A 60,948-nucleotide genomic window follows, 5' to 3' on the forward strand; every position below is an offset into this window, starting at 1 on the left:
AATAAAATTTTAGTCTTATACCTGTGATTTTTTTAGAGGCTATATCATAGATTTCATGAATCAAGGATTTTACAAAATATTATTACTACTTGGCATTTATTAACTTTGCTTCCTGAACAAAATTTCAGTTTGGTTGGCATAATCTTACATTTGTCTCTATCTTACTGTTTATGTGAATGCTTTAGTAGTCTATCATTGATTAACTAATTTTTGATGTCTTTCTGAAGGCACTTTCTAAAATAATGACAAAGTTTCATTGAATACTTTTAATATTTCCATGTTTTTAATTTAAAAATTAAGCTATGAACGGCATACATATTTGCTACCCATAAGCATGAATTCCTCAATAGCAGTAATGAATATATTTATATGAATATCTCAGTTGTCTTTTAATTAATAAGCTTGGAAATTTCTGAACAGAAACCAATAAAAGTAAATTTAAACTTTATCTTTTTATTACTTTATTGTTTTGAGGAAGTTGTCTTAATCATATGCTTATTTACCATGCTTTGTGAAAATTGGTTATTAACTAACAGTCTAAACCAGAAGTGAGAAAAAATTGGCTCCCAATTAAGAATTAAAAATTTAGGTGCACACTTAATGTTGCTGTGTGCATTCTTACACATTAGAAATAGTGCTCATGTCTAAAGCTCATTAAAATTTCATGTTGAAATCCTACCAGCAACTTTTATTTCCTATGAATGCTTTTATTTATTTATCAAATAATCCAATTGTCCTTCAGAGCATCTTAAAGTCCCGAGTCTCCAAACCACTCTGGGGGATGTGCTTTTCCAATGCATTCCTTCACATTATTTTGTCATTTTGCCACAAGACTTTTGCCTTTGTGTCTCCTTGTAGGGTTGGGAAGATGAAATACTTGTAGTGATTAGCAGATTAGCACTGTGGCAACACCTCTGTTGTTTTAATTTAAAATTGCATTAATTAATTAATTAATTAATTAGTTGCTTTGGAGATCAGAGGAGAAATTGCAGAAGCTGGCTCTTAGGAGAGAGCCATGTGGATCTCAGGGACTGAAGTCAGGCTGTGGGGTTTGGTGGTGTAAAGCCATCCCGCTTTCTAAATAACCGAGATCTGCAAGTCCATAAAGTCCTTCCTCTTTATGTAAATTTTCTCTGTGTGAAGCTAGGTGCTGGTCAGGCAGCAGAGGGAAGGACATGATGACAGCTGGTTCCATCCTGGACAGGACTGGCTCTGATTCTGCTTCTTCCACAGCATGGCAGCATGGATCCTGTCAAGCTCTTGATGCTGGAAGGGGTTTGACTGCTTCTGTTTTCCTCAAAATGAAGACTTATTCAAGGATGTGTGCCAGATGGCCTTAGAAAGGGAACAATGGGGGGGGGGGCGTCTCTGAAGGGGAGTAATGGAGGACCAGAGTCAATTTGGAGAAAGGGATGGAAGAATTGAGGCAGCTACCCTAGTGTTCTGAGTCCCAGATTTCCAGGACATTGTGAGGTCTTGTCTCATGCCTCAGTTTGAGCTTTCTGAGCCAGTCAGCATCCTTATGATTAAAACGCTCTCTGTTGTAGCTTATTCAAGATGGATACCTACTGTGTAACCTGGTACCAATCTCATTTTTGAAACTCACAGAATAATGAATTCAGGATCTTCTTGAGGACAGTATCTAATGTCTCATGTCTGAAGAAAGACTTGGGATCCTACTGAGCTCTCATTAGCTCCTTTCCTTTAACTTAAGAACACTGGGGAAATAGTATTGACTCCAGTAAATCTGTTAAAGGCTTTCTCTTCCACGAATAGTCAAAGGTTTCCACTTGACCCATTTGTCTTCTATGTGGCCTTTTCCTCAGCCACATAACCTGTTTGCCACATTTTTGATGAGTATAGTTAAAAGAAAAGTAACTAGTCATAAAGAGTATGTTCTAAGCTTACTTGGAAGGCAGTAGGTTTTATAACATAAGGTCATGTGTCTATTACAGTCATAAATCAAGAGGAACAGTGTTTCACACTGTGGCTCAGCTGTGTAGAAACTCGAAATTGTTCTTAAATTTATTCATTTTATTTGATGTGTACAAGGGTTTCTTCACTTGTATGTATGAATTTGCATCCTATGCATCATTTCTGGTGCCTATGGAGGTCAGAAAAAGACACCCTAGGTCTTATGGAATCAAAGTTACAGATCTTTGTGAGCCATCATGTGGCTGCTGGGAACCAAACTGCAGGAACAGCAACTGCCCCTTAGGGCAAGTCCTGGGATTGGCTGTAGTGGAAAGTGCATTAGATCAGACATTGTAGTTGCAGTAGGCATGAGATCTATCCAGGCAGCCAGCTTTGCTCATGAAGTTGCATGCCTCAGACCTGTGTGTCACATATGATATTGACACAAATAAAAGAAAAATTTGATTTGTTTTTGCTCTCTCTGTCATAAAAAACACGGGAGAGGAAACAGAGTTATTGGCATAAGAACAATTTATTGCTGCTGAGTCTTTAAGAATCAAGCATTAGAAAATGTGATTTCTGATTTTTGTTTTGGCAAATACTCAGTTTTGTTATTGGTCTTGCCATCAGAACAGGTAGACTATCAGGGACGTGGAAACTGATCCTTAGTTTGAGAGGAGTGATTGGCTGGATACTTTGTTAGGATTAATGCTGGGGTGATGGCACGGTTCCCTGATATGTTATTCACTGACTGACCTTTTCGGTGTCTTCCAGACTGCATGCCAACATCCTTCAAGTAGATAATTTGTTCTCCCTTCAAACTGTCTCTATAAAACTCTCCTGGTAAAACTTCAAGTAGCTAGAGCTACAGTGTCACTGTCTGGCTCCAGACTTACCTTCAGGGTTAGTGAAATGGGAAGACACTTAGTTCTTTTGCACATGGCTTTGAATAAACTAAGCTACTTACCTTCTCCTTCTTCTCACACTTGCTAGCTGTTCCCAGGAAGGATTATATTATAGCTATGTATATATGTGTATACATGTGTATGTGCATGGATGTGTGCATGCATGGATGTGTGCATGGGTGTGTGCGTGGATGCCTGTGCATGGTTGCATATGTGTGTGTATGTGTGTATGTGTGTGTGTGCGTACTCACCTGCATCTTCCTCAGGGCCTCTTATTGGCTGTCCACTGAGGCCCCAGAATCTGCCTGTCTCTGCACCCTAGTACTGGAATTACAGCTTTGTACCACAATCCCAATTTTTACATGTGACCCAAACCCAGTCCTCCTGTTTGTATGGCAAGCACTTTCCCCACCTTCCCCCCTCCCACCTCCCCACCCAAGCAATATAGGAAGACAGTATTTTCCCCAGTTGTTTCTACTAATATGACTTATTTTTCTCAGAGTGTATCATATCTGTTAGTATTTACAAAGGATGTTAAGATGTAGAGGAGTTTAAATTCAGAACACGGCTGCTCTGGCAAGAGATCACATCCAGGTCTGTGTGATCTGGTTGGTATACAGACACACCTTTAATCTCTGGAGACGGAGGCAAGTGGTTCTCTGAATTCAAGGCCAGCTTGGTATAAAGCAAGTTTCAGGTAAAGAAAAGCTTAGGTCCAGGCATGGTGGTATAGGCCTTTAATCCCAGCAGTCAGGAGGCAGAGCCTTGTACATCTCCGAGTTCTAGTCAGTTCTGTTCAGACAATTTGGTTGAGTCAGTGGGTTGAAAGGCAGTGCCTTTGAGTTGAATTCATGGCAATTCAGTCCCTGGAATTCAGAGGAAGCTTTACCAGAAGAGTTTTATAGAGACATTCTGAAGAGAGAACAAGGTAGACACAGGAAAAGACAGAATGATCCAGAGAATGAGAAGGAACCAGATTAGAACAGATTGCTAGAGTAAGTTTGAGTCAAGCAAAGCAATTCAGTCAGAAGCAGAGAGAAACCAGTTTGCATCAGTCAGCTTGGAGAGGAGTTTAAGCCAGAACAGCTGAGTTCAATCAGTCAGAGTTTTCAGAAAGAACTGGAAAGGGTGAGCTTATTCAGTAGTGAGTCTCAGAGGCTGAAAACACTGTAGGCCTAGATTAGATTGTTTGTAGGCTAGAAGCTTCTAGGACTAGGCCTAGGTTAGCAGAAGGAGGCAGTAAGCCTCAGAGATGACAATCATTTCAGGTGAATAAAAGATACTTGTACTTTAAGATGCCTTTTATTTCCAAGCCTTTAAAACTATTAATTTAGTCATATAACTTCCTTAGTCTATTGTTATATATCTTATCAAAGTTATAATTTTTAGATTCTTATATATAAAATATTTATGTATGAAGGCAAACTTAGTAAAATAAATTCAAATGATTGCAAAATCTGTGAAACAGATCTTGAAGTAAAACATTGGGATTTTTGGCATTTCTCAGCTGCTGCATCTTATGGGAAGCTCTTCCAGATAACTCAGAGCTAAAGTGCTGGTGCAGATTGATGATGGCATCTCTGCGCGCCAGCCCTTCCCCACCAGCCTGCTCTATGGGGTGCGACTTTGTGTCTCTCCTTTGATCATCTCAATGGTCCTAGTTTGTTGCTATCAGCCACAAGCAGTGGCACAATGGCTTAACATACGAAAGATGCAGAATTTAAAAACACAGACACTTTCAGTCCATGGAGTTGTGTTAGGATGATGTTGCCAAGTCCTTGTCCTAAAACCTGTGGCTGGAGAAACCTTTAAAGTAAACACTGCCAAAACAAAACAAAAACAAACAAACAAAAACCCAAACAAACAAACAAACACAAAAAGTAAACCCTGCCACACAGGTTTTTATTGATATTGGCAACTGTTATTTCTAGGTGTCAGTGGAGATGACAGTGACAGCGAACTGGGTTTTTGCATCAACAGGACAGTGTCCTGCACTGTAGAAGGGAAGGTAAGTGTAAATTATATGAGGGTTTCTCGTGCCAGGACTTCTCTGATGTATTTATTATTTTTCTTCTTGCATGGATAGCTAACCAGTTGGACAAATTTTCCTCCATGACTTCATCAGGGAAGAGTTGAAAAGGTGATGATTAGAGCAATTTAGAATGAGAGGCTTCTCTCAGTGTATGGGCCTGACATAAATAGGAGCTTACCAGTGACTTTTGACCGCCCAAGAAACTGCTATGTTGAGCTAAGCTATTTGTGGAGCAAATTGCTCCTGACCCCTCCGAAGTCGGAACAAGGATCAGATCACAACAAACGCACACAAATCCTAGTCTTAGTCCTTAGGTGACTGTGATTTTTAAGTATATTTATTGTATCTTATGTGCACGTGTGTTTCTGTATATGTGCCTATATGTGTATATGCACAAACATGTTTGTAGCTGTTCACAGGGGCCAGAAGAGGATATCAGATCCCTTGGAGCTGGTGTGAAATAGGCACTTGCAAGCAGCTTCCCCCCGAGTGCTGGGATTTCAGCCTCGGTCCTCATGACTGATCAGAAATCACTCTTAGTCACTGAGCCAACTCTTCAGCACCCAGTGAGCTTGATTTTATAGCAAAAACAATCCTTTATCATTTAATCTGCATCTATCTAAAACCACTGCACCCACTCAAATACAGAATCGTCAATATTACATTGCTGATGCCTTACTGCTCGAATAAGCCTTCATCACGCTTGACAGCGGCGACTGTTGAGGCTCAGACACCACCCACAAGCCTCCATGTCTACCGCAGTCAATCAAACACTATCCTCCTAGGGTAGAGATCCGTTCTAAACAAAGCCAAACACAATCTGTTCCTCTCCATTTGTGTGCCCTCATGATTCTTGATTTGTAGAATCATTTCCATTTGTAAAACACGGATGAAGGGAAGAAAGAGGATGGGCTTACCAACGTGGGTGCCATGATTGGAATCTGAGATGCCCCTGTAGGTTTGTTCAGTTGGTTATGCCATTTTGGGAAATTATGGAGTTTAGGAAGCGGGAACCCAGCTAGTGAAAGTATGTCCCATGGAGTAAGCCTTCGGAAGTTACAGCATGCCAGCCTACCTTCTCTGCTTTTGACTCTCGCTTCCACCTGCACAGACTGATCCGGTCCTGCCACCATGCTTTCCTCTCCATGGTGGACAGAACTTCCCAAAACTTAAAGCTAAAAGCAGGACCTTTCTCTTGTGAGTTGACTCAGTCAGACCCTCTATAACAGTGGTAAGAAGGGTAACCATTTACAGTGGGTTTTTATTCAAAGTTTTTCTTACAATAGATACTTTTGTTTTTGCTTTTTGCTTTTTGCTTTTTTTTTTTTGCATTAAACATCTTCAAGGTAGAGACATTTTATTATGTTTGAAAACAGAATCCACACAGCTCAGAAGAGTAACTGGCACAGAGGCACTTCAGGTTATATAAAGGACAGTCCACTCAAGCTGAAAACCAGCCTCCGTTTTCCAAAGGCACATTAAGATATCCTGAACTTGGTTTCATGAAGTAATACCTGATAATGATGATGATAATAATAAGAATAATGTCTTAAATCTAGGTACGGAGTTTGTTTTCAATTAACTACCCTATAAAACATCAGAACTGTGTTGGCAAGATGCCTCAGGGGCAAAGGATGCTTTCTCACAAGCTCAATGGCCCAAGTTTACCCCGTAGAGCCCAGGTTACCTATCAAAGGGGAAGCTTACAAATGGTGTCCACTGTCCTCCATATGCGTGCCTTCGCACAAGTCCACCGCTCCTCAAAAAGTAAGTTAATATTAAAAAGTTAAAAAAGAAATATCAAAACTCTTTAATACTTGAGATTGGTTAACTATGATTTATGAGGTCTAGTTTGTGGTGTAAGGCAGAGAATTCAAGATTGGATCCCAATATTATTAAATTGTTAAACCATGATACTTCCGAGTCAAAAATAACATCCAGAGCAGTTTCATGTCCACTTTGTGTCAAATGTGAATTAATCATCAGCATATTGGCTTGTTCTAAGGGTTTTAGTTTCTAAATTGCCAGCGCCAGAACAAAATTACTCTTAATTGAGGTTTCTCATGAATAAGCCCCCAACTTACCGCTCCATTGACCTTTTGACTGAAAAACCAATAGTTTTAAATGTTTACTTTCTGTGCACAATGTGCCACGAATGAAAGCATTCACTCATTCTTTCAGTATCTTGATGCTCTGTACCACGTCCAAGGAGAATGTGGATACTGTACATGCAAACTGCTGGTCAGGGAAGTGGGTGGTGGCGCCTTACTTTAGAACGTTTGGAATGCTTATAAACTTTTAGGATAGTCCTCTCTTTAGGTAATTCAGTACGTCCTTGGTATTGGCAGAGAGCTGTATTTACCAGCTCCAGTGAATAGCTGAGGGTAATTCCCCAGGGTAATAAGTAGAGTTAGTTGTTGGGAGACGGAGAGGGAGAGAGGGGAGATAGATACAGAGACCTTAGAGACACATGGAAGGAAAAGACTTGGTGCCATCAGACTTTTATGATTGAAGAAAAGACAAGAAACCATATGACCACTTTGGGAAAACAAGGATCCCGCTGCTCACAGTTGCCCTCAGTGTTCACTGAACTAGGGGGTTCCCCACACTCCTCCGTCAGTCAGTGTTCTGGGGATCACTGCTTAGACAAGACTCCGGAGTCTCCCTCAGTGGCTCCATGGGAAACTTGCACGTCCCCTATGCTCCTTACTCCTCCTACTTGGGACCAGAATATCCAGATTAATCCTTGTGTGCACAGATGGGGCGTGTCTGTTAGACAATGTGCACAGATTCATGAGGGCCTTTGTGGCCAGATGGTAGAGTTCTGACAGAAGGGTATGTGCAACTGTGTGTGGAGAAGGAGTTGCAGTGAAATCTCCTTGGAATTTTCTTCATGTTCAGAGCCTTAACAAAGGTGGCAACAGCTTGTATGTGGCTCATGGGGATGATGGGTGAGTGAACAGATGCTCAAATTCAGAACTCCCTGGCACAAGTTCTCGCTTTGGGAGTAGGCAGGGGCCAAGACAGCAGCAGCCTCCACTGTGCAAGCCAGAGAGGACATTCTGGATTTACATCCTATTAGCTCTAGGAGCAATGTATTTTATTTATGTTTCTGTTTTTATATCTTTAGACTCAGTTCCTTGGTTGATGTGTCTCTGGTCATGGGACACTTTTTTGGCAATTATAATGATAGTGATAGAGGTGGGAAGCATACTACAAAGTTTCTTTGTAGAAATGACTCACATGTATTATTTTTTTCCATCCTCTGAAACATCTTTTTATAGAAGACATTTAACATTTTAAAGTTGGGTCTCAGAGAGGCGATAGTGAGGTCAGGAGAGACAGGTGTGAGAAGTAGCTGTATCATGGCTGTGGGCTGATGCTTCCTGCCTGACGCTGGCAAGAATCAGGGTTTCTTGAGTGGCTATTATTTTTACTACAGGCGGGGGATGTTAATGGTACTTTCCTTACAGGGTATGCTCAAGGCAAAATGACGTAAGACTTTTGAAGTGGATGGCACTCAGTTTTCTACATTGCATTACAGACCTGAGGTCATCAACAGACAGAGGGAGGTTCATTTGACCCATCGTCTTACAGGTTCCAGTCCCTCATTGGTCCCCGTGCTTTGAGCCTGTGCCCAGGTAGCTCCTCAGGACATGGTGTGTGTGTGTGCGAGAGAGAGAGAGAGAGAAATGAAGCCAGTTGCTTCTTGACTATGATATAAAAAAAGAAGGAGCCAGGGTCCCACTAATCTCCTGAAGGGCTTATCCACAATGACCTAAAGACTATCTACTAGGTCTTTTTTCTTAAGAGTCCTGTAGCCTCCGTGTGACCTGGGAACTTATTGCTTAGCACATGGACCTTTTATGGAGACAGTCCAGATGCAGTGTGCTTAACATAGGAAAGTTGCCACCAACATGATCGTATTCGTCATTTTTATTGCTGTGATAAAGATCATGACCAAGAGTGACTTGAGGAGGAAAGGCTTTGTTCCTTTTTATAGCTTACAAGTGCCTCATGAAGGGAAGTCAGGGCAGGAACTCAAGGCAGGAACCTAGGGGCAAGAGCTGAAACAAAGACTATGGAGAGTAATGGTTTGTACTGAGGCCCATGTTCACTACCGTTCCTATACCTCCTAGGACCACCTTCTCAGGCTGCCATGCCCACAGGGAACTGGCCTGTCTCGCCTCAATCATTCATTAAGGAAACAACTTCCATACAGGCCATCCAGAAGCTGGCATTTTCTCAGTTGAGGTTTCTTCCTTCCAGATGACACTTGCTTGTGTCAAATTGACCAAAACAAACAAACAAACAAAAAACCCACTGTGAGGTGGAGGCCAGCCTGGTTTATATTGTGGGTTCTAGGATAGCCAAGGCTATGTAAAGAGAACCTGTCTAAAACAAACAAATAAACAAACAAAGTAACAAAGTGACTAAGTAAATAAGCAAGTAAGTAATTCACTCACTAACTAACTAACTAACTAACTAACTAACTAACTAACTAGCATAGTGATAATATGAGGAATGACAACATGAACACTTTTAGGATACTTGCTGGCTAGTTTTAGGTCAATTTGACACAAGCTAGAGTTATTGGAGAGTGAGTAGCCTCAATTGAGAAAATATGTCAATAAGACCAAGCTATAGGCAGGCCTGTAGGGCATTTTATTAATTAGTGATTGATGTGGGAGGGACCAGCCCCTTGTGGGAAGTTACTTCCCTGGACTGGTGGTCCTGGGTTGTATAAGAAAGCAGGCTGAGCAAGCCATGGGGAACAAGCCAGTAAGCAGCACCCCTCCATGGCCTCTGCATCAGCGCCTGCCTCCAGGTTCCTGCCCTGCTTGAGTTCCTGTCATGACTGCTTTTGATAATGAACTCTGATATATGGAACTGTGAGTGAAATAAACCTTTTCCTCTTAAGTTACACTTGGTCAAAATGCTCTATCACAATGATTAGGACAGTTGCCACTCCATTTTCTGTTGGGATTTAAGTCCTTACACTAATCTGATACATTTATGAGACCTCAGAATTCCTTTGCTCTTCATATTTATGAGTAAACATTAACATTTATTTGGCTATCTTGAGCAAGCTCAGGGTTGCCTGTATTTTGTTCACATTGGTTGCTGGATAGAGACCTCAGAATTCTTACAGCTGGTCAAAATATAGCTTTCTCTCCATCCTTTTCTTCCACACATAACAAAACAATATACTTTATTGGTATGACAGTGCATTCAAATTGAGGGCTTTTGCAAGTGTTTCACCACTGAGCTATCTCCTGCTTCCCTCCTTACTTTTGTCCAGTTTGAGACAAGGTTTCAGTAAATTGCCGAGGTTGGCCTTGAACTTCGTATCTTCATGCCTCAGCTTTTGATTAACTGGAATGGCCACCTGTGCCACCAGGCCTCACTCATATTTTGAACAAGTGTGCCATACAAAACAAACAAACAAACAAACAAACAAACACAAACCTTAGCTTATGAGGCTAAAGTTTTTTCCCTCAAGATACATCCAGATGTGGGGTTGGATAAATCAGCTTATTTTTGGCATTCACCAAATGGTTCACCTGGTTTTAAGTTGAATCTTAAATTGTGGGTGTGTGTCATCTTGTGACATACTGCCTACAGAAGGCAAGGTGCCTCAAAAATATTGAAAGAAGTCTGTGAGCCTCTCATGTGATGTTGAGTTTTGTAGCATGATTGAGAACATTTGTTTTGCTTTGGTAGATCATATTTAAAGTTGTGCATTTCATTGTTGGGCTTTGTGTAAATTGCTTCAAAGGCCCCAATTTCCTTATTTGTCAAATGACTGATACCCACCTCATTAGCTTCTGAGCATCATACACAATTCTGTGCTGTGCTAAAATACACATGGAACAATGTGTGGGTAGCTTTATAGTTTTCTGACCTTTCAGTGCTCTGAAATGTCATTGGAATGCATATATGACTTGCACACTGATTTGCCTAGTGATATGCAAAGGTCCTTGCACACAAGAAAACAACGCAGGTACTTGAAAAAAATTAGGTAGCTTTTCATGTCATAATTACTCAACCCATCTCAGCTGGATTTGTGTGTGTGTGTGTGTGTGTGTGTGTGTGTGTGTGTGTGTGTGTGTGCTGTATGGGAGCTTCTTCTGTCTCAGCTAATTGATAGCAGTAAACTATAAATCTAAATCCAAACAGAGACTTAGCTGCTATGGAAGCAAGCCCCACAGCAGCTGTAAACGTGAGCATGAGCACAGTGTACAGGCTCTTTCTCTATTCTTCGTTGAGTGTTCACACCATGTGGTGGTTTTGATCTATGGCTACCCTTGACTTGTAATAGGGAAAAATGAAGATCGGAGAGGTTGAATAACACTCCTTAGACTGCATAAGCACGGAACAGCGAATGCAGAGTGTGAACACAGCTACGTAGGCCTGCGTCTCCCTCTCTCAGTCATCACCCAATGAAATGGAGCCATCGACTCTGATTTATTTTACTATTTGGTTCAGACTTTGGTAGACTAGTGAGAATCCAGCAATTACAGAACAGGGAGTGTTCTGAAAGTCATATTCACAATGGATTTTGCTTCTGGCTCTGCATTTCAGCATTATTTACTCACAGCTCAGGGTCAGTTACCCACCTTTAAAAAATTATACACATTGTAACATAACTGTCTGTTCCTTTTTCTGGTGACTACATTTTGTAATCTATAAGTAGCCCAAGTAGGATAGAGACATTGGTCTAGTAGATTGCTCTTATTCCAATTTCTTGCTTTGTACCTATACTTACCAGCAACTGGAGTGTGAGCATATTTAGTTTTGTGTGCCTTTATCGCATGTGTAGGGTTACACATCTCCACTCACAGTTAAGGCAATTTTGACATCAGTTCCCTTATATTGCCCTTCTGTATCCACCTCCTTCCCACAATCCCTTCTGTTGCTGCCCCAACTCTTAAATGTATACTTTTTAAAATTTCTTGTCTTACTGTGTAGCAGCCTAAAGTTTAAATACTGTGATCGAGGGTGTGATGATGTGGGCATTTCTCTTGGTGAGAGAACCAGACGCCCTAAGCAAGCATCCACCCCTCCTGAGCAAATCTGAAGGCAGTCCCACATCATTGGTGTATCTAAGATGGCCCACGTGTTCAGTCCCACATCATTGGTGTATCTAAGATGGCCCACGTGTGCAGTCCCACATCATTGGTGTATCTAAGATGGCCCACGTGTGGTTCACTGTTTCATCACAAACATTGAGAGCACTTCGCTCTCTTCATCATCGTGGCAGATGCTTTCCCTTAATCCTGGAATTTCCCTGCACTAACAATGTTAAAATACCATTTTATGTGGGCGCTTCTATATTTCCTTTGATCTATCCAGGTTTTGAAAGACGAGCTGTTTTCTGACTCCAATTCAGGATAAATTGTTTATTTATTGATTACAAAATATTTTATGAACTCACTTTCAACACACAAGAATTATTTTATACAAAAAGTGAGAAGGACTGTTTGGAGGAAACATCCCCTGGGATGCTCCTCCTCCTCCTCTTTTCCTCCTCCTCTTCCTCCTCTTCTTCTTCTTTCTCCTCCTCTTCCTTCTGTATGTTATCCTAGGAACTTTATTTATTTTGTTGCCTTTCACAATTAAAAAAAGTCTGTTGGCTTGGTGATACCACCTATGCATAGATTTGGGTTTCAGACCGGCATATTTTCCTACAGCAGAATTGTTCTTCCTTCGTCTGTCAAGAACAGATCAAACCTGTCTTTATTTGGGCTCCTGACAGACCCCAAGGGCAAATATTCAAGTGTGGCTTATTGCAAAGTTATCCCAGGGAATACCAATGGAGGAGTGCACATGTAAGACAGACGAGGAAAGAAAACCAACAGAAGCCAACGTTTCCATGGTGCACAGACAGACCATGATCTTGATGGGCCCAGGGTTAAACCAGGAGAAACAATGGTGGGAAGTTTTCACAACTTCCAGTTTGCACTGGTTAAAGCTAATGGCCACTCTCTTAATTCTGCAGGCTTTCCTCATTAACCTACCATACTCCAGATCTACACCAAACCCTCAGGAAACTCATTCTGTTACACCCGTGACCGCCACCACTGCTGCTTGTCCTGTACAGAAATGGACCTGGCATTGAACCATCTTTTGCTTTTTTTCCATTTCCTTCCCAGTGGGTCAGAAGGGTTATATTTTCTGTATAACACTTGTAGCCTTCCCAGTGTCCAACTTCCCAGAGCATGCTGCATTGAACCCTATAGCTGAGGCTCCCTCAAGTCCTGCTCCTCTGCTCCAAGGGATTTTCAAACCCCTCCTGCACCCGCTGCCAGCTGCCAGCCCCCGTGAGATGTCCATCAGCAAGCCACTTCTACTTCTTCAATTCCTCTCCTCTTTCCCTACTTGGAGATAGATTATTGCCCTTTGCTGGCATAGGCTGTTAGTTTGAGGAAAGGGAAACGTGACTCTTTGGACTAATGATGTGGTTTATTGTGGAAACCATGTACATCTGTTCAAGTAGTTTGCTTGGAGACAAGACTTGCTTTGCTGTTTCTGTTTTTGCTTTGTACCACCAGCTTCCTTTTACACATGTGCTTTAAGCACCGTCTGTCCATGGATTAATTCTCCGTATCTCAAGTTATAACATCACAGAAGTTTTAATTCATTGATTTCTTTTTACTGAAGTCTGAAAAGGCTATAACAATTTATATTATTTTTCCAGCAATGTATTCTGATGTAAAGATTTATCCGTGTTATAAATTTCAGTCAGAAATTTAAGTAGTTTTTACTCTGAGCATTAATATTTTAATTCCCCAGGTCTTTGGCAATGAGAATAATTTTGTCATTCATTTAAACAGAAAATAAATTGTAGGATAATAATAAAACCAAAGCACGGAGATTGAACAATAAATCTGCAAACTTTGTGTCTGGCAAACCCAGAATGTTCAGAATAAATGTAGCATCACTGACATGTAGCCCACAGGAGGAGGAATAAGAAATACTTTTCTTCTAACTAAAGCCCACTTCGCCCATGCTTCTCAGCTGCTGAGGTGTTGGGTGAGTGGAGTGGCTCTTCAGGGAACTGTCACCTGCTGTCATAGCTGCATGGAGACATAGGGCGATCCTTATGGTAGGCTCACGAGCAGACGAAATGGGCACTCCTGTGGAATTTGATAAATGCTGTTGCTCCTGCTTGTGTTTGTATGGGTCTGCCAGTGTAGACAGACTAAGAAGGCTTCTCTCAAACTGGTCCAGTTATTCTTTCACAGTAGCCTTCTCCTCCCAAGTTTACCGGCTCTGGCTGGTCCTCAGCAATCTTCATGTTTCAAAGAAGAAACGAAACTATCAAGCTGATGATAGTCTGAATTCAATCCTTTATAAGTACAATTCCCTAATATTTATTTTGTTCATGCAAAATAGACTTCCTAGGAGAATATGGTCTATTATATTAGAGTTTGCAATTTAATTTTAATTTTTTTATAATTTATTCACATTCCATCCCTATTGTTACCTCCTTGCTACTATCTTCCTGTTCCCATCCTCCTGTTCTCATCCTCCCTCCCTCTTCCACCCTATTTTCCTCCCATAGTCCTCTGACAGGGGGTGCCTTCCACACAGCAGGACTCTGGGCAAAGTGCTGAGAGTCATGTGGAAGTGTCCGGGATGGAAGGATCCAGAAGGTTCAAGTGCTCCACAAGGAGATCATTAAGGCTGGCAGATCTGGACCCAGGGGGGACCTGCACAAACTGATGCACCAACCAAGGACAATACAATTTTATTTTAAATTTTAATTTGTGTGTGTGTGTGTGTGTGTGTGTCGATGTGAGCATACATACACATGGGAATCTGAGTCCCTGTGGAAGCCATAGGAGGCATCAGATCTCCTGGTCCTAGAACTGCAGGCAGTTATAGGTGCTCTGTAGTAAACTCAGGTCCTCTTCAAGAGCAGCAAATGCTTTTAACCACTTCTTCCCCATAGAGTTTATAATTTTAAAAGGGTTAACAAAATTGAAATTTACTTTTATGTCATTTGTAAATAAAGGTTGGCTAAAATTTTAGTAAGTTATGCTTGAAACTACCACAATGGATACATTTCAAATATGGGAGCAATATTTAACATATTAAATGAACACTAACGAACACTTTTATAAATACTTCTCCAGGTAATCTTTGAGAAAACCTTCCTTATTTTTAGTAATTGCATGAAAAATGTAAGAATCAGTTCTTTCTAAAATATAAATTTTAGTTGAAAGTGACTCTTTATTTTATTTTATTTTATTTTATTTTATTTTTGAATATTCAGAATTTCTGGGAGCTGATTTTCCCTTCTAGAAGACCATTTTAAGTGGAGTTCTTGATACTTCACCCTGTCATTTGTCTAAGAATCTGGGGGAGGATGGGAGGTTCAGTCAGGAGAATCATACAATGCCATCTCACCTTCTGGCTTCCCTTGAAAGACTTAGGCAGACACCTGTGGGATGCATTTTGTATATGTGTGTTTGTGCATGTGCACATATGTGTGTGGGTGCATGTGTTTGGGCACATGTAAATGATAATGCCAGAAGAGAACCTCTCGTGTCATTCCTCAGGAGCCAACCACCTTATTTTTTTTAAGACAGGGTCTCTCATTAGACTACAAGTTGTCACAAAGACTGGGCTGGCTGGCCAGTGAGCATCAGGGGTTTACAGGTACTGGCCTCTCCAGTGATGACATTGCAGGCTTTGCATCATGCTGTTTAAGATGAATTCTTGTGTTTGCAAGGTAAGTGTCAGACTAACTGAGCTATTTCTGTAGCCAGCCTTGGACAGGGGTGATGGATTCTAGGGTAGAGACACCGAGGACACCCTATAGGGCTGTCTGCACCTGTTTGCCTTTCTTCAGTCAAACTCAGCCTTTACTGAGCTCCTTTCTTCTTCGTCATATCAATAAGCAAGTTATCTTTGCACCAACCAGCTATGGTAATTATTTTGCATATTTCTTACCACAAATCATATAGTTAGCTCTAATTTTTCACATAAAGTATGTGAATACACAAATTTGTATGAAATATATTCATACCCTTATTATTAAAATTATTAGTATGAGGATTTGTACCTAGTCAGGAAAAAAAGCATGCTAATTGGCTAATTGAAATGTTCCAGGTGGCATTTCTCAAAGAAGCAATGTGGGATTTCTATAACAAGGAAAAAAAAAAAAAAAAAAAAAAAAAAAAGAAAGCAAGAAAGAAACAGCTCGGGTAGAAAGCCACACAGGCTATAAATGGAACATCTTGTAGTAAGTTACACAGTCGGCCAATACCTTAGTGCAATAATGGGAGGAGGGATGCAGATACTTGCTCTTTACCCACCTGCCCCACTGAGGTGTTTTTGCTGTACCAGTTGCCAACACTGAGTTCTAGTGTTAAGGTGATCGGTGTTCTATTTCTTCCATATTTATGGAAGAAGCAAAACGAAACAATAATCTGATATGGTTGGAAGATTGAAAATGGGACACGTGCTCAGAAGAGAACATGAGTGATGTCAAAAGGCAGAGAGACGGGCAGATCGCCAGACAGAGTCAAGGCCTTGACTTACTTTCAAAGGGTCCATCTGAGCAAGGTTCCTCAGTAGTCTTTGAGCCAAGATCTGAAGGATGGGCACGAACCAGACAGAGGGAGGCACGTGGGTAGCACCAACAATGATTAGTGCTCCAAGACAAAGATCATCGGGGCAAAGGGCTAACAGAGGGTATGTGTGTGTGTGGGGGAATGGGGTGACATAGACAAGGTGGGGCAAATGAACAGAGGTGGGGTGTAGGCAGATCCTAAGCGGGAGTGTGGTATATGGTTAGATTCTTGAGGGGGAGTGGCAGCCAATACAGGCAGGCCTGCTGATTTTTCTGCTACTGATTTACAGCTGTCGAGTGTTCTGGTGGGTTCTAAGGGTGCTTCAGTTCCTCATTTATTGTGATGGTGGTGGTGGGAAGCTACGGTTGACAGAGGCAAGAGAGAGTCAGGTGGTATTTTGGGGCTCCATAAATATAAAAATTAGAAAGCAAATAGTCTAAGCTCTGGTCCCAGGGACCTGCCCCTGGGTATGATGACAACTTTAGTTTGTTTTTCTTGCCTGTGCTTTCTCTCTTGTCCTCGGCCTGCTCTTGATAGTTAGTGGCATATATGACACGTAGTGCATGGAGTTGGCTTCATTTGATGTTATCAGGGATTTAAATTCTGGTCTTTATATAAGGAGGTTTTTGTTCACTTTTACACCTACAAGGAAGAGAAACCATGGAGCTCTATTCAAAGATTCTAAATTCAACACTTCATGAAAACTTTGTGGTACAGAGCACTACTCCATTTTAGGTTGTGCTGTTATTTTCAATACAAATGCTGAAATTGTCTTATAAACACTGTGAGCTATGTTTTTATATATTGTTTAAGTAAAAATAATTCTTGTTTTAGGTATTTATATAGATGTGTCTTTGGTAATGCCTTCAAACTGTACCCTGTAAACTGTCGTCTTCCAGAAAAAAAAAAAAAAGGAATTATTTGGAGACCTCCTGGAAAAGGATTTGACATGAACAGTCTGATACTTCCACACTCTCTTTGAAGATAAAGAATTCCCTAAATTCCACTTGAAAAAGATGTAATATTGGATTGTCATTTCCAATGTGGCTTGTTTGGAGATGCTATTTACTCCCTTGATAACAAGTAGCAATTCTACATAACACCATTGCAAACCATGCAAAGTCATATACCACAAATTCTAATTTACTTATATAGAATGCACACTCATTAACAAAAATGAATGCTTAGAGTACAAGACTGAGCAACAGCCCTAGCTCTTGCTTAAAATATCTTTTATTAAATTTGTTCTTTGACAATTCATACATGTTCATTCTTTAAAAACAAACAATATTCTGATTACTCTTACTCAATAACCCTTTTTATAATTTCCCTTCCACCCCTGCTAAAATATACCTCCTCCCCCAAATCCTATTCCCACACTGCTTTCTTTGTTTTATTTCATTTTGGTTTGTGACCAGCTGGGTTTTCCAGGGCCATCTGTGTGACCATGGGTTTTGAATTATCGCTTGGAGTCTGGTGAGTTCCTCAGGGACACACAACTGTAGACAGTGACTACCCTACTCCATTCGTCAATAGCTCAGCAGAGATGTGTAAGGCCCTGTAAGCCCCTTTCTAGTTGACAGCCCCATTTGTGTGTGGGCCCAGGAGAGGAAGCTGTAGCTTTTGTGAGCCGAGGATTGCAATGGCTATGTCATGCCCAGAAGATGCCATTTCACATTCCTTCTGCCAATCTTTTAACTCTTACATTCTGCCCTCTTTTCCGTGATGTTCTCTGAGCCTTGGGGGGTGGGATGGAGTAGTATAAACGCCTGGCTTAGAGTTGAGCATCAACATTGCAGTTATTCTCAGCACCCTGACTAATAGGTTTCTGTATTCATCAACATCCATTGCAAGGAGAAAGTTTTTGGTTAAGTCTGAGAGTAGCATTTGCCTATGGGTACAAGCATGCCTGTTTAGAATGTGTCCACTTAATTAGACCGTAGTTGTAAGTTTCCTATAGGGCCTAAGGCTATGTCAGCCATGAGATTTTGACTGGGTTTACAGCACTGAGCATGGGTTTCCTCCTGTTGAGCTGGTCTTAGGTCCAACTAGAGAGCCATTGGTTAACCCCCTACCTCCACGGTCATGCCACTGTTGCACCAGTCAGCACATCTTACGTGACTGTTGTGTTGCAGTCTGTAGGGGTTCACAGCTGGGTTGGATCATTATTCTGCTGTTGTGTTTTTTTTTTTTCTAGAGACGGTCTCACTGTGCTTCTTGGGCTGGACTTGACCTTGCCGTGTAGTCTGTTTACTCACATTCCCCCTGCCTCTGCCTCCCGAGTACCAGGACCACAGGTGTGAGGGGGCACAAGTGGCTCCTTGTTACTTTTGAATTGTGCAAGCTTCTGTCACTGAGCCATTTTAACTTAACCCTTATGTTCGGATAACTCCACCCCATTCCTCAAACGAAGCTCACGGGATGGTCTATAAGTAGAGCTCCGGGGTTGATGACTTCGTGGGATCTCTAGTCACATTTTCTATCCCAGTTACAGAAAACTCTGTAACCATAATCTAGAAGGTGACAAAGAGAGAAGAATGTGATGGTTAAGGAAGACATTTACTAGAAGGAAAGAAAGCAGAGGCAGCCATATAGGTTAGAGGTTGTGCACCATAAGCATCTTAAGCATACTGGTGAGGACAGTGTTGCGCAAGTCTGTCTCAGTGTTAGCAGCAGAATATTGGATATAAGAATGACGACTGAGGGGCTGGAGTGATGGCTCAGAGGTTAAGAGCACTGTCTGTCCTTCCAAAGGTCCCGAGTTCAATTCCCAGCAACCACATGGTGGCTCACAACCATCTATAATGAGTTCTGGTGTGCAGGCACACATTTGGGCAGAATACTGTATAAATAATAAATAAATCTTTAAAGAAGAAAAAAAATGATGACTGTTTAAATCAGACAAGAAATTTGTAACGCAGGAGTCTTTTACTGAACAAATGACATTGTGTTTGGGGAATAAAAAGAAGAAAGACAGGAACAGCATTAAATGTCGGGCATACAGATCCAGGGCAGTGCCGACTGGATGGTTGTGACTTTCTGTCCAGGAGCTTCCGGCAATGAATGCTATTAAAAAGCTTGAATTCATGCCTTTGTCTTTGTGATGTTCTTCTCGAAGGACAAGAGGACCTCTGAGGTCGGGTGTGCTTAAGGTGTATGGGTGGTGCTCTCCCTCAGTTCTAATGAGGCTGCCTTGGTCCCTGGTAGATAGAGCTCTGATGTCTCTCTACCATTCATGTATTACACAAGTCATAAGAAACTCAAGGTGGTAATTTTTCTTCAGGGCTCTCATCCTACAAAATTTCAGCAAAATCTGCAGACTGAACAGTAAAATTCTAAGGAGTATACACTTTTTATTCTGGTTTTTTTTTTTTTGGTGGCCTAAAGGTTATGTTAACCATAAAGTTCACATATTTCAAGGAATGAGACATCTGTATTATAAAGCCAGCATCAGTCAGAGGAAGACAACATGGTTCTGTGGTAAGAGACGCCGAGGAAGTAACTGGGAATAAACTTCAGAGCGACAGAGAGCTACTATGCAATAGCATTTACTAGGCTTCATTTATCAGTGAATGGCACTGTTGAGTCACTCTTGAGACCTTTATGAAAAAGTTCCTGTGTATCGTCTGCTGTGCCAGGACATTCAAAATGAGCAATGGAGTGGGCTTGGGAAATACCACACCACACATCTGAGGAAGGGTATTGTCATAGCTGGGCTTTCTGAAAGTAATGATTTAGACAGAGATTGGCGAGTTAATGATCTAAAGATGTGCCCTCAAAGAGGCCTGCAGGTATTGAGGGCATCAGGAAGGGATGGAGAGGAGGGAGCCCTTACTTAAGTAGTCTAGAGGGCTCGCCACTGAGAGTCATGCTGCAAAGGGAGTTGGTCCTCCCAGCAACAGCCAGTCCTTGTTGACTGGGTGTATGGTGTGAGGTCACAGCTACATGCATTTCCAAGCAAGGAGGCTTCCATTGCCTGAAGCTAAGCCTCCGAAGATAGTGGCAGACGATGAAAGCAGCGTTACTATGCACAGAGACTGGTGAAGGCAACCAGGCACAGCACCACACAGCCCATCAGCCAACGCAGCATGTGGAAGAACAAGTGGGTGCACATGAGGAAACCTCCTGTTCTGGATTAGATAGGGGAGGCACATCATGGAAGTACACTCCACTGCTAACTTCAGTGGTGCATGTGACAAGGCAGGAGGAAGGACTGTGCCTAGAAGTGAATCCGTGGAGCTCCATGCCAACACCTGCCCAGTAGTGGGCCCATTAACTCCTCTTCTGGGATGTTTTCAGGGTGGGTGGCCCAGCTGATCTCCAAGGTTATCTTTACTTATTTTGACTTACGGTACAATGCAGCCTCCTTTAAGGTTTTCATATCAATTAGTAAAACTTCTGGCAGCATAGTTTCTGAATATCATTGTCTTTTATCCATATTAAGCACAAATTAATGAAACGACAAAGGTATTTTCTATAACCATTAGCCACTTAGTGTTTTCCTGGAATTTTGGCTGAATATAGTACTTAATGTGTTTGGAATCTATAGAGGGAGGTAAGTACACTTAGGGATGAGCTAAGAGCCACATGCAGAGTGGAGTTAATGACTGATGAATATGGTGGATATGAAAGTAGCTTCTTAGGGCAAACTAGCTTTAATTTTTTCCTCCCGTCTTCTCTGCTCCCTTCCCCTCCTGTCCCCTCCCCTCTCCTCCTCTCCCCCTCCTCCCTTCTCTTTCTCTTATCCCTTCTCTCCTCTCTTCCCCTCTCTTTTCCCTCCCCTCTTCTTTTCCTCCTTCTCATCCTCCCCTTTCTCAGTTCCCTGCCCTTCTCCCTCCTTCCCTCCCTCCCTCTCTCTGTTCTCCCTGCCTCCCTCTCTCTCTTCCTTCTGCTAGGATCAGGTACTCTATACAGCCCCTAGTCTTGTGTAGATATTTCCATTTGGCCTTTGGACTGTCTTCTAGTATGAACTCCTTGAAGGAGAGATAAACATGTTTTTTGTTTAGATCACAAGTGGGGGATGAGAAAAAGACTTGTGAGAAAGCAGGTGATGTTTATCCCCTTAGAAGTCAAACCACTGTGTGGTGTGGGGGAGATTGGTTTTTAACCAGCTGAAAAACATCCTTGAACCAGTTCTGAGAGGAGATATAAATGTTAGCCAAAAACAAGAGGCAGGGCCTTTGGAGACTTGGCATAGTTTTGGCTGTTCATCGCTGCTCCACTTTGAGATGCTCCTATAGAGAACCGCTCGAGGGAAGGCTTTGGGACTCCAGGCTCCGGCTGAGGTTCTGGGTTCTGGTTACTCCAGGTTCCAGCAGAAGAAATCCTGCTGACTATGCCAGGAGAATCGTTCCTCGGAACTGATATCCTTATGGTTTTGTTATTGTATTCTTTAATCTCCTTTTCCTATTGTTTAGGTGAGTTGGGTTATAAGTTTGGTTAATAATTTCATAATAAAATATAATTGTTAAAAAATTGAGCCTACATCTCCTCTTGGGCTACCAGCTCCCCAAGCAGAGTTGGTTTTTGGAAGTCAGCAGCTCGGTGTGTGACTCTGCTGGTCTAGGCTTTCCCTGTGTCACTGGAGCAGCTCTTCTGGTGAGCCAGCCTTGGGACACAGCCTTGGGAGTCTCTCTTGACATCTCTGCCTCCTGGGGTCTATTTACAGCAGTTACCTCACAGTTCTAAGAGGCTTTAGCTTAGTTGCTGTGTCAATCAGCTAGAGTGAATTTTGTTTCTGGTAATTAAACCCTGACTCACAAAACTTCAGACTAAAATTTAGTAATTAGCTGCAAGGTACATAGCTTGGTTCATTCTTTTAACTTGAAGAGTTGAGAAGCCATTTTTTTTGAAAGTTAAGTGTTTTGGACTTTTTTTTCCCTTTCTGAATGGAAATGCTACATTGAGATGTTTCTGTCAAATATTTGGTTAGAAAATAAAAGTCCAACCTTACATAAAAGGTGAAATTATTTGAAAAGTACTTGATTGATGAAAATATTTATTTTTTTAAATTTTGTATTTGGTATGCTACATGAAAATAATTAAAATAATCTCTTTGTGAAAGTAAACATTCTAGTTAGAGAATTTTTTAGAAATCAAGCTGCACATTGAATCTCCTGTTGGGCTCCAGCCAGACCCTGTTTTGAGCTTGTATAACCTCCATCTAGGGAAAACAGAGTAGGGCCTACTTTCCCATGACAAAGTCTTCCTCCCAGTGGGTTTTCACACTCAAGGAATTGTCTTTGCTGCATGTGTGGACACCTTGGTATTTGTTCTTCCTCCCTCCCTCTCTTCCTCCCTCCCTCCCTCCCTCCCTCCCTCCCTCCTTTCTCTCCTGGGGATTAGCTGTCAAGTGCAGCTCTCTCTCTCTTTCCCCTCAGCATTTCACAGCTCAGGTTTGACAAATTTAAAAGGGGACACTGTGGCATGCCAATGCATTATTTATTTCTACCAAATCACCCACAATAATCTCAGCAATAGGATGAAAACCATTTCTAAGAGATTTTATTTAACATGCTATCAATTCTAATGGTATTTCACAATGGGTAATCAGATGGGCAAGCACAGCAAAGCTTTAGACATGGGCTTTTGATGTGATGTAATGTGACAATGGCTGAGGGGTACCTTTTAGTTTTCTTTATTGTCCCTGATTTTGTTTTTATGGTTTCTCTGTGTGTCAATGTGTGCGTCTCAGCCTCTGGATGTGTTTCTTACGTCATGTCTTTGGCTGTTTTTCTATTTGTTTTGCCATAGAATGGTTCGTTTTTATTTTATTTTATCATTTTTAATTATTATTTAGATGCCTGTTTTTTTTCCCTTTTTTTTTATTAATTAATTCTTGTTACATCTCAATGTTTATCCCATCCCTTGTATCCTCCCATTCCTCCCCCCCCCCCCATTTTCCCATTATTCCCCTCCCCTATGACTGTTCCTGAGGGGGATTACGTCCCCCTATATATTCTCATAGGGTATCAAGTCTCTTCTTGGCTACTTGCTGTCCTTCCTCTGAGTGCCACCAGGTCTCCCCCTCCAGGGGACATGGTCAAATGTGAGGCACCAGAGTACGTGAGAAAGTCGTATCACACTCTCCACTCAACTGTGGAGAATATTCTGACCATTGGCTAGATCTGGGAAGGGGTTTAAAGTTTACCTCCTGTATTGTCCTTGGCTGGTGCCTTAGTTTGAGCGGGACCCCTGGGCCCAAATCTGCCTATCATATTGTTCTACTTGTAGATTTCTAGGACCCTCTGGATCCTTTTATTTTGCTGTTCTCCCATGCGTCTCTCATTTAGAGTCCCAATAGGATGCCTTCCCCTCTGTCCCAGTTTCCTGGTAAGTGAAGGCTTTCGTGGGACATGCCCCTTGGGCTAGTATGCAGATATAAGTGAGTATATACCATTTGATTCTTTCTGCTTCTGGGTTAACTCACTCATTATGATCATTTCTAGCTCAATCCATTTATCCACAAATTTCGGGAATTCCTTGTTTTTAATAGCTGAGTAGTATTCCATAGTGTATATGTACCACAGTTTCTTTATCCACTCTTCTACTGAGGGACACTTAGGCTGTTTCCATGTTCTGGCTATTATGAATAAGGCTGCTATGAACATGGTTGAGCAAATTTTCTTGTTGTGTGCTGGAGCATCTTCTGGGTATATTCCAAGGAGTGGAATAGCTGGGTCTTGAGGAAGCCCTATTCCCATTTTTCTGAGATAGCACCAGATAGATTTCCAAAGTGGCTGTACTAGTTTGCATTCCCACCAGCAATGAAGGAGTGTTCCTCTCTCCCCACATCCTCGCCAGCATGTGGTGTCGCTTGAATTTTTGATCTTAGCCATTCTGATGGGTGTAAGATGGAATCTCAGAGTTGTTTTGATTTGCATTTCCCTGATGACTAAGGAGGTTGAGCATTTCTTTAAGTGTTTCTCAGCCATTTGATACTCCTCTGTTGAGAATTCTCTGTTTAGTTCCAAGCCCCATTTCTCAATTGGGTTATTCGGTTTGGTGGTGTTTAATTTCTTGAGTTCTTTATATATTTTGGATATTAGACCTTTGTCAGATGTAGGGTTGGTGAAGATTTTTTCCCAGTCTGTAGGCTGTCGCTTTGTTCTCTTGACAGTGTCTCCTGCCTTACAGAAGCTTCTCAGCCTCATGAGGTCCCATTTATTAATGGTTGACATTAAGGCCTGGGCCGTTGGTGTTCTGTTCAGGAAGTTGTCTCCTGTGCCAATATGTTCCAGGCTTTTTCCCACTTTTTCTTCTAAGTGGCTTAGTGTCTCTGGTTTTATGTTGAGGTCTTTAATCCACTTGGATTTGAGTTTTGTGCAAGGTGACAAATATGGGTCCAGTTTCATTTTTTTACACATAGACCTCCAGTTAGACCAGCACCATTTGTTGAAGATGCTATCCTTTTTCCATTGAATGGATTTGGCTTCTTTGTCAAAAATCAAGTGACCATATGTGTGTGGATTCATATCTGGGTCTTCGATTCGATTCCACTGATCAACCAGCCTGTTGCTGTGCCAGTACCATGCTGTTTTAAGTACTATTGCTTTATAGTACAGTTTGAGATCAGGTATGGAGATGCCTCCGGAGCATCTTTTATTGTACAAGATTGTTTTAGCTATTCTGGGTTTTTTGTTTTTCCATATGAAGTTCAGAATTGAACTTTCAATGTCTTTAAAAAATTGTGTAGTTATTTTGATAGGGATTGCATTGAATCTGTAGATTGCTTTTGGTAGGATGGCCATTTTTACTATGTTAATTCTCCCGATCCATGAGCAAGGAAGATCACGCCATCTTCTCAGGTCATCTTCAATCTCTTTCTTCAGAGTTTTGAAATTTTTTTCATACAAGTCCTTCACTTGCTTAGTTAGGGTAACTCCTAGATATTTTATATTGCTTGTGGCTAATGTGAAGGGTGTGGTTTTCCTAATTTCTTCCTCTGCAAGCTTGTCATTTGTGTATAGGAAGGCTACAGACTTTTTTGAGTTAATTTTGTATCCAGCCAATTTGCTGAAGGTGTTTATCAGCTTTAGGAGTTCTCTGGTGGAGTTTTGAGGGTCACTTATGTACACTATCATATCATCTGCAAAGAGGGATAATTTGACTTCCTCCTTTCCCATTTGGATACCCTTGATCTCCTTTTGTTGTCTTATTGCTCTGGCTAGAACTTCGAGTACTATATTGAAGAGATATGGAGAGAGTGGGCAGCCTTGCCTTGTTCCCGATTTGAGAGGAATTTCCTTGAGTATCTCACCATTTACTTTGATTTTGGCTATTGGCTTGCTGTATATAGCCTTTATTATGTTGAGGAAAGGGCCTTGTATCCCCGATCTCTCTAAAACTTTAAACATGAATGGGTGTTGAATTTTATCAAATGCTTTCTCTGCATCCAAGGAGATGATCATGTGGTTTTTTATTTTCATTTTGTTTATATGGTGGATTACATTGATGGATTTCCGTATATTAAACCATCCCTGCATGCCTGGAATGAAGCCTACTTGGTCATGATGAATGATATCTTTGATGTGCTCCTGTATTCGTTTTGCAAGTATTTTATTTAGTATTTTTGCATCTATGTTCATAAGAGAAATTGGTCTGAAATTCTCTTTCTTTGTTGAGTCTTTGTGAGGTTTAGGTATCAATGAGACTATGGCCTCATAGAATGAATTTGGTAATTTTCCATCCATTTCTATCTTTTGGAGTAGCTTGAAGAGTATCGGTATGAGCTCGCCCTTAAAGGTCTGGTAGAATTCTGCACTGAAACCATCTGGCCCTGGGCTTTTTTTGGTTGGGAGACCATCGATGATTGCTTCTATTTCTGTAGGGGAAATGGGACTATTTAACTTGTTTATCTGTTCTTCATTCAACTTTGGCAAGTGAACTTGATCAAGAAAATCGTCCATTTCCCTTAGATTTTCAAATTTTGTGGCGTATATGCCTTCAAAGTAGGATCTTATGATTCTTTGAATTTCCTCAGTGTCTGTTGTTATGTCTCCCTTTTCATTTCTGATTTTGTTCATTTCAATACTGTCTCTCTGCCTTTTAGTTAGTTTGGCTAATGGTCTGTCTATCTTGTTGATTTTCTCAAAGAACCAGCTTTTGGTTTTGTTGATTCTTTGGACTGTTTTCTTAGTTTCTAATTTGTTAATTTCAGCCCTGAGTTTGATTATTTCCAGGCGTCTACTCCTCTTGGGTGTTTCTGCTTCTTTTTTTTCTAGGGCTTCCAGTTGTGTTGTTAAGATGCTTATGTGCGATGTTTCCAATTTCTTTTTAAAGGCACTTAGTGCTATGAATTTTCCTCTTAGCACTGCTTTCAATGTATCCCACAAATTTGGGTATGTTGTTTCTTCATTTTCATTGAATTTCAGAAACTCCTTGATTTCTTTCTTTATTTCTTCCCTGACCCAGGTGTCATTTAGCAGAGAGTTGTTTAGTTTCCACGTACGTGTAGGCTTTTTGTTATTTCTGTTGTTGTTGAATTGCAGCCTAAGAGCATGGTGATCTGATAGGATACAAGGTATTATTTCAATCCTCTTGTATCTTTTGAGGCTTGCTTTGTGACCTACGATGTGATCAATTTTGGAGAAGGTTCCATGGGGTGCAGAGAAGAAGGTGTATTCTTTCTTGTTTGGGTGAAAGGTTCTATAGATATCTGTTAGATCCATTTGACCCATGGCATTGGTTAATGATGTTATTTCTCGGCTTAGTTTCTGTTTCAATGACTTATCCTTCAGTGAGAGTGGGGTGTTGAAGTCTCCCACTATTATTGTGTGGGGATCGATGTGTGGTTTAAGCTTTTTTAGGAGATCTTTTACATATGTGGGTGCCCTTGTATTTGGAGCATAGATGTTCAGAATTGTGATGTCATCTTGGTTGACTTTACCTTTGATGAGTATGAAGTGTCCTTCCTCATCCCTTTTGATTAATTTTGGTTGAAAGTCTATTTTGTTCGATACTAAAATGGCTACACCTGCTTGCTTCTTGTGACCATTTGCTTGGAATATTTTTTTCCAACCTTTTACCCTGAGGTAATGCCTTTCATTATGGGTGAGATGTGTTTCTTGGATGCAGAAGAATGTTGGGTCTTGTTTATGTACCCATTCAGTTAGTCTGTGTCTTTTTATTGGAGAATTGAGGCCATTGATGTTGAGAGATATTAATGACCAGTGACTGTTAAGAGTCTTAATTTTGATGTTGTTTCCAGTCGAGCGTTTGTGTAGTTGTGTTTTTGCCATGGGATAGTTATCTATTTCCTGGGTAGTTTTGGTTGTAGCTTGACCCTTTGGGATGGAGTTTTCCTTCTAGTACCTTCTGTAAAGCTGGGTTTGTGGATAGGTACTGTTTGAATTTGTTTTTGTCATGGAATATTTTGTTTTCTCCATCAATGGTTATTGATAATTTTGCTGGGTAAAGTAGTCTGGCCTGGCATCTGTGTTCTCTTAGGGTTTGCAGGATCTCTGTCCAGGCCCTTCTGGCTTTTATGGTCTCTGCTGAGAAGTCAGGTGTAATTCTGATAGGTTTACCATTAAATGTTATTTGGCCCTTTTCCCTTGCAGCTTTTAATATTTTTTCTTTGTTCTGCATGTTTTGTGTTTTGATTATTATGTGGCGGGCAGTTTTTCTTTTCTGGTCAATTCTATTTGGTGTTCTGTAGGCCTCTTGTATGTTTATAGGCATCTCTTTCTTTAGATTGGGGAAATTTTCTTCTATGATTTTGTTGAGAATAGTTTCTGGGCCCTGGAGTCTGATGTCTTCTCTTTCTTCAATGCCTATTATCCTCAGATTTCTTCTTTTCATGGTGTCCTTAATTTCTTGGATGTTTTGTGTCAGGAGTTTTCCAGATTTGGCATTTTCTTTAATGGTTGATTCAATATCTGTGATTGTATCTTCTAGCCCTGAGATTCGTTCTTCCATCTCTTGGATTCTGTTAGAAAAGCTCACCTCTGTGTTGCTCGCCTTCTTCTCTGAGGTCTCACGTTCTCGTTTTTCTTCTGTCTGTGTGTTTATCATTGAATCCATTTTCATTTTCAGATCTTGAACTGATTTTTTGATTTCTTTCATCTGATTTTTTGTATATTCCTGTGTTTCTTCCATTGCCTCTTTATAGGTCTTCAGAGCTTGAACCGTTTTAGTTATTTCTTTCATCTGGTTGTTTGCATTTTCCTGCAATTTTTCCAATTCCACTCTATGTGCTTCTTTTATGTCTCTCACCTGTTTGTCTGCGTCTTCCTGCATTTGATTACGAATTTTATTTGTTTCCTCCATTATCATCCTCATTACTAAGGATTTGAGGTCATTTTCTTGTATTTCCGTTGTATTTGAGTTCTCTGGGTGGTTTTCTTTGGGATAGCTGGAAACTGGAGACACCATGTTGTTTTGGGGTTTTTTGCGTATGCTTTTTCGTTGTCCTTTAGACATCTTGCCGTCTTTGTTTTTGTTGGGTAGCTTCCAGAGTTGAATGGAGGGTGTCTGACGATAGATTCACTTGTTTTCTTACGATTTCCCTAGGCTGCGAGCTCAAAGCTTCACTGGTGTGGATGTTAGGAGGTTAGCCCTGTTGTTCTGGTCTCTCACAGCCAGTGATCCTCAGTCCCCCTCTGCTGTGGATCCTGCAATTGTTCTGGGTCTCTGAATGAGCGTTGGGTCAGGCCAAGGTATCCACAGCCTTCTGTGTTCCCTGCCAAGTCCAGCCAGGAGCACTGGGACCGAACCACGGGCAGAACTCAGCTAGATTCTCAGGGCCTGAACCATCTGCCAAGCTCAGCTAGGGATTTTGGGCCCAAAATGCACACAGGGTCCAGCCAGAATTTTTGGGCTGGGACTACACACCAAGCTCCACTAGGGCCTTTTGGCCCAAAGTGCGTGCTGTGGTCAGTTATTGACTCAGGGCCCGAACTGACCACCAATCTCAGCCAGGAATTCTGGATTCAAACTGCACACTGTGTCCAACCAGAGTCTTAGAGCTGGTGGAACCGAGAGCTCTGTCCAGCCTGTGCCACAGCAGGAGAACTGCGGCTGCTCTGAGTTAGCGCCAGTGGTGGAACAAGTGCTCCGCCCGGACTGTGTCACCGCAGGGGAGCTGCAGCTGAGCTGAGGTGGTGCCTAGGATGGAACCGAGCACGTCACCAAGCCTGCGCCACAGCAGGAGAACTGCGGCTGCTCTGAGTTAGCGCCAGTGGTGGAACAAGTGCTCCGCCCGGACTGTGTCACCGCAGGGGAGCTGCCACTGAGCTGAGGTGGTGCCTAGGGTGGAACCGAGCACGTCACCAAGCCTGCGCCACAGCAGGAGAACTGCAGCTGCTCTGAGTTAGTGCCTGTGGTGAAACCAAGTGCTCCGCCCAGACTGTGTCACCGCAGGGGAGCTGCCGCTGAGCTGAGGTGGTGCCTAGTGTGGAGCAGCGTGCTCAACTAAGCCTGCGCCACAGCAGGGGAGCTATGGCCACGCTTGGTTAGTGCCTCAGGCAGAATTGTTTGCTGGGCCGGGCCAATACCCAGGACTCTGGGGCCGAACTGTCCGCCGAGTCCAGTCTGGGTCCAAAGGCTCCACGCGACCCAAATCCTGCCCCGAGTCCCCTCTCCCGCAGCAACTCCCACCAGCCACCACACCAATCGCCTCCACCGGAAGGCTATGAGCTGCAAACCTCAGCCGCCGCTGCTGGTGCCGCTGGTGCTGCTGCCTCTGCCGCTGCCGCTCCGATCAGAGAAAAACCACACTCCTCCCGTGTGCAGGGGCACGCAGGTCCTCCGCACCCTGGTCCCTCCGAACCGTGGAGCATTCCTGCTGCCGTGATGTTTGGACCTCGGTGTTCCTGGCTCAGAAATCTGTGCAATTCCCTGAATTGTTCACTGGAGCCTCCAAACGCGGTCCACACTGCTCGCCGCCATCTTGGATCCAATCCTAGATGCCTGTTTGTTTTCTAATAAGAGTATGGATTTGAGTGGGTGGGAAAGTGGGGGAGGATCTGGAGGAGTTAGGGATCAGGGAACTGTAATCAGAATATACTGTATGAAAAAAATTTATTCTCAACAAAAGAGTAAAAGATTTATTTATAGTCTTGAAATGTGACATAATGGACATCCCTAGAAAATCTCACAGAGAATTACAATAGTTATGAGGGTCTGCACATTGGTGAGACTTTGCTAGTAACTCCCTTCAGTCTTAGTAGTGTGTGTTTTCTTCTGTCTTGGGGGTGATGATAACATCTATTCATGCTCTGAATCTTCAAAAGTTGACTAATTTTTGTGTTTCTGAAGGGTTAATCACCTACCAAGTTGTAATTGACAGGCTGCCACAATCTCTACTTGTCAGAAGGCAAAGTATCATAGACACAGTCTCATCCAGGAATTCAACATGCTAAACATGTTGCCTAAAACTCTGAGCTTGAAGCTGTGTCTGAGGGGTGATGGATGCCATGGCTGATACTGAGTCACACTGCTAATTCCCCAGGGTCATTAGGAATGGAGGAGATGGATTGAGCCTTTCGTGGACAAAGGGAAAGCCTCTAGAAAAGCCATTTTTATCAAATTATTTTGTGTATGATTTGCATATCAGTTTCATATTCCCTAGAGAGATTTGAAAGGCAGAGTATTCTCTGGCCCTGTTAGTATAACTTATTTGTGTCAACACTTGAGTTGGTGAAGAAATTAACTTAGTAATTAAACATCATTGTTTTTAATGTGCTGCGGGTTGAAGTTGGGATCTTGTAAATACAGTGCCAACACATTACTAATGAGCTACATTCCAAAATATATGCTATTATTTTTTAGCAATGATGAACATATAATTATATTAAAGAGAACTCGAGTTTGAGTATATAGATTATTTTGAAGTGTGTGTTTGTGTGTGCATGTACACATGCAGATACACATGTCTTTGGGAGCCAGAGGTTGATATCAGGTCTTTTCTTGATTGTCCTGTGCCTTAGTTTTTGAGACAGCATCTCTAGTTGAACCTGGAGCTGGCTGATCTTAATAGACTGTCAGGACCACAAGCCCCAGGGGTTCTTTGTGTCCATAGTTGTGCACATTCATATCTGTTTTTTAAAAAAGATTTATTTATTATTATGTATAGAGTGTTCTGCCTGAGGGCATTAGATCACTTTACAGATGGTTGTGAGCCACCATGTGGTTGCTGGGATTTGAACTCAGGACCTCTGGAAGAACAGACAGTGCTCTCAACCATTGAGCCATCTCCCCAGCCCTCATACCTGTGTGTTTATGTGGGCTCTGGGGGATTGAACTTGGGTCCTCACACTTGTGCAACAAGCACTTTACCGACTAAGCCGACTCCCCACCCCTTATTTTGAACTTTTAAGAGCACATCTGTGATTATCCCACAGTTGACTGCCTATAACTCTTTGACATAGAGCATGATAGAATTCTCTTTGTCATCAAGGCAAAACAGCAAAAATCAAATGAGACTGACTTGACACTGTGAAGTTCTCTGACAGAAAATGACTGGGAGAAATGATCTAAGCATGGAGTTTTTAGTTTCATGTCTACCTGCCACCTACTGTTTTTTAACAAGGAAATCCTCTGATATAGAATATATATGAAGAATCATAATGTATTTACATACACAGGCAAATTAAATAATAAGCATCTATGAAATATGAGGCATGCTCATATGTAAGGTGGATTGCCCTAGAGATACTGAATCAAATGTCCCAGGGTTGTACCTCTCTGGGGAAAATTCATATCCTGCTCAGATTGTCACTACTGGTGAGGTGGGCATTCCTCTTGCCATGATTGGTTGAGGAGCAAACATATTTTGCAGGCCAAGAGTGTACATCAAGTGTCGAACTCCACTAGTAAAAATCAGATTCTTCTAAGTCTGAAAACTAGGGAAATCTGACTCTTACTGAAATATGGTTGTGGCTTTTGGTCCCAGCCCAAGTGGTTCTATGTGTTCTGGTTTTCATGCTGTTGCGGTGATCAAACTCTCTGACCAAAAGCAACATGGGAAGAAAGGGTTTATTGTTCATAGGTCATCTTGGAGGCAAGTCAGGGCAGGAGCCAGGGAGGAAGGATTCTTGGAGGAACACACTTGCTGCTTCATGTTCTGGTTTGCTTGCAGGCCCACGCTTAGCTTGTTTTCTTATACAGTCCAGAACCACCAAGGTTGAGATGAGGTTAACCATGGTGGGTTGGGCCCCTTTGCATCAATTAATAAATAAGACAATCCCCACAGACATGCTCACAAGCCAATGCGATCTAAGAAATTCCTCAAAAGACTTTCCTTTCAGATGTCTGTAGGCTGCATCAAGTTAATAGTTAAAGCTAGCTAGTCCACTCACGATTGCCACATTTCAGGCATACCACAGTTTATTGGGGAGGCCTCTGCAGGCCTGAGCATTCAGTATGTAGTGACTCATGGACACTTGCGGAATTTGATGATTGAATGAAAGTTTCTAAGAGCCTTTGTGCTCTCGGCAGATGTGATGATGACTTATCATTTGTTCCTACAATTGTAAATTGACTTCGTTGGACATGGTACCTCAGCATCCCAGGCCCCAGATTCAAATCCTATGTCTGTCTGATTTAGATCACTGTGGACACAGGGGCATATTTTAAGTGTATCCTCTGTCATTCTGAAGGCTGATGGCCACACAAGGTTGAGAGCCTGGACTTGGGTTTTCCCATTGATTTGAAATGTTCCCACCCAGCTATATAAGTGTCACAAGGGTGTTAATAAAGGTCAGCTTGACAACATCGAGTGGGGACAGTGGGTTGGGGACACATCTCTGTGCCCATAGAGCAGAATAGAAAGGAACAGCTGAGGGCTGCAGATAAGATTAGCAAGCATCACCCAGTCCTTAGGAAGGATCTAGACCAGATGATGGCCGAGTCCTTGTCCTAGAGCCATTATTGACCCGAGCATGACCAAGAGAGAAGAACTGATGAAGTCTGTGTAGATGCAAATTGGAAATGCACGTGGTCTGTGGTTTGGCAGTTATGTGAGACTTCTGTGGTAATGTCACCTAATGGGATGTGGTAAGGTCCTTTTCAAGGTCCTCTGTCTAAATACCAGCTTCCCAGGTAGAGGTAAGTTCCTATATTTTTGTATCATCCACTAATTAATTAGTCCAGCAATTATTACACTCTTGTGTCTCAGGAACTTCTGGTCTGAAAGCTAGAGGGGCTCGTCATAATGGTAACTGTTGCTTAGTTCTTATCAAGTGTAAACTATTGGGAAAGATTTATACATGGGGCCTCACTGAAACTCATGGCAACAATTTGATGAGAGCGTGCATCACATCTTGATTTAAGTAAGCCACTTTGAGGAAGAATAAGACCAACAGAGTCTTCAATAACAAGACCACCTAGCAAGAAGATCGTTGGTAAGATTTCACGGAAGAGAAAACAGCAAATGCACAGCTCGGGGAATGAAGCCTGAGATCAGAGAATCCCCAGACTATCAGTCGTCACTCAAGGAGAGTGGCCAATGTCCACCTCTGTGCCGGGAGTGAGAAGACAGCTCTCTATGGGGTGAGACTGTATCAGCTCACATATTCACCAAGGGTCTGATTAGCACAGCTGTGAGGGATTTCATCATTGGCTGAGTAGGGCTTGTGGCTCCTCACAGGTGCATAGAGAGGGTCCCTCTTCCCAATGGACAAAAGAGACATTCCCATGATGGAGTGGATGGCAGGTGACTTAGTTTGGGTTCTATTGCTGTGAAGAGTGACCATGGCAATTCTTTTTTTATTTTATTTTTTAATTATAATCTATTCAGATTACATCCCGATTATTATCTTCTTACTTTTATCTTCCCATTCTGACCCTCCCTCCCTCTTCTGCCCTATTCCCCTCCCCTAGACCTCTCACAGAAGGCGACCTCCCCCCGCCCCACCATATGACCACAGCCTGTCAGGTCTTATCTGGTGGATAGCGTGCTTTCCCTTCCTCGGTGTGTACTCAGGGCCTCCTCATCAAGGGGAAGTGATCAAATTAGGGCCACCAGAGTTCATATAAGAGACAGTCCCTGCTCTTCCCACAATGTGGAGAATGAGCTGTCCATTGGCTAGATCTGAACAGGGGGTTTATGTTTACTGTATGCATTGTCCTTGGTTGGTACAACAGTTTGTGCAGGCTCCCCTGGGTCTAAATCCACCAGCCTTGATGGTCTCCTTGTGAGGCTCCTGAACCCTCTGGGTCCTCCCATCCCCTCATTCTTCCATACCACTCTCACCTGGAGTTCTGCATTGAGTGCCAGCATCTGTCCCAGACCCGGTTAGCAAGTCTTATAAAGGACAACACTTAATTGGGCCTGTCTTGCATTTTCAGAGGTTCAATCATTATCATCATGGTGGGAAGCATGGCAGTGTACAGGCAGGCATAGTGCTGAAGGGGCCGAGAGTTCTGCATTTTGATCTGTAGGCAGGAGAAAGAGATTGCGTACCACACTGGGCATAGCCTGGGCATAGGAGACCTCAAAGCCCGCCTCCACAGTTACATATTTCCTTCAACAAGGCCACACCTTCTCCAGCAAGGCCATACCTCTTTATAGTGCTACTTGTTATGGGCCAAGCATTCAAACACATGAGTTAATGGGAGCCATGCCTATTCAAACCACCACAACAGTTTAGGAGATGGCTTGTCAGTGCTTGAATGGACAGACTGAAACAGTATAATTGGATCACTCACTAGGTGAGAATTCCTTGCTTGCTCAACTGATATTTAATTTAACAAGCTAGTTGAGGGATAACTCAGGCTTGCACTTTTAGGAAGTCAATTTACCTTCCAAATCGTTAAGGCAAAAGAAATGAAAGGTGGCATTTCACTATGGGATGTGAGTGGTGTGGGTGATGGTACGAAGAAGCTGCCTGCTTTTCAGATATCTGGCAAAGAAACTCAGAGAGGACTTTTTTTTTTCATGTTTGGAGCTGCTAAAAGCAAAATTCCCTAAAAGTATGGGTTAAAATGTATCACGATTTACATGAATAATTGATTCGATTTTGGAAGAACAATAAATTCTTAATTTCCTCCTTGTTTTGAAGGAAAACATATGGAAATGAGTCGATTACTATAGAATTATTGTATTCCATGAGGAAAATCTTATACTTAGGTTTTATCTCTGTCCTTACATCACTTAAGCTAACTATAGAGCATGTAAAATTTAAAGAAGTGTCTGTATATCTATCTATCTGTCTGTCTGTCTTTCTATCATCTATTTACATTTTAAAGATATATTTTATTTTTTAACTGTGCATGTGTGAGTCTCAGAGTGCTCATAGGTTCAGGGGCCTGAAGAGGCCACAAGAGAGTATTGGAATCACATCCCTGGATCTGAAGGTACAACTGGCTGAGAGTGGCCTGATATCGGTGCTGGGAACCAAACATGAGTCCTCTGTAAGAGCAGAGCAGCGCATGCTCTTGAACCCTGAGCCCGCTCTCCAGGACTCTGCACCCTGGATTGTAACTTTTCATGAATTACTTTTTTGTGGACCTGCTTCAGCCAGATTGAAAGTTCTTGAAGGCAGAACACCCTTCATATTTTTGTTTTTGTTTTTCCTGATGTTCTATAGAGTCTAGAATCAAGATACTAATATAAGTTGTTGTTAAGCCAACATGACTTTTACTGGAGATTATGCAAGTATTGATTTTAGGTCACTGGGATAACATAGATGAGTGGTAGAAAAGTATGCAGAGTCTTGTTGGCCCTCAGGTTTGTGTGTGTGTGTGTGTGTGTGTGTGTGTGTGTGTCTACAAAGTGTTTTTGTTTACAACCATTCCTCATTTCCTACGTTGGCTTCTGCTGCAGCACCAGAGTTGACTAGATGCAACAGAACCCAAATAGTTCTTTGCACAGAAGGGCTGCTCATCCCAGGAGCAGTCACTTCCACTTTGTGCAGCGATGCTCTAAGAATAAATTATCCAAGTACCTAGCCGCCAAATGAACATCCAGTTACTGCTTTAATTATTACATCTTGGTATTTTCAGCTACCTGGCTGTAAGATGCAACACAAAGACATAACTTGATTATATTTGCACATAATATTTTTTGGCCTCTGCCATGTACTGGGTAGCCCATTTACTCACCCCTAGTGTGTATATAAAATGCATATTATGGCCACGCAGTGACAGAGTCAGTAGTCCTTAATATGTGCAAAGCTTTTACTGCATGAAAACACTTGCTTGGTATTTTATAAGTTAATAGGTTTTTTTTACACATAGTCATTCTGAACTGTGTGGGCTTCTATTACTGCTTTATAGATGGAGAAATATAGAGTTCTAACAAGATATATAACTTGTTCAAGACCACACAGTTAAAATAGCAGGGAAGAGAGATTGTCAATAGTTTAAAGAGAGGTGAAGTGGCAGTTATTAAATGCACCTTGAAGGAGGTTTGAGTATAGATTTGAGAACCTAACATTCTTATATATATTTTGCTCATGATTTATATTTTATTGTGTAATAATTCACATGGGGGATCTGGTACATTATAAACATGAAGCCATTTAAATTTCAGGAAAGTCTTAAGATGCAGGCATGATCATAGTTAGTGTTTTGAGAATAAGGTACACTAATGTAAGTACCTCATGGCAAAGTGTTCCAGACTCAGGGTCCTTACACTTCTACTAGTTTGCTCTTTTTTTTTTTTTAATAGAAACGACAGAATGTAAGTGCTATGGAAATGAACAACCTCATGAGCTTCAGGGGAGTGGAGCTCCCCCGAAGAAAACGATCAAAACCCATTTACTGAATCAAGCAGTGACCATCAAAATAGGTGTTTCCCACTTCTCAGCTCTCTGTAGTGTGAGGTGGGGCACCAGGCTTAGGGAAGTATGTACACACTCACGTGGCCTAGTCCTGTGGAAATGAGACTCAGTCATTTGATCTAAAAACATAGACTGCAGTCTATAAACATGCACTCCTGGTGGAAGAGCTCATTGTTTAGTCAAGACTTACTCATTGGTGTTTTAGCCTGTAAAATCAGCTTACTTTTTCTTCCCGTCTCTTTGATTTTTCAAAAGAATAACTAAGTGTCATTCTGCTTAAAGATATTTAGCATAAGCTGGGCGTGGTGGTGCACGCCTATAATCCCAGAACTCAAGAGGCAGAGGCAGGTGAACTCTTATGAATTCCAGGCCAGCCTGGTTTACATAATGAGACCAGGGCAGCCAGGGCTGCACAGAGAAACCCTGTCTTGAAAAACAACAACAACAACGACAACAACAAAAGATATCTAGAATATTTCTTAATCTACATTCTCCTTTGTTTGAGCTTGCATGTGTCAAATAAAATAACATGGATTTTTAAACTTTACCAGAAAAAAAAAAAAAAAAATCACTGTGGATCCTTCAGTATGAGATTGGCTTCAATAAGGAAGTAAAGAATTTTCTTCCAGACTTCCCATGACTGGACCCAGGGAGACATCTTTGTGTTCTGTCTCCATCAGTGACTATTATGTTAGGAAAAGCATCACCCTGGGTTTATCACAGTTCCTTGGGAGCCAAAATCAGGGAAGGTGGAAATATTTACATTTTGTTTTTTCTCCAGGAAGTAGATTGTATTAGCTCTGTCTAAATGGTGCCTGCAATCAAATCAAATCTCATGTCTTCAGAAAGAAATCTTGGAGCATATTAGTGGGGGAACACTGGCAGAGACAATTTGTTTTAGACAACCTGTTGGTTTTGTAGTATTCCTGACTCGTGACCTCCTGGGATCCAAAAACCAAAATCAGTCTAAATGGTTGGCCTCACTTAAAATTGGGTTTGAAGAAGATGATTTCCCAGGTCACTGGCTAAGGACCAGCTTGAAAATGTCTTTGCTAATGCTCTGGTACACCATGTCGCTATGAGCAGTGCTAAGGGGGAATAAGGTGACAAACTGACAATCTACATGACCCCGAGTTTCTGAACTGTTGACTATTCCACATTTTTTTCACTTTTTAAAATTAATCAACTAATTAATTTTTTACATATGTATTGATATAATTACACATATATACAATAAACCATGTACAGCAAGAAGAACCACGAAAAAAATCAGGAGTTATAAAAATTCTATATTCGAATGTTTCGTCTATTTGTATTTGGCAGTCTTGAAGAAAACATCTTTCCTATATTGGTGCACCTAAAATTCTGAATGTAAATCAATATCTATCATATCTTGTCATTATTAACTTAAAACATCTATCTAGACCTAAAAACCTCTTAACCCTTAAACAAGTAAGCTTAAAATCTTTGAGATTATATATTTTTTCAGATGTGTTACCTAAAATTGAGTTTGCAATCAAAATGAATGGTGAACACATTTACAACATAAAGATATACACAGCATTCTTTATGGTTTTATATTAATAGAGCTCTGATGAAGAGGAATAATGTGAAAAATAGCATCTTTTGTAAAAGGAATAACGAGTCTATGCTAGGCTTCTTTTTCACGCTTATGCCAATAGTTTTTATTTGATAAGTGAAAATATCTAAACCACTGCATTAGATAAACCATTCATAGCACTTTAGAATTAGTCCTACTAAAACCTTATAGCTCATGTATTAATAAGGGTGTGGAGAGAGAGACTAGGAAGTGGCTCTTTCATAGCTTTAAAAATGTCATTAAAATGCGCAACCCTAACTACAGCTCATCTGTTCAAGGACATTCTTTCCTTTAAGTAATGACACAACACATAATTGTACTTGTTTTGTGCTCTCTGGTGGAACATTTATTTATCATTTGACCCAAGAGAATATTAGTGTCCAGAGGACTGATAGGCAGAAGCATAACATCTCCGTACTTTATGCAGAGCCACCAGTGTAGCAAACCCAGAGTATGTGGAAGGCTTGATGATGTCTGGTAATAATTCATAGCACATTTTTGTTACTGAGCTAGTAGCTGACACAGGCTGCAAGCTGATCAAGAGACAATGAGATAGAAATTTGCCCAACACTTATAAACGGGAACAAGGGAATCTTTATGTCAGATGACAGGGATATTGGGTTTTGCTTTCTCCTTTCCCGAATGCCTCCATTTGCCACTGGTTGGTTGCTTAATAGCTGTGTGAATCATACACATATTCAAAAATTGTAGAACCTTCTGGATAAAGAGATCTTAATGTCTCTTGCTAGTTCCTCACAGAACCCTTGAATCACCTCTCCCATTAGAAGCGTAGAGTCAGTCACTGTACAGCCTACACATCTCTCTGCCCAACCGTGGGAGCCTTATCAGCCAACTCTCAGTTAATGCAAATCCTCTAAATCCTGTTTTTGGATATGCAAATATAATGGATATGTCATGTTATCTCAGAAGCAGCTATGAGGGTGAGTTGAAGTGAGGCACACGGGATATACAGAATGTCCCCTGATACGAGGCTTCCTGCAAGGTGCATGGTTCCCAATCCCCAGTGTGTCCAGCTGGGTGGTCATTCATACCTGCCTGTTCTTCCTTTGCACGCAGGTTACAGCACTTTACCTCTGTGGTGTTAGACTTGCCCATGGGATGAATTATGCATTGGCGACCTCATATCACACCTGGGTAAAAGCTTTAAGAGCCCATATTGGGTCCCAAGGTTCCCAAGGTATTTCTGTGCTGTAGAATTTACATCTAACACATTGGTCTTAACAAGTGTTTTGAGGCTACCTACTGGAGGAGATGGTAAAACCCATTGGCCTTGAGTGGATTGTTGGCATGGATGTGACAGAGACTGCCAGTGCTTTTTTTTTTCTTTTTGTGGTGGTGAAGAATTGACATATAACATATTGAGGTGATGCTGTTGCTGTTGGTCTGGAGGGTTATTGTTCTGAGAGTTACTCCTTCAAGAAATTGCAAGCGACCTTGAGAGTGGATGTTAGTACAATCGAATGAGGTGATTCTCATTTTGATGCATGCGGAAGGAGGTCATTCGTTGGCTAGCTTCCTGCTTGCGCATCTTAAAGTTACAACCCCTCTTCCTCACACAAAGTCCAGCAAGCCTTGCTATTCTGCCGTGAGAAAAATGAAGCCAATGGTTCCAGCTCCCTGGAATAAGTGATCTAGTTTTTGCTGCGGACATAAAATATCACACAGACCCATCACTGGGAGTCACTGGAACAGTTGTTTATTTGGTTTTAAGTTTGCAATCTATAATCAAGGAATGGGTAATATAGATGTATAAAATATATGTTAATGGTACAAAAATAGAGAATAGAGAAGTGGGTAGAAGTTGGGAAATTATGATTGGAAACATATGCAGGAAGAGAGAAGTACAGTACAGACATTCTGCAACATGATAATTTGATCTGTTTAAAGTTGACAGCCACACATATAGGACTTGAATATTCAACATCACCAAAGCTACCCACAGAAGAAAAGAAAATGTTTATTCATTCCAAAAGTTGAAATGAAGAAGGATAAACTCTCATCAGGAAATAAACTCTCACATCTTCAATTGTATAGAGTTTGGTGAAATCACATCAAGAAAGGCGTGGTGGGGCTGGAGAGCACTTGTTGCTCTTACAGAGGATATGGGCTTGAATCCTGGCACCCACACAGCAACTCACAACCACCTGACACTCCAGTTCCAGAAGATATGATAGCCTCTTCTGGCCTCCATGGGAACTGCACACACGTGGTACACAGACATGCATGTGGATAAAACACCCATAGACATAAAATAAAGGTTAAGAAATAAAAAGGCATGGTGATATGAGCATGTCAGTAAGTGTTTTGGGGACAACTACTAGACACAGAGGTGCGAATGGTAAAATCCACTGACGTTTTAGGAATGGATTGTTGACACAGATGTGAGTTTGTGGGTATTTTTCATCATAAAATCTTTGCTGTTTTACAATTTAGGTTGACACAAGACTATATTGTCCTTCAAAGGCCATTTACAATAAGACAAATTCTTGTCACTGTGGACAGTTGGGCATTTGTAGTTCACAGATTAGTGTGAAATACTGGCATGAAAATACGCTGTGCTTGTAAAGGATTCCTGACCTGAGGTAACATTATAAGCTGCTGGCTGGTCACTGACTGAGTGACTTCATTTGTCATTGAGATCTTTGGATGTCTTTGGAGATTGCCAGTAAGAACACAAGAAAATCAGAGAGATGAGGGTCATCTATCCAGGACCTTCTGGGAGATAGAAACTAGACTGCAACTGGGTGTCAGCACTTAGATGCATTGCTCTTACTTCTGCTTTTGTTTTTGTGTTTGGTTTTTTTTGGAGGGGAGGGGCGCATTTCTCTGAACCTCAGACTGACTTTGAACTCATGATGTTCTGTCTTCATTTGCCAAGTGCTGGCATCATTATTGGTGTGCTCCATGGTGCCCGTCTTTGCAGTTGTTTAATGATAGAACTTCATAGAGGAGCCCGAGATGACCCTCTGCTATAAACTGCCTGTGCTATAAACTTCTATGTGAAGCATACATGCGCTTAGTCTTGTACTCCCCACATCTAGAGGGGATGCATCCAGAGCTGCTGTTGGGATCAGAGAGATGGCTCAGGGGTTAAGAGTACTGACTGCTCTTCCAGAGAACCTGGGTTCAATTCCCAGCTCCCACAAGGTGGCTCACAACTGCCTATAACCCTCACACAGACATATGTGCAGGCAAAATACTAATGCACATAAAATAAAAATAAATAAATCATTAAAACAAACATTCTTAAAAATAAAGCTGCAGTGGTCTCAGGATTTATGTGTTTACAGTGTAACAGAAAGCATTTTTTAATTAAGATGTTACAAGAGTGGGTTTAAAAAACTATTAAGATGATGACCTACATAAAATTACATAAAATAGTCATTTAGTCATTTGACTATGTTTGCTATTACATTTTCTTATAATGATGCCTTGATAATGAAAAAAAGCCCAGTTTTTATTTTATATTCCAGTTAGCTCACAATATTCCCAACTTAGTGTTACTTATTCAGTGGAAAGTAAGTCTTAATTTTGTGTAATGAAATGTTACTTTTAAGCTTGTAGGAGAAAAACCCAAAATGTTAAGAGAGTTTGGAAAGTTTACAAATAGGGCACTTTTGGCCTAGCATAGCTTGTGGAAAATGACAGAAAGCCAGCATTTTTACTGCTTAGAGTAGTTTCATGAATGTCTTTACATAAGTCAACCTATACACCTACAATAACAATTAAAAATAGTAGTTGATCCAAGGTCTCATTTGATTCTAAAATTTTAGGCTTTGTCAAGAAAATAGGCTCTTTTGGTCACTTTGGGAAGCTCCTGGGTTGCTGCGCAGACATGTCCAAGGCCAAGAACCACAGCATACACAATCCATTTTGAAAATGGAACAGAAATGACATCAAGAAAAACACTAGTTTCAAAGATAGAAATCCATAAAGTTCCTGGGGAGCACGCACTTTGCCAAGAAGCACAGCAGGAAATATGTGAGGAAGATGGAGGCAAACAACGTAAAGGCAGCGGGAGCACATGCAGAGGCTATCATGGCCCTTGTGAAGCCTAAGGCAGTTAAGCCCAAGATGCCAAAGGGCCCTGATGGTAGCACTTTTGCTTCCTTGCTCATGCTAAGGTTGAGAATTGGATTCAAGGCTCCACAGCCAAAGGTCACAGGTTCTATCAGTCAAAGCCCAAGGCTCAAACCAAGGCTGAGTCCTCAGCTCCAGCTTAGGCCCAGGCATCACCTCCAGCTCAGGCTTTCAAAGTTCCCAGGGCCCTATGAAGGCCCTATCGAAAAAGTTTCTATCTGCAAAATGTGAAGACAGATGGACTGATGTGACACAGCTACAGTACACTATTTGCAAATTGTTCATCCCCTATGCTTTTTAAAAAACAAACAAACAAATATACTTGAGTTAAGATCTGTTAAAAAATAATAGACAGTGGTAATGAAGATGACTCTGAAACCAGTTTCTTTTGATGATCAGTGCAAGCTACAGAAATGGGCTTGACTTGCCCCATCTCTCTGGGAACTCACAGAGGTCAAGTGTGGCCAAGATGCATCATTGATGGAACGTCTCAGCTATTATAAAAACCCCACTGCAAATTAGGACAATGGTGACTTAGCTCACATTTAGAACCCCAGGGCCATTTAGCAACCTGTGGGATCATTTCGTTCCGTACTTCATCTAGGACTGTCGGATTCCCTGTGACACTATGGGAAAGAGGGAAGTCGCCTCTGTATCTCCAAGGTCACAGAGACTGAAGCAAGGTCAGCCTGGTTGACAGTATGGAAAGTACCACCCATTTCCCTGGAGTGGTAGAGGCTGCGTGGTACACTGGCCGACAGCAGTGGTGTGCCTATAAAGACTTGTCTGTGGAGGGGACCAATGGATATATGAAAACACACCCGAGACTGTTACTACTGTGTCCCTGTGTTCCTATATTTTTGCTCATCACTTTATTTGAGTCGGGTGCACAGCAAAGATTTCCCCACCGCCTCCTTTCCTCTTCTTAATGTGCAATTCCCTTGCCTTATCTCATTCCCCAGGAACAAATGAGTATATGTAACCTCCAGAATAAGGCATCAAAATTCAACCATTCATTTGCTCTTTTGGCCTTTATCTCATTAAAAGGCAAATGATTTGGGATGAGTAGAAAGTTCCCGTAGTGATTTGTTTTTAGAAAACACTCATAACGGCTGTATGAGAGAGATGAGTCACAATAGCAAATACAAGTTATGAATCAACAAGCCAGAAGGTGACTTTCAGCCAAAGAAGACCAGAAATTAGGTTTGTCCTGACACAGTGAAAATGCCATCCAAATGTGCAGTGGCATTTGTACATGTCATAAAGGTGGCTGTCCTGCATCTAAGCTCTGCAAAGGTTAGATCTCAGATGCCCTCTTCAAGATTAGGAGAATTAGCAGTGACAGCACACAGGCTGGCTTTAAAGGAACTCAGTTTAGAACCAAGGAGATGGAGATTTAAGAAGAGATTACAGAGAGAAGGCACACAATCACCAGGATGAAATCTGCTGGGAAGAAGTGTGTTTGTGTGTGAGTACTGTGTGACAGTGGTCTATATGTAGGGACGTAGTGTGGACAGCATTGCATCAGTCAGATTATGTAGGACTGTGGTATAGGCTAGACCTCAGTATAATGGAGGTGCATATGTAGGCCTATGGTATAGACCACCAGCGACAGGGGTCTATATGTAGGGCCATGATATGGGCGCCAGTGTCGCTGTGTTCTGTAAGCAGGGGTGTGGTATGGACTACATTATGACAGTAGTCTATCTGTAGGGATGTGGGATGGATACAGGTATAACGGTGTACTGTTATGCTGTGGTGTGGGCTGTGGTGTGGGCCACAGGGTGACAGTGGCTTATATATAGGGCTGTGGTATGGCCTGCATGTGACAGTAGCTGTTATAGGGCTGTTCTATAGAGTCCAGTGAGAGAGTGGTCTATGTGTAGAGATGTGATATAGACTGAAGTGGGACAGTGGTTTATGTTTAGACCTGTGGCATGGACTGCAATTTGACAGTGGTCTGTGCCTAAGCTTGTGGTATAGAATCTAGTGTGACGGTGGTCTATATATCTTAGGCTGGGGTATGGACCATGATACTCCAGTAGTCTGTAGGTTATGATGTGAGATGACATAAGATGGGCATCCTTAGCCCATCAGTCCATCATCATTAGTGCGACATTGGTCCATATGTAGGGATGTGGTGTGGACCACAGTGTGAGAGTGGCCTCTGTGTCAGGCTGTGATGTGGACTGCAGTGTTACAGTGGTCTATAGTTGGACTGTGATATAGATCACAACGTGGGAGAGGTCTAGATGGAGGGCTCTGATATGGATCACAGTGTGATGGCAGTGTATACATAAGGCTGTGGGGTGGACGTCAGTGTGACACAGTTGTCTACCTCTAGTGCTCTGGTTTGATCTGCAGTGTGGAATTCATCTAATATGTAAGGCTGAGGTACACATGCGCCACCAAAAGTGTGTACCATTAGCCAGGAAAGACCCTAGGAGTTGTTCTGACTTCATATCATTGCTTCAGTTTTATGCAAAGACTTGAGCAAAAGCTGACACAAATGAGCTATGTCAGGAAATGCACTGGCAATTAGAGTTGAAACTGTTCCCAAACCATTTTTTTTTTCATGAATGTAGAACAGATTTTGATGTCTTTGATCACCTGATTTCATGGCTTATCCTAAAGTTGCTGGAATCAAAATACTGTGCTGACAAAGGGTGGACATAGATGAATGAGGCCGAATCAAGAGGCTGGGACCAGAGCCACATATTGTTGTCAACTGATTTTCATTAAAGTTGACACAGTGATTCAAAAGGGAGAATATTACTTTACCTATGTGGGGGAAAACCAATATCAACCTCCACCTTATGCAGTGTGTAAGTAAGTAATAAGCCCAAATTAACCACAGACAGAATCATAAAATCAAAGTCCTATAAAAGGGACCAAGACCTTCCTCACTTTTTGATCAGCCAGTGTTGGAGGCTGTTGGGGTGAGTTTGTGGAGGGGAGGTTGAAGAAAAGCTTTGTGACCCACTGGACATATGGTCAGAGAGGAAAAGGAGACTGCAGCACGTTTTCAGCTACAGAGCTGGGAATGAGACTGGGAGCTAGGGATGGACCTGGAGGAGAGGGAGGAGAGGAGACCTCCTTAGGCTTGCTGTCATATATTTTAGGAAGTTTCCACTGCACTAGGTTTCCGTAGTATCCCTTAAATGCCCCTCCTCACTTCCCTCTTTGGCTCTCCCCTCTTTGGCTCCCTCAAGCCTATGTCCCTTCCTGTTCACTACCTGCCCTTATTCCACCTGTAGAATCCAGTCTACTTCCCCGACCAGGCAACTCCATGGGTTCCACCTGCCCCCTTCCTCTATGCTTAAGCTCTCGACATCTATGCTTGGGAGGCTGGCTAACATTTATTTAATGGCTAATATCCACATATAAATGAATAGGTTTGGTAAGCATTTTTAAAGGTAGTACAACGTCACAAACTGAAAGAGAAACTGAATGTTACAAGCTGAATAGAGAGAATAAGAGCCACTTCTGCTTTAGGACGGGGAAGATGGAGGTCACAGCTTGGGGGACAACTCTTCGAATGTGTACACTTGTAAAAGGGGTTGTATCCAGAACACACAAGGTTCACTTAAAATTTTGTAGTGTGAAGGAAGAAGGATGTGGATTAAAATTGGGGACAAGATTTTACCTGACACTTCATAAAAAAGTGCTGTACAGTTAGCTCAGGACACACAAAAGTGATTAGCCCTGGGAATATGTAGATTTAAACTACAGTCAGCTATCACGACAGAGTGAATGTCTGCAGTTAAAGCAATGAGAAGTTGGGCATTGAAGAAATGGCCCAGTGCTTAAGACCACTGGCTGCTCTTGCAGTGGACCCAGGTTCAGTCCCCAGCACCTACACAGTGGCACACAATGATCTGTAGAGTTCCAAGGGATCTGATGCCCTTTTCTGGTTTCCATGGCCACCAGGCCCACAGGCAGTACAGGCAAAGGCTCATTCACATAAAATAAAGTTTAAAATGTAAAGGAAGCACTGGTGGTGGTTACAGTACAGGAGGGCTTTTGGAACGTTCTGTATATTTCATAGAAGTGGTCCCATAGTTAAAAAGAATTCTCAAAAGTCACTGAACAAAAAGTCACTGAAAGATACATTTAATATGGGAACATTTGGGGGGTGTAGATTGGGTAGGTTAAACCTGTTTAAGGTGGATTTTAGAAACATGAAGGTTATCAATAGAGAATATGGGGAAAGGAGGGTTTTTCCCCCTCTTTCATTTTTGTTTTGTTTTGTTTTAAGAAAGAGAGAGAGAGAGAGAGAGAGAGAGAGAGAGAGAGAGAGAGAGAGAGAGAGAGAGAGAGAGAGAGAGAGAGAGAGGATCTTAAGTAGACCATGTTGGCTTCCAACTTGCTATGCAGAGAATGATGACCTTCTCCTTGCCTCCTGCCCCTGTGATTATTACTGAGGCAGGGACTCATGTGGCCCAGGCTGATCTCATGATCCCAATATAGATAATGATGATCTTTAACGTTAGATTTCTCTGCCTCTACCTCCAAAGTGTGCAAACCGAGACCGGGTCTACTTGTGGAAGCCAGGGCAGGCATTCTACCAACTGAGCAACCTCCATAGAACACTTGTATGTTTTTCCCAAGCTGTTAAGGTTATCACAGTCTACTCGAAGTCTACAGAGAGAGGAACAGCTAGAAACGGCTTTGGTGGTTTGTCAAAAAAAGCAGCAATGAAAGCTAAGTATAATATAGTCAGGTTGGAGGATATGCTATGGTAGATGTTTTCTGACTTGAAACTCACAGATAATGGTACAGAAAATTTGAGATGTGAAGAAATGGAGTCAGTTATCGAGAAAGTTGTATTGAACGTGGGCATAACACCAGTCAACAGCTCTGCCCCATCTGTTACCATGGGCAACTTGTGAAAGAGTACCGATATTGGAGCTTTGTGCCCTAATGATTTCAAATCTCAGGCAAGGATCTTTCTTTTCCTAAATAATGTTCTGGTGATTCTGATGAGCAGCCAGGCTCGGGAAACATTTTATGGGCAATCACAGAGTGTAGTAAAAGTTGCTCGGGTGAGGTAATAGAAAGAAGAATGGCGAGATGGCTATGCAAGATGCAGCCTGTCCAATGAGACCAACCTGTTTTCTGAGTTTAACTTCATTAATGGAGACCTTACAAAATCCTAGGAAGAGAGTCAAAGTCTCGTAGGTTGTACCACACTCTTACTTCACTTGACTAGGATTTCACTGGCGGGATGCTCCACAGATTTTAGTCACTTCAGATGGCCTAATGAGAGGTGAAGCCCTCACAGACGGATTTGAGAAACAGTTATTGCATTGAAGAGCCAGTTCTCAGAGTCTCATTTGAGTTCATTTTAAACACGAAAGACCACTGTGTCAAATATGTTTTCATTGAAAAATAATCAGCTTAAAAAAAATAAAGCACTATTCACAGGTCTAAAAGCAATCTATTTTAGCATTTTTTTACATAATTAAAATTTATCAGGAATGTTATCAAACACACTGATAAGCTAAACACAAATCGGAGATCATGCCATTGGTAAGATCAGTGTACTTACTGACCTCAATCTTCATGGAAAGGTAAATGAGGTGAGGGGAGTACAGTGGGAGGTTCTTACTAATGGATACAACCTTGTTATAAACCTCCGCTGAGGGAAGGCAGCTCCAGTTCCCTCAAATATAATTGACTTTCTATCATTATGGCACACAGGCTAAAATGTCCTTAACATCAGGAAATGGATTTTAAAGAAGACTAAACAATTTTTTATCTATAATTTAAGAACTCTCCCACTCTGTACTTTTAGCCTTAAACCTCGAACCCCAAAGTCTGAGAAATTCTTTAAATGATGCTATTTGGTTTTAAATATGTTTCCATAAAATCACTGAGGCCTGGGGCTACTTGCTGAAGGATTATGTCAGAATTAATTTCAGCTTTTGCTCTAGCAAATCAAATGCTTATTGTCTTTGGAACATGTAATGTTCGAGGGTTCCAAAATACAGAGAAATAGAAAGCCTGACTTGGGTGTGAAGGGGTTTTTATTATAGTTGTCAATTTTGATTCCCACACTGGTTTGCTCCAGTAAGACTAGTTCTGGCTGACAGCAGCCTCCATTCCACTCACTGGAGAGGAGCCTGGCCTCCTAATAGTACTGTCCTGTCCCATTGCTGATAAGCCACAAGAAACCCAAGTTTATTTTTATGGAGAGAATTTCCTTGAATCCCACCCGATGACTTATATTTGTAAGGAACCACAGGAAGCCTTCAGTTCTGAATGGTACCCAATCATTATCCCAGAAAGCATTGCATTTCCTATGCTCTCCTATTTCTTGGCCTGACACTTTCCTGCTCCTCTCGTAAAACTACTCCCTCTCACCTGCAATGTCAGATGCTTTTTTTATTTTTTATTTTTAATACTTTTATTTTATTATACATGCTTAAAACAAACTACATACAGCAGGGAGAACCATGTGACAATCACGAGTTCTATACATGTTACATTCGTAGTGAACTGGCTATCTTCATTCGACACCCATTTGGAGTAGGTGTCTTTCTTGTTTTGTTGGCTCTAAATTAAGTCTCTGAGGGGCATTGAAGACAAGATAGTATAGTTTTACAACCAAGTTTAGTTGATTAGGGGACAAGATCATTTTAGACCAAGATAAAGAAGTTAAGCAATTAGAGTTGAGATAGGATAGATATTGGATCTCATTCAGAAATTTAGACCCAGCAATGTCAGATTCTAACTGCTCATCCTGACCAGGCCTCTTGTCATCTTCTGCTGCTCATTTTCCTCAGTCTTATTTCCTGTCACTTCCTGATTCCTCTTTGAGGTGCCTAGTGCTTGACATACTCAGCATACTCTTTTCCAGTGTCATGTTCTTTTATCCAGTGGTCTGTTGTTGCTAGCTGTCACTTTCTCTGAAAGCTCCTTTTAATTCCAGTAGAGGAGAAAGACGAACTTCTTCTCTCTAGCCATTTGAAGCCTCAGTCTGAGGTAGAGGTCTGCGTTGCTCTTCAGGAGATAATAAACTTCTCAGAGTCACCGACATCACTATTCTCCCTGCCTTGGTTATCCCTGCATTAAGCACAGTAGACGTGTAACAGATGTCTGTTGAATGTGTGGATTCATCTCTAACCCCAAATATTAGAACAGACCTGAATGCACAGATCTCCCATGTCCTGATGTGCTGGCTAATTTTATGTAAACTCAGCTCTGGAAAAAAAAGTGAAAACGTATGTAAGTCCTGTTCATGGCATTCCCATCGCCAGTGCTTTGCTCTAACAACAGGGTATACCAGATGTTCCTTCACTGACCAGTAAGCTATCAATGACAATGACGATAGCAATATTCTCACTGATGCCATTCATACTGTTTTATATCCAAATGAGTGCATATAAAACGTCTGCACAGATATTAATGTTAAGGGTTGAAAATGCATGGAAAGGTCCACAAATTGCCTGTCTGTGTTCTGAAGCCATACAAATATTTCCAAGGCTAGACGATGAACCTTGGCTACCTGTTAAAACAACATATTATAATGCGTGTGCATTGAGGAGAGCTCCAGAACTGAGATGGCCTCTGATTTTGGTTTTGGAATTCCTCATTCATCTTCACCTTCTCTATTTTGTTGGTATTGATAGCAAGCTTCTTTTTCAGAGCCTCTGTTACTAGGGGAGAGACCGGGTCAGTAGCATCCACTGGGCTAGGCTTTACATCTTTCTCTCACCTCTTGGCTGACCATAGCGTCACACTGTTGCTCTCTTTAAGGATATCTAGCATATTTGGCATGTCAGGCTTCTTTGGGTGGCTCTTAGCTAAAGTAACTTTTTGCTTTCTTCACTCTTTCATCAGATGAAGAGCAGATATACTTTGGTGAAGCACCAATGGAGGAGGAGAGGGTGGGGGAGGTGGTGCTATAGTAACAGTTATGGAAGAATCTAAGTGACCTACACTGGGACTCTTGCTCCTGCAGTGCTACAGTCTTGGCCATCTGAGCTCTAAGGTCAGGAAGCCCATTCTCAAGTGCAGGTATCTTCTGCAAGGCTCCATCACTAGCCAGTGGAGAGATTGGGACACCAGACCAGCCACAGAACCTTAGACTCACAGTTCGTTCTGCCTACAAGATGTGCAGGATAAAAGATGCCGAAGAATTTGAGGGAAGGGCCAACCAATGACTGGCCCAGCTTGAGTCCCATGCCACGAGAGGCAACCCCCCTGCCCCCCGACACTATTAATGATATTCTGCTATACTTGCAGGCAGGAGCCTAGCATAACTGGCCTAACATTTTTGGGTACATTCCCTTCCATCTCAAACCTGTACCCCTATTTTCATGGCTTCCAGGAGCTTCATCTTGTCCTTAGTGCCACAGTCTCTGCCAGCCAGCTATCCATGTTGCACTGATGTCACTGCTCTGTCTGCTCCTTAGTGATTCTCTTATTTATTGCACGTTTACTTCCTAATGCATCATCTGAGGGGCTGCTCAGCCCTGTCCCTTCCAATCAGCCTCAAATCTTACTCTCCGCGCATGACCTTGTCTCTGATTTTCTTGAGAAGACTGAGGAACACTGAACAAGAACTCCTCCACTGCTCACCCCTGTCCAGGACCCCCTCCCTGATGCCTCTGACTACTCCTGAACTTTTGACTGATGTCTTTTCTTTCCTCTTGACTCAGGTAAAAGGCAGCTTTCCCCCCTTTTGAGTGCTAGCCTGCTTTTCTGTGTTCTAGCCTACTCCTTCCTCCTCTCAAACTCCTTCAGATGACACCTTGCCTCTGACATTCTCAGCTTTCTAAGTAACAATGCTGGTGAGATGAAAGAATCATTTTAAAAAAAGCCTGGAGTGTGTGTGTGTGTGTGTGTGTGTGTGTGTGTGTGTGTGTGTTTGCATGTGTGCATGCGTGTGCATGCGCACCTGTGCCCAAATGTGTGTGTGCAGGCACATGCACCCATATGTGTATGTATGTATGTGTGTTTGTGTGTGTGCATGCACTTGCACCCACATGTGTATGTATGTGTGTGTATGCATGTGTGTGGCACACCCACGTGTGTGTGTGTGTGTGTATGTATGTATGTGTTGGGGGACACAGAGGTCCTTGTGCTCACCTTGTACCCATCATTAAGGGAGCTGCCACATGTACTTATAGCTTGCTGACCTCTATGCTTTCAGTCAGAGACTACATTAGATTCTAGGCTTTTTAGTTATAGAACTCACCCTCAAGGTCACATGTACTTGGGACAAGAGTTTCTATATAGTCACACCTTAAGCTTTATTGTGTCTCTGGAATTGGATTGATTGGACTGACTGTTGCCTGGGGACATTTCCCCAAATTGTACTGTGTTTCAAATATGCTGACAATGAACCATCTGGCATTAGACTTCCCCAATTCTGATTCAGGTTGACGAAGTCAATCTGCATTAGATTTTTTCACCCTTATCTCTTCCTGAGGTTCACTCCTCTGACACCTGCAGGGATCCCCTCATGTGTGCATATAGGCTGGTTTACCCATGTTTATTGGTGTAAGTGCATATGTATGCACATGCATGTTTGTGTGCATGTGTTTAGAGGCCAGAGGTCAAACTTTGGTAAGACTTCTCAAGTGATTTCTACCTTGTGTTTTGAGACAGGGTCTCTCAATGAGACCTGGGACTTGGTGGTTAGGCTGGGCTATCTCTTCCTCCCTGGTGCTGGTATAAAAAGCTTGTATCTTTATGTCTGGCTTTTTATGTAGGTCCCAGAAAAGTGACTTTCTGGTCCTCATTTTTGTATAATGACTAAGCCATCTTCCTAGCCCCTCAAAAAGAGCATCCCCCTAATTCCTGGGTCTCCTTTATTTTTTAAAGTATGATTTCCTTCCTATCAAAGGCACGAAGGAGCACCTCATTTTTACCTAGGGATTTGTCAATAACTTAAGACAGGTCATGTGATATTTGTGTATCTCTCTCACTCCTATTTCTTCCCAGGCATGCTTTTTTCTTCCACTCAGATCATTATTATCGGTCTTAGCGAGGAGTTTGCCATCAGCTTCCTGGCTCCCTGACAGGTAACTACAGGCAACTATCAGGTCTGTTTTATGCAGGTGCTCAGGTCGCCTGCAGTCAAATCCTGGTTTTACTAAGCACCCTTGTGTGCAGCTGGTAAACCTGTACCTCAGCCTTCTTGCCTGTAGGCAATAGAGCAATAATAGTACCAAATAGGCAGCTATGCATTTTAGATAGTTGAGAGGACTTCTTTTTATATTTATTTATTTGTGTGCGTGCATGCATGTGTGCACAGTATGTACCAGTGGATGTCAGAGGAGAATATGCAGGAGTGGGTTTCTCCGTCCACCCTGTGGGTCCTGGGCAACAGACTTAGGTCATCAGGCTTTTTGGCAATCACTTTCATTCACTGAAACATTTGGCTGGCCCCAAAGGACAACACTTTTAAAAAATTAGTTTTTTGAGTTTATAATATAATCACATTGTTTCTCCTTCCCTTTCCTCCCTCTACGTCTTCCCTAATACATGTTTCCAGGGCTGAGCTTTTGGTATTGGATAACCAGCTGGTGTGTTTTCCCTGGGGAAGACCATCTCTTCTCTCACGTATTCCTTAATTGTCTGCAGTTCTTTGTGGATGTCTGAAGCCTGTGAGCTTTCCCGCATCTACATTAGCATGTCTACTGGTGTCTTCCTTGCTCTGCTCATGTTGGACAGCCACGCTGTGAGACTCCATCCGTGCAGTTTCTGACAGCCCTAGGAAACACAATCGCATAGCAAACCCCTTCCTCTGGATTATGTTCTTTCTGTCGCCTCTTCTGCAATGATCCTGGAGCGTTAGGTGCAGGGGTTTGTTGTACCCGTATCATTGGGTCTGGGCTTCACAATGCTGCACTTTGATTGGTTGTGGCTTTCTGTAATGGTCTCCATCTATTGCAAAGAGAAGCTCCCTCAATGAGATCTGAAGACCTCACGTATCTGTGGTGCATTAAAACTGTTGGAACATGATCAAAAGAATGAAGCATGGTGAACAGTACCTTGGGGAGCTGTGAGAGAGGCTCTAGGAAAAAGCACAAAGGGCCCTCTATCTCAAGTGCATCTTGCTCTCTGAACTGTTCTTGGGTGTGATCTTGTGTCTCCTGTGACAAACATTTACATTTAACTTATAAGACACATTCATTCTTGCTGGATTTCAGATTAAAGCCTATTCTGGTAAGTGTACCCTAAATCTGGATATAGTCTTCTGCTTTGATTTCATGCTATTCAAGATATAATTTATAATATGTGCCAGGCAATTGTGCTTCAATTTGTCAGTCCTGAGAACGTTCTGGGAAATGGTTGCTCTGTTAATATGTAGAATGTGCTTACTGATATTCATTCATATGTTTTTCTGAACCCAAACCACCTCCCTTGGGATCATTGCTTTCTTTGTTACCTTATTGCATAAAGGTACACTGAAACCAAAGTGAGATTGTCTGCATCAGACTGTAGTCTGCCCCATTCCTTCTGGCCCTCAGATCCCAGGTCCAGCAGACAAGACCTACACAGGTGGCTGAGAAGTAGTAGTTAGAGATTTGGCTGGTTCAATAGAATGCTGGCTGTGCGCTCTCCTCTAGTATCATGATTTAACTAGCTCTGGGCAATTGGCTAGTGAGGGGGTTGTTGAGGGGGTCTTAAGTGCAACTAGAGAGCTGTTGGTTACCATTAAGGCATGCATGCCACTATTGCACTATCAGGGTAATTGTGCCACACTGGTAATTGATAGGGTTCATAGGCATCGCAGTTGAGTAGGGCTATTGGTTGCTTCTCTCCTTTGGAAACTCGAATGGCTCCTTCTGGTACCATGAAAGCTAGAACTCAGGGAGAAGGTTTTCAGATAAGATCAAACACTGGGCCCTGTGGCTGGAGTGCATGTTGTCTTCAGCAACAAGAACTTACCGTATTCCTCTGGGGGGAGGTGTGGTGGCAAGCAAAGGCAATTTCAAAAGCCTATAATGCTTGTAGGGTCTCTTAGGCAACCGTGGCCAATGTAAAAGATTGCTTCTCATGCCTGGTGTTTGGGTTTCTGTGAGATGGCTCTTATGGGAGAATTGTCAGCCCAGATGGGAAAATTTCATTTGAACTATTTATGTATGCTTATATACTCACTTACATGCATTATAGATATTTTTGGATAGATAGTTAACAGTATGAATTTTCCAAACATCTTACTATTATTTCACCCTCTCTAATCCCTGAGCAAATGGAGTCTCATTGAAGAAGTCTTTTCTTATACATATTTCTTGTATAGTACTGTCTAGTTTTCGTCTCACTCTTAGTGTTTCAGGTTTCTAGTTTGAGTGTTTGATCTATTTGTAGTTAGGTTTTTATGTAAGGGAACAGATAGATACAGATCTAATTTCATTCTTCTTCAAGTGGACATCCAGTTTTCTCAGAACAATTCATTGGAGATACTTTCTTTTTTCCAGCATATGTTTTTTGACATCTTTGTCAAATGTTAAGTACCTGATATTATATGCACTCAAGTTTGTGTCTTTGATTTTGTCTGACTGGTGTACATGTCTGTTTTTTGGTCAGTGCCATATTGTTCTTATTACCGTGGCTCTGTAACATTTTGGGGTCTGGAATGGTAATGCCACCAGAACTGTCTTTTTATTCAGGATTGTTTTGGCTATTAGTGGTCTCTTGCGGTTCCATATGAATGTCAGAATAACCTTTTATTTTGTTTCATTTGCAAAGAATGAGATGGGGATTGTATCCAGTCTGTAAGTGATTTTTAGTAAAATGATTGTTTCCACAATATTAATTCTTTCAGTCAATGAGAATGGGATTTTTTTTTCATTTTCTAGTGTCTGTTTCTTTCTTCAGAGGTTTAATGTTTTTACTGTAAAGGTCCTTCACCCTCGTTGGTTAGGTTTATTTCTTGATATTTTATTTCTCTGAGGCTGTTGTGAATGGGTGTGAGGACAATGCTTTTAAAAGAGTGGCCAAAAATCTAATAAATACTTATTGTCAGCTTTTAGACAATTTTTTCACCTTATTCTGTTTTCTGTGTTCGTAACTGTTGGAAATTTCTGTACAGTCAACCTGCTAATAATGTACTTATCACAGGATGGGCTGCCAAGTGTGGAGTTAGTAAGTCAGGGTGAGCCAAGTTGAAGGCAATAATTAAGTTTCTACTCATGTGTTGCAGCAGCACAGGCAAGAGGCAAAAAGAGAGGCAGCGGCTGTTCAGTATTCCATTCTCCTAAGCAATGGCATGGGAGAGGCTTGATGAATACTTCCAAGGGAATCCCTTCGGGGATTCAAATGACTCTTTCATAGGGATGTGTAAGACCGTCAACGAAATACTTACAGGTATTTACAGTATGATTCATAACAGTAGCAAAATTACAGTTATGAAGTAGCAATGAAAATAATTTTATGGCTGGGAGGGGTCACCATAACACAAGGAACTATATTATAGGCTCACAGTATTAGGATCATTGAGAACCATGGCCTATATGAAAGGCTGTGGTGGTAGTGTTTACCTATACACATTACATTAGAGAGATGTATTTGATAAAATTACATACATAGTATATATAGTTGGGTATTTTGACAGAAGTATACATTAGGAACCATTTTCCACTATCTCAGTCACCAGCAGATTTGTCCCCCCAATGATCCTTTATTGGTACTAAGATCAGTTTGGAGAAATGTCCTTAAAATTTTAGGATCATACACCCTTCCCTCATATATACAAATGAAATAAATCTCTGCCTTGGAAAGATCCCTATACTCCCTCGTTCATCCAGCTCTATTCACAACAGCCTAGGTCAGGAACCTCTAAATGCATGGTGGATGGTGGATGATAGATGAAGAAGATGCAGTCCATAGACGGAGTGGAATGACATTCAAAACTAAGAGATGGGAACCCTGCCACGCCTGCACTGTGGATGATTGACACTGGAGGGCATTGTGTTGCTGTGAAGTGTGAAGCAGCTCATGGGAAGGCAAGCCCATTGTGCTCTCACAGCTGGAATCTAAAGTAGTCACACCCTTGTGCTTTTATGAACCCTGGGCATCAGAGAAGAAAGAGAGAAAGGCTGGAGTGGAAAAGCACTAACAGAAAGCAATGTTCCCACTGAGGCTTTCCTCTCTCCTCTCCTTTGACCTCGTAAGGCTATCTGCCCCGAAAATGCTGAGGGTTTGAAGGGATGGATGAGTTGGGTAGGAGCTCTTATTGCACATACATGAGGACTTGAATTTGAATCTGTAGCAGCCATGGAAAGAACCACACGTGTCTGTAACCCTAGTGCTTGTAGGGAGGGCAGGAGTAGGAGTAGGATCCTGGTTATCAGCCTTCCTGCAGGACCCACCAAGGAGAGGCCTTGCCTCAAAAGTTTACTATCCCACTTCAAAGCCTCATCATTGCTGCACGTTGTATGATGCTATAACTCCCCTAATAGTCAGAGAACTGAAGGGTCCACCTACCTATGCAGAGCCTACAGCATGGCACTATAACTGTCTTAAAAGTCTGGGAACCAAAAAGTTTACATCTCCCTCCAGGGTATCATGGCTACCCATCATGGCTGGCAATGTGGTGATGGTAATTGCTATCCTAATGAAGCTCTTTTGAAGACTGGTTTGCATCAGTTCCTTTTCCACTGACCCTATGACATCTTGTATGATTTATCTAAGAGTTCTTTTAAAAGACTTTATTGTTCATCATTCATCTTTGTGTGGATATGTATATGTGAGTGCAGGTGTCCATGGTGGCCAGAGGTGTACTATTTCCCCCTGGAGCTGGAGCTATAGGTGATTATCTGATACCCAATGTGGATGCTGGGAACTTCAGTTGGGTCCTGTGTTAGAGCGTGGCACACTCTAACTGCTGAGCTGCCACTTAAGCCACTATTATGTAAACATGTTGGCTCACTTTTTTTTAGGGATTTCATGAATAAATCATGGTATAGAGTGTTCATTGAAATCTGAGGTACTATGATTATTGTTGCTCCATTTGCTTGGAGATCTGACTCTTCAGATGGCAGCCATGTTCCTATGAAAGGGTCTTCTTAATAGCTGTGTTCACTGGTGCGTCTTTGTGCATCACTACTTTTTGTTCTAGAGTTTTGTCTCATTCATTATTCCATACTTCTTGAAGCTTATAATATTGGTTCCTTTCTTCGTTTTCTGCTGATTCTCATTTTAAGGGGTGACAGACAGAACTGATGTCTACAAGAAGGTGGTTCAAGCAACACAATTCTGGAAACCTCTGTGAATGCAAAGAACGCACTGGAAACCTCTCTAATGCAAACAACGCACTGGAAACCTGTGAATACAAAGAACGCACTGGAAACCTGCGAATGCAAAGAATGCACTGGAAACCTGTGAATGCAAAGAACGCACTGGAAACCTGCGAATGCAAAGAACGCACTGGAAACCTGTGAATGCAAAGAACGCACTGGAAACCTCTGTGAATGCAAAGAACGCACTGGAAACCTGCGAATGCAAAGAACGCACTGGAAACCTCTGTAAATGCAAAGAACGCACTGGAAAACTGTGAATGCAAAGAACGCACTGGAAACCTGTGAATGCAAAGAACACACTGGAAACCTGTGAATGCAAAGAACGCACTGGAAACCTCTGTGAATGCAAAGAACGCACTGGTCCATTTCAGACCTCACACAATCTGTCTATTTAGAAGTGCAGATGTGATTTTTATTAAAGAAAATAATTTTCTGTAAGAGGAATATGTTTCTTGGTTAGTAAAGCAAGAGGAGCTGTCGTTGAGGATTAGGGGATTTATCGTATTTGGTATAACTTATAATGTATGACTTAGAGACTAGGAAAACATTTACGAAGAAAGTGTGGCTATTGCTGACATTTCATTTTATAGAATCTTTTCTTATTTGGTTTAATCCCCGATTTATTATGCAGTCAAATGTCTGTGCACTCATAGTACCTCATAAGTTTACGTGTAGTACTATGTCCATTCCACATGTCCAACATATAAAGAACACAGCCATATATTTGTTGCTTGAATCCCCCACCCCCTTTTCCAAAAATGACCAGAGGCCCTTAGGTTGAGAAACTGCTTTAAAAGCCTTAGGTTTTGTTTTTTGTCTTTTGAGACAGGGTTTCTCTCTGTAGCCTTGGCTGACCTGGACTCACTTTGTAGACCAGGCTGGCCTTGAACTCACAGAGATCCACCTGCCTCTGACTCTCATAGTGCTGGGATTACAGGCATGTGCTACCAAGCCCGGCTAAAGCCTCAATTCTTAAATATTTGTCACTGAAAACCTTGAAATGATGTATATTTGAAACAGTCTTCATAACACCCCAAGGATAAGTGATGGTTTTGGGTTGTTATACTTGTGTCCCACAATATACGAAATTTCGGTTTTTTATAAACTGGTTTGGAGAGGCCAGGGTTATAACAAAGTAGTCTGTGAATATTTAATGATAAAAATATTCTTCATTTGGATTAAAGATCTTGTTTTACGGAAATAAAATTACACCCATTTTTAAAACAAGTAGCACAGACTTCATATATTTTGTGTAAACAATTGAGATGGCTCCCGAAGCTGATTGCTTCTTGCTGAGAGAAAAATCAGGCAAAGTTAAGAGTGTGATGCAATGAGAAGTCTTTGGTACGTTGAATTCATAATTACTCAAAGTGTCTAGTATAAGTAACTCAGAGCTTAGCGGTGGCTGGTCATCTTTATTTTCTTCCCACCATTTAAGGCTCAGGGAACTTCACTGAGGAGGGAGGGGAAAGAATATAAGTGGCAAAGGATAGGGCAGGAGAGCTGTCAACTGCTGACGTTTGGACAAGATATGGGTGTTACACATATGAGCTAACAATAGCTGTGGATAACTCAACAAGACCTGCACAAGATGAAGCCAGTCAAAATTCCGACATGGATGACGCAAGAGTTCCTCATCCCCTACCTCTATTGGACAGGAATCACAGAAGGCAAGAGAACAGTTTCCTCTGAGGATACATCTGCTGAGGATGGCTCCCAGAAGCACCAATGAGACTAGCTTATCAATAACACAAAGAAAAAAAAAGAGAACATGAAACCGGGCTGGGGTGGGGCATCGGCTATGAGTACCAAGGAGGGTTTGGAGGGAGGCCCAGATGGGTAGACCTAATCAAGACACCTTGCATAAATGTATGGCACTTTCAAAAACTAGAAAACACAATGATTTTAAAAAAGAGGATGAGATTTGGGTGTGGCTTAGGGAATGGCTATAAGTCATTAAACATAAGACAGACACAAATGAGGTAATTTAGGATGTGGTGGATTTATAGTGCACATGAATGTTATGCTATGGACACCATGAATCGATGTACAGAGAGTGGGCACACAAAAGATAAGTATATGAAAGTCATGGATTCTGCTCTCCATTGTCAATGTGTCACCCTGAGCAAACCCGCCGGAGTTTTGTCTACTTTGGATGTGCAGCAGCCCCACTGAAGGTGACTGGTCAGAAAATCATAGCAACTCTTACATAAAATCCATAGCCAGCAACTTGGTCCTCCTACTTCGTATTATGAGCCCTGCACTTTCCTAGGAAATCAGTTTGTACATTCTTCGCTCATGCTTCCTTGCTTATCCGCACACATGTAAAGCACCCCCTGTGTAATTTGATCATACATAAACCATGCTAATATCAAACTAGCTGAAATTATCTGCCTCTATGCCAGGAACTTGTCCTGTTCCTCACCACCAGAGCCATTTTCTTCTTTCAGATTCTGAATTGGTTTTCATCCCAGTAGCCCTTTTCATCAGAACCTCAAAGATCAGTCACAGAGGACATGGAGCTTTGAGGCACCTGTGCCAACACCTGTGGACAGCAGGGGTCACAGTTGCCACAGCTTAACAGCAGGACACCACTGTGCACAGAATAACCAGCCTGTTTTGCCTTTGTGTTTAGATTTATAGGATAATGAGTAGGGAAACCAGGTTTGGTTGGAGAATGCTCTCTGTGGCCATATTAAAGAGCTCAAAATCTCGCCTTTTCCCTTCTGCGTATTTGCATAATTGGCTTCAACATCCTTTTCCAGACACAAGAAATTTTTGTATTTGAAGACAGCTATGTTCTGAATGATGGCACTCTTTTAATC

General features: G+C 41.8%; 1 pseudogene; it reads right to left on the reverse strand.

Annotated features, from left to right (window-relative positions):
- Positions 1 to 50,376: 50,376 nt before the first annotated feature.
- On the reverse strand, positions 50,377 to 53,498 carry LOC127195052 (mitochondrial fission regulator 1-like; annotated as a pseudogene).
- Between the last annotated feature and the right edge of the window lie 7,450 nt (positions 53,499 to 60,948).

The sequence above is a fragment of the Acomys russatus genome, chromosome 11 (assembly GCF_903995435.1).
Source record: "Acomys russatus chromosome 11, mAcoRus1.1, whole genome shotgun sequence".
NCBI lineage: Eukaryota > Metazoa > Chordata > Mammalia > Rodentia > Muridae > Acomys > Acomys russatus.